General features: G+C 43.6%; 2 protein-coding genes across 3 annotated transcripts in view; both read left to right on the top strand.

Moving 5' to 3' along the window:
• The window catches only part of avpi1 (arginine vasopressin induced 1), a 984-nt gene extending 829 nt beyond the window's left edge, over window positions 1-155 (top strand). Inside the window, exon 2 of the mRNA XM_080205327.1 lies at window positions 1-155. This exon is cut by the window's left edge and continues 197 nt beyond it. The gene's annotated coding sequence lies outside the window, so the exon portion shown is untranslated.
• An 18,852-nt stretch (window positions 156-19,007) lies between these two features.
• morn4 (MORN repeat containing 4) lies at window positions 19,008-55,665 on the top strand. Of its 2 annotated transcripts, none has more exons than XM_080205949.1 (5): window positions 19,008-19,072; window positions 44,269-44,343; window positions 46,970-47,084; window positions 49,217-49,326; window positions 50,782-55,665. In XM_080205949.1, the coding sequence occupies exons 2-5, from the start codon at window positions 44,277-44,279 to the stop codon at window positions 50,928-50,930; spliced, it is 441 nt and encodes a 146-aa protein (XP_080062075.1). In that variant the 5' UTR covers window positions 19,008-19,072; window positions 44,269-44,276; the 3' UTR covers window positions 50,931-55,665. The 2 variants fall into 2 exon arrangements, with proteins under 2 accessions (XP_080062075.1, XP_080062074.1); XM_080205948.1 differs by lacking the exon at window positions 19,008-19,072 and adding an exon at window positions 29,578-29,688.
• Window positions 55,666-56,944: the final 1,279 nt, after the last annotated feature.

The following is a 56,944-nucleotide window of genomic DNA, read 5'->3' on the forward strand; positions in this document are numbered from 1 at the left end:
AGATGACTATTAATATATTTCGTCTCGGATACGTTGTCTGTTCTGCTTTTGTGATTTTTATTTTATTTAATTTTAAACACTAAGAAGGCTCTTTTGGATGACCAATTTCGTTCCGTTAAACTTTCTGCATTTCCAATAAATTTTGTCATAAACTACACTGTTTTTGCTTCTTGTTATCGATGAGATTTTGGGGTGAAGTCTTGCATCACACTTTTCTCCCATCCCGTTTGTTTTGGTCAAATTTTGACAGTTTAAATTTTCAGCTTTTTTTCACCTCCACCACAAATCCAAAGGGTAATATGGACATTGGTTCACACTTATCCCAGGATCAATGGAGGGGACAAGCTGGGTATTTTCTTTTTTTCACATCAACTTGTGGTTTTTCATCTAATATTAATGGAGATAAATTTCCCATTTTGTGTTCTGGCTGTAGTCATTTAGTCATCTGGCTGGGGAAAATTCAGATCAGGGTGCAGCCTGGACACTGGACTAAAGTTTCCCAAAAAAACTAGATGGAAGTTTCAGAGTTTCAATTACCCTCTGGGTACAGTTCCATTTTACAATGAGGAGATTCCACTATTGGACTGGAGTGGGCATAGTAAGAAGTCTCTCAACACCAGCTTAAAGTCCCAGTGGGTTTATTTAGAATCATAGAAAAACTACAGCACAAACAGGCCCTTTGGCCCACAAGTTGCATTGATCTTATCCCTACCTATTAGGCTTACCTAAAACCCTCAATCCTATTAAGTTCCATGTACTCATCCAGAAGTCTCTTAAAAGACCCTAACAAATTTGCCTCCTCCACCACCACTGACAGCAGCCATTCCACTCACCCAACACCCTCTGAGTGAAAAACTTACCCCGACATCTCTGTGCCTACTCCCCTACTTCTCATTTGGTATGATGAGCTTTTGGAGCACTGTTTCCACTCACCTGATGAAGCAGTGCTCAAAACTCATGATACCAAATAAACCTAATTTTATTTTAATTTGTTGGCTGCAGGTGCTATTGGCAAGGTCAACATTTGTTGCCCATCCATTTGAGGACTATTCATATTGCTATGGGTCTGGAATCACATCTAATGGACACCACGTAAAGACAGCAATGTTAAAATTTAACACTGACCACTTAACATTTTTGTCCCCTAATGTAACTGGGGATGGGATTTTCTGGCTGTGCTCCTCCCCAAGGCTGGAAAATCCCACCCCAGCTCAACAGATCTTTGCATAGTCCTGTTCCACCTGCTATGATTCCTGTGGTGGGTGGGATGGGAAAATTCCGCCCTGCTGGATAGGAGGAACGATTTGTAAGTAAGCTTTATCATAGAATCTACAGTGCAAAAGGAAGCCATTGAGTCTGCACCAACAAGCCCACCCAGCCCCTATCCCTGTAACCCCACATATTTACCCTCCTAATCCCCCTGACACTAAGGGGCCATTAATCATGGCCAATCAACCTAACCTGCACATCTTTGGCTCATGGTAGGAAACCAGAGCAGTCAGACACGGGGAGAATGTGCAGACTGCACGCAGACATTTACCCAAGGCTGGAATCGAACCCTGGTGTGTGAGGCAGCAGTGCTAACTGTGCTGCCCCCAGATTGAACTGAGAGTGAGGGATCAGTAGATCAGGATTTTAATTCATCACAATGCAGTAGGACAAAAGCAGCACAAAAAAACCTCCATCTGTTCAGTTATAACAATACCTCATATTTACCCATCATCCCTGTGCTCATTGACCTACATTGGCTCCCAATCTGGCAACTTCAATTCTAAAATTCTCATCCTAGTTGACATATTCTCCCATGGTCTCACCCCTCCCTAGCTCTGTAATATCTAGCCCCACAAATCTTAGATCTCTACGCTCAATCTAACTTTGGCTTTGTGTGCACACCCAATTATAATTGCTGCACCATTGGCAGCTGTGCTTTCAACCTCTAACATCCTAAATTCTGGAATTCCCTCCCTAGAAGTGTGAGGTAATTCATTTCGGTAGGAGTAACAGATGTGTTCAGTATAGGGCTAACGGGAGGACTTTCAATAGTGTGGAGGAGCAGAAGGATCTAGGTGTATGTGTACATAGATCCCTGAAGGTTGGGAATCAAGTAGATAAGGTAGTTAAGAAGGCATATGGTGTCTTGGCGTTTATTGGTAGGGGGATTGAATTTAGGAGTCGCAGCGTCATGTTGCAACTGTACATAACTCTGGTGCGGCTGCACCTGGAGTACTATGTGCAGTTCTGGTCCCCACATTACAGGAAGGACGTTGAGGCTTTGGAGAGGGTGCAGAGGAGGTTTACCAGGATGTTGCCTGGTATGGAGGGGAGGTCATATGAGGAGAGACTGAGGGATTTGGGGTTGTTTTCGCTGGAAAGAAGGAGGCTAAGAGGGGATCTTATTGAAACATATAAGATGATTAGAGGTTTAGATAGGGTGGATAGTGATAGCCTTTTTCCTCGGATGGAGAATGCTAGCACGAGGGGGCATAGCTTTAAATTAAGGGGTGGTAGTTATAGGACGGATGTCAGGGGTAGGTTCTTTACCCAGAGGGTGGTGAGGGATTGGAATGCCCTGCCTGCTGCGGTTGTAAATGCGCCTAGTTTGGGGGCGTTTAAGAGATCTATGGATAGGTTTATGGATGAAAAGGGATTGGTTTAGATTTGTGGGTCAGTGTTTTTTTTTAAAAAAACTGGTCGGCGCAACATCGTGGGCCGAAGGGCCTGTTCTGCGCTGTAATGTTCTATGTTCTATGTTCTAGACTTGCTCTCTTTTCAAAATGAAACTTGGTCAGTGTAGAAAGAGCTTTACTTTGAATCAAACTTCGTGTTGTAACTGTCTGGGAGTGTTTGATGGGGACAGTGTAGAGGGAGCTTCACTCTGTATCTAAGCCCATGCTATACCTGTCTCACGAGTGCTTAAGGGGGACAGTGTGGACGGAGCTTTATGGGGATAGTGTCGAGGGAGCTGTATTCTGTATCTAACCAGAGTTGTATCTTTCTTAAGATTCTCTGGGTGGGATAGTACAGAGATGGAATTATTCTGTTTTGTTGTGACTTATCTGGGAGAGCCTGATGTTAACATTGGGTAAATGCTTCATTGTCCCAGGACTGAATCATGCCCTTGTAATGACGCACTACAGTGCTACTGACATAAAAAAACATGTGGATCAGATCATCATTTGGTTTTTCTTCTGTGATGTGGAAACCTTTGACTGTGTGGTAGAGCCCCAGGTGCACCAAGTGACTCTAACGCTTTGGCCAAGTGACCTTTATACATATATGGGTGTAGCCATTAAGTTCAAATGGTAAATTATTGCAACTCACCACTCCCATGAATTCCTTTACTTCAGTGGATTTTCACTGTGATCAGTGCCATGCACACCCCTTGCTTTGATTAGAATTCTTTACAAATTGATTGTAAATAGAGTCTCCTGAAGATGAGATGAGAGGGCCTTTTTTTATTCATTGGTGGGACTTGAATGTTGTTGGCTGGCCAGCATTTATTGCCCATCCCTAGCTGCCCTTGGAGGGCAGCTGAGAGTCACATGTAGGTTAAACCAGGTAAGGACAGTAGATGTCCTTCCCTAAAGGACATTACTGAACCAGATGGGTTTTTCCAACAACTGACAATGGATTCATGGTCATCAGTTGACTCTTAATTCCAAATTTTTTTATTGAATTCAAATTCCACCATCTGCCGTGGTGGGATTTGAGCCCGGGTCCCCAGAACATTAGCTGAGTTTCTGGATTAATAGTCGAGCAATAATACCACTAGGCCATCATGCCTGTGCTAGCTCTTTGAAAGAATTATCCATTAGCTTCACTACCCTTTGCTATTTTTCCACAATTTTTTCAAATTTCTCCTTTTCTATTATTTATCTAGTTACCCTTTGAAAATTACTATTGCTCCCACTGCCCTTTCAGGCAGCATGTTCCAGATCACGGAATAAAAATGAATCTCTTCACCTGCCCTCTGGCTCTTGTCAATTGCTGTAGTTTTATGACCTCTGGTTATTGACCCTGTTCCAATGGACTTGGTTTTTCCTTGTCGACACTTTCACCAGAGCCCTTCACATTAAATCTCCCCTTAACCTTCTGTCCTTTAAGTTGAATAAACCCAGCTTCTTCAGTCGCTCCACATAACTGGTTCCTGGTACCATTCTTGTAAACTTCCTCTGTCCTCTCCAACTGTTGTCGCTTCTTACCACCTGTTCCAAAGGCATTGCATCCCATAAGAATGCAGCTCCATAAGTGCCATCTTGTTCCCCACCCAAATCATCATCTATCATCGATGACAGTAGGTAAGCTATTCAAGCACAGAAATGGTAGCCAGGATTCTCCCCAAAAAAACTAAGTGCCCAAAAGGCGCGAAAACGGGAGTATTTCCCACCTGTTCTTTTGGGTGTACTTACCAGAGTGAATCTCCGACACTGAGCATTGCAGACTGTCTCAGCATGACTCATTCTGGTAAATCGGGGATGGGGCCTATTCCCACCCGAGAGGCTGGCAGCGCTGATCAGTCAGAGCAGAGATCAGCACATGTGCAATGGTCTTCCCATTGCTGGGCCCCTTATTGCTAGCCTCCAATCGCTGGCCAGCCCCAAAACCGCATCCCCCCACCCCGGTCGCTGACTTTCCGACTCCCCCCCACCCCCAATCATTGGCCTACCTGAGCTCCACGAACCAGCCCTGGTGGCACCAACCCCCCCCCAACCCCAGTATAGCCCATCATGCTGGCCCCACCCTTTGGCACTACCTGCTGCCTGATGGGCAGTGTCAAGGTGCTCAGTGGGCAGTGCCAGTTTGCCCATTGGGCAGTGCCAGGGTATTCTGGCCCACCAATCATAGTGCAATCCCAATTTCAAAAAAAGTGCTTGGGAGACTCACGACCAACGTTATGCCAATCATGAACACTGGTAAGGCTGGTGTCTCCCAGTCCGCTGCACTGCCGGGGAATCCTGATCGTCATTCCAGTTCTCAACCAACAACCACCTTGCATTCTCTTCGAGCAGGAATGACTGCAAAATACTTGTGGGGGTATGAGGAGAGACAAGGGCAGGCAACTGGACCCTACCTGAAATGAAGGCATGGAGAATAAAGACTTGTATTTATAGAGAGTCTTTCACAACTTCAGGACATCCTGAAGCACTTTCCAGCCAATGAAGTAGTTTGGAAGTGTAGTTGCTAATGTAGGAAACACAGCAGCCAATTTGCGCACTCTATGCAAATGAACAATTTTTACACAATTTACATACAGCAAAACTGACAAACAGCAATGAGATAAAGCCCAGATAATCTGCTTTCGCATTGTTGATTGTGGATGAAGCATTGGCTAGGACAGTACTCGGAAGGACTCCCCTGCTTTTCTTTGGAACAGTGTTGAGCGCGCTTTGATTTGATTTGATTTATTATGGTCACATGCATTAACGTACAGTGAAAAGTATTGTTTCTTGCGCGCTCTGCAGATAAAGCATACCATTCATAGAGAAGGAGAGGAGAGAGTGCAGAATGTAGTATTACAGTAATAGCTAGGGTGTAGAGAAAGATCAACTTAACGCAAGGTAAATCCATTCAGAAGTCTGACAGCAGCAGGGAAGAAGCTGTTCTTGAGTCAGCTGGTACATGACCTCAGACTTCTGTACTTTTTTTCCCGACGGAAGAAGGTAGAAAAGAGAATGTCTGGTGTGCGTGGGGTCCTTAATTATGCTTTGCCGAGGCAGCGGGAAGTGTAGACAGAGTCAATGGATGGGAGGCTGGTTTGCTTATTTGTTGTCGTGACGATGAAGCCAAGCCTCAAACTACATACAGATGAATGTTTTTAAAACATGGACACACAAGCCAAAGGTGGCTGAGGATGTGAATTCCTAGAATGTAAATTCAGTCATTGTCTGAATTTTCCTGTGTGGCGATACTAAGTCCTGATGGACAATGGAATATCATGTCCTTTTTACAAACTGGAATATAACAAAGACATGAAAGCCACACAGAAAGTGACTGTAATTTCCTGTGGAGATAATGGAAGCTGATTATTATTTCAGCAGGAATCATATCCTGCAAGTTACATCCCAGATCGGTTTGTAGATTTTCACCTTCCAAAAATACACAGGGGACTGGGATAAAAGCTAGCTGTGGACTGGTGCTGGGTGTGTCAGAGTGTGTGACACAAAAGCAAGGAAAGACAGAACAGTCACCCCTGCTCTGGAAGCAGCCAAGTCACAGCTGAAAAGGAAGCAGGACAATTTCACTCCTAAACATCTCGGCCTTTTGGCTAAGATCAAGTGTAGTTTTGGCATCCTGCACTTGGTTGAAGTCATGAGGTTACACTGAGGCTTCATTTGAAGCAATTTTTTAAAGTGGCATCTCAGCCTTTTGGCTAAGATGCAAATGAGATCAAGCCTTGGAGAAGGTGTAATGCTTGTTCCAATCAGCTTAGATCATGTAGATCAAGCCCAAGACAGGAAATGGGAACCCAGTCTTGTTAGCTTGGATCTGGAATGTCTCACTTGCTGACGCTTTGAACTGGACTTTAATTGGATTGAACTGGATATAACAAAAAAAATTACTCCCTAAACTGCAGAACCCTGGAAGCTTAAAACCAATTATTCAATTGCGGCACAGTGGCACAGTGATTAGCACTGCTGTCTCACGGCACCAGGGATCTGGATTTGATTCCCAGCTTGGGTCATTATCTGTGTAGAGTTTATACATTCTCCCCATGTCTGCATGGGTTTCCTCCGGGTGCCCCGGTTTCCTCCCACAGTCCGAAAGATGTGCAGGTTAGGCTGATTGGTCGTGCTAAATTGTTCCTTAATGTTAGGGGGATATTAGGGGAATTAGTAGGTAAATATGTGGGGTCACGAGGATAGGGCCTGGGTGAGATTGTTGTCAGCGCAGGCTCGATGGGCTGAGTGGCCCCCTCTGCACTATAGGGATTCTATGAAGTCAACACTACTGGAATTATGAATTTCAAATAGCTGCAACATTTCACTATCTGATCCTTATGGACCAGTCAAAGACAATTTTGTATATTTCTTTTAGCATTTTTTTGTTATTTGTCGTAAAGCAATGCATGTGTGTTTAGTCACATGATGTGCGTTACATCACCAGAGGCATTTGCAGGTTTTCTCTCTTCTGTGATGGACTCGAATCAGGTAACACCTCATAAATAAATCTGCATTGAGTTATTCCAAACCCACAGTGTGGCCCCTTATCATGATTTGTCTTATTGGTACTACCGGTCAAAATATGCACAATATAACATTTTTTGACTCACTTCTCATTTTTAATCTTTATTATTTTCCTCCTGTTTAGTAGCTAATAAACTCATTCTTTCTTTAACTCAAGAAAGCATGGTTAAATTAAATTTTGAGACATTCATACATTGGAACAAAGAAAAGGTATGCACGAGGGGAGGAATCTTTCTGAAGTAATCCTGTTGTGACCAACCAAAGAGTTTGAATGAAGAAAGGGAGCCAGTCCACCCCTCCTCACCCAGGGGCATAATAATTTGGGGTTATCGCATCCAGAATTTAACAAATTGGGACTCAGGTTGAGATAGTTCCTACAGAGGGGACAGAGGGTAACAAATTTGGGAACGTCACCCGGGGCCACTCATAACAATGTCTACCAGAGATAGCAGACATAAGAGAAGTTTTAATAGCTCACCTGGAAAACACCATATCCAACAGTGCAGCACTTCCTCAGTGGTGCCAGTTGGAGTGTTAGTCTACATTTTATGCTCAGTTTCTCTTCTGGGACTTGAATCCACAACCTTCTAATTCAAAAGTGATAGTTCTACGCACTGAGCCATGATTAGCATCTTCTAGCATAGAGATCTAAAACACACGTGTTATCTCAGCTAACTTGACATTGCTGAGATTTGGGATCCTGTGCTCTATATAACTCATTTACAAACTGTATTTACAAAACTTAAAGATTGAGGGAACCTATAGACATAATATTTTTAATCAAAAGTTGGTTTCTATTCATGGGTGGCACAGTGGCACAATGGTTAACACTACTGCCTCACAACATCAGGATTCAATTCTGGTCTTGCGTGACTATTTGTTTGGAGTTTGCACATTCTCTCCATGTCTGCATGGGTTTCATCCAGGTGCTCAAGTTTCCTCCCACAGTCCAAAGATGTGCAGGACAGGTTGATTGGCCAAGCTGAATTGTCCATTAGAATTGCAGGATGTAAATACGTGGCGTTCTGGGAATAGGGCCTGGGTGGGACACTCAGTTGAGGAGTTGGTGCAGGCTTGGTGGACTGAATAACCTCCTTCTGTACTGTAGGGATTCTACGATTCCATGATTCCTGATGGTGAAATTTGGAGATTCTTTAGCGACCAGATACTGTTTCCTCCCACAGTTTGAAAGACGTGCTGGATAGGTGCGTTGACCCAAACAGGCGCTGGAGTATGGAGAATTTCACAGGAACTTCATTGCAAGGTTAATGTAAGCCTTACTTGTGACTAATAAATAAACTTTATTTATGAGGACCATCAGAGGATACAGCAGGATTATAGATCAGTTGGAGACTTGGGCGGAAAGATGGCAGATGGAGTTTAATCCGGATAAATGTGAGGTAATGCAGTTTGGATGGTCTAATACGGATGGGAAATATACAGTAAATGGCAGAACCCTTAAGAGTATTGATAGGCAGAGGGATCTGGGTGTACAGGTACACGGGTCACTGAAAGTGGCAATGCAGGTGGAGAAGGTAGTCAAGAAGACATACGGCATGCTTGCCTTCATCGGCCGGAGTATTGAATTTAAAAAGTGGCAAGTCATGGATGGAGTAAAAAAGCAGGGAGGTCATGCTGCAACTGTACAGGGTACTGGTGCGCCGCACCTAGAGTACTGTATACAATTTTGGTCCCCTTATTTAAGAAAGGATATATTAGCTTTGGAGGGGGTACAGCGAAGATTCACCAGGTTGATTCCGGAGATGAGAGGGTTAGCTTATGGGGAGAGATTGAGTAGACTGGGCCTGTACTCATTTAGAAGGTTGAGGGGAGATCTTATAATCGATACATATTATCTTACAGAGACATATAAGATAATGAAGGGGCTGGACAGGGTAGAAGCAGCAAGGTTATTTCCACTTGCAATGGAAACAAGAACTAGGGAGCATAGCCTCAAAATACGGAGGAGTCAATTTAGAACAGAGTTGAGGAGGAACTTCTTCTCCCAGAGGTTACTGAATCTTCGGAAATGTCTGCCCAATGAAGCACTAGAGGCTACCTCCTTAAATGCGTTTAAATTACAGATAGATTTTTAACCAATAGGAGAATTAAGGGTTATGGGGAACAGGTGAGTAAGTGGAACTGAACCCACTATCAGATCAGCAATGATCTTATTGAATGGCGAAGAAGGCTCAAGGGGCTAGATGGCCTACTCCTGCTCCTATTTCTTATGTTCTTATGTTACAGCTTTATAGAACCTTAGGTAGGCCGCACTTGGAATATAGTATTCAATTCTGGTCACCACACTACCAGAAGGATGTGGAGGCTTTGGAGAAGGTACAGAAAATATTTACCAGGATGTTGCCTAGTATGGAGGGCATTAGCTATGAGGAGAGGTTGGAGAAACTTGTTTTGTTCTCACTGGAGCGATAGATGTTGAGGGGAGACCTGATAGAAGTTTATAAGATTATGAGATGCATGGACAGACTGGATAGTCAGAATCTTTTTTCCAGTGTGGAAGAGTCAATTACTAGGGGGCATAGGTTTAAGGTGTGAGGGGCAAGGTTTAAAGGAGATGTATGAGGCAGATTTTTTACACAGAGAGTAGAGGGTGTCTGGAACTCGTTGCTGGGGGAGGTAGTGGAAATGGATACGGTAGTGACTTTTAAGGGATGTCTTGACAAGTACATGAATAGGATGGGAATAGAGGGATATGGCCCCCGGAAGGGTAGGGGGTTTAATTAAATCGGGCAGCATGGTTGGAGCAGGATTGGAGGGCCGAAGGGCCTGTTCCTGTGCTGTAATTTTCTTTGTTCTTTAAACTTTGAATACAACAAGTTATTTCACCATGTCCAAATCAATAAAACCAGAGGACCTTGGCCCACACTTAAAGATGGGAGAAATAATTTCAAAATTAATCTGTAGAAACAATATTTCAGAGAGTGTGTGGTCAATATATATCCCTTAGAAAGCGGTGGAAGTAGGGAATGTTCATTAATTCAACTCCAAGTTAGGCAGTTTCATTCAGAAAACAACTGCTTGTGTTTGAGACATAACATCTTGTGAGACCTCAGAATAGGTGAAGAACTATGGTTTGCAAAACTCCACCACTGAGGAGTTTTCTCACCTGTCTGGCTCTATTGTTGGTGAATCGATAGAGATTGATCATTATGATTAGTTAATAACTCCATTATTGTTGTATTATAAGATTACTAGGATGATAGGACTAAATGGATCCAATGATTTTTCATTTCACATTCCTATGTTGATATGGCCATTTAAAGGATGTGGAACTCTCATGAGAAATTAGTGTGTTCGGCCAATCTCTTTGATTCAAGAAGGCTCTTGAACTTCTCAAACCTGTTCTGCCATTCATTTAGAGCATGGCTATTTACTCAGCTTTGCTCCATATTTCTTGATGCCCTCACCCAACAGAATATCAGCTTGAACTGCAATCAACTAATAAAAGGATTGCCAAATGCTAGCTCGTCAAGACAGTGCCCTTTAAGACAGCTTTGCTCAGTGCACCTGTTTTTCTCTCCTTCCGCTTGAAAATAATAAATCATATAGATAAGCTGGAAGTTATCAAGCAACGTAAATCACAATGAGTTATGACTCAAGAGCGCAGGTAAGAAATTTACAATCCTTGAGCAAGAGGTTAGAGAAAAGTAAAATTCCCAACAATGCAATTGACACGTTGGTTAAACTCCCAGCGAAGGTTGCTGAATCTGGCCACCTTTCAAAAACAACGGGTTCGATAACTCAACAAAAGTGGGTTGAAACTACTGAAAAATAGTGCAGATGCTGGAAACCTGACATAAAAACAGAAAACGCTGTAAATACTCAGCAGTGATGCAGCATCTGTGGAGAAAAAAGCATTTCACTTGATTTTTCTCAGATATTAGCTTGGATTTTGTGGGAATAATGATGGGAAAATGTCAGCCTTGACCCTCTGAAACCGACTTCAGCTTCTGGAGTCTACACATGCACATTTAAATGCAGAAGCTTCTGTCAGTGATTTCACCCTTCCCCTCGGATGCCCCAGAATGCAATCAAGTAGAAATCGCTGAACTGATGAAGAAAGCTTGTTCTTTCACACTATTAATCTCACTATGAAATACCTTGAAAAAGTTGTTAAATCATGTGTAACTGGGTTTTAATGTTTATATATGGATATTGATACTGCTGTTATCCACTTCCATGTTTTCTGAACATCTGTGAGTACAATCAAAAGATGATTTGGCCTTATCATCTTTAAGTCAAGTTTGTTTGTCCAGCATCTCTTCCCTTGCTATCTTACCATTTGTAAATTCCTTTGCGATTTTTCCATTGCTGTCATTTGCTTTTCTGCGCAAAATTGAGCCCAAGTATTTATTCAGTATTCCTTGCTACTCTCATCTCCGGTGAGTTTACCTTGCTCATCCCATAGTGGCCCGATCCCTGTCTTAACAAGAGCATTAGATATAGGAGCAAAATTAGGCCATTTGGCCCATCGAAACTGCTCCACCATTCAAACTTGGCTGGTAAGTTTCTCAATCCCACTCTCCCACCTTTCTCCTTTGATCTCTTTACCAATCAAGAACCTATCTACCTCTGTCTTAAATGCACTCAATGACCTGGCCTCCACAGTCTTCTGTGGCAATGAATTCCATAGATTCACCACCCTCTGAAGAAATTCCTCCTCATCTCAGTTCTAAAGGGTCATCCCTTTGCTCTGAGGCTGTGCCCTTGGGTCTTGGTCTTACTTATTAATGGAAATATCTCCCCATGTCCACTCCATCCAGGCCTTTCATTATTCTATAAGTTTCAATGAGATCCCCCCTCATCCTTCTAAACTCCATCGTCAGATGCTCCTCATATGCCAAGCTTTTCAATTCCAGGATCATTCTCATGAACCTCCTCTGGATCCTCTCCAATAATTCTGTTTATTACTTGCGTATCTGTAGAATACATTACCATTTCTTTTTACATCAATTTAAATGTGACTTTCCTATATCCTCTTTACCTGCCAAGTTGTCTTTTTAACTGCTTTCCTAAGATTCCCTTTTTCTCATTCTCTGCTTTATGTCAGACTTGCAGCAAGGTGCAGGCCACTTCACTCGATAGATTGATGTCAGTTTTATGCTCCACATGAGCTTCCTCTCACAATTCTTCATTTAACCTCATCGATATAGGGCAGTACAGTGGTTAGCACTGCTGCCTCACAGCGCCAAGGGCCCGGATTCGATTCCCAGCTTGGCTCACTGTCTGTGCGGAGTTTGCACATTCTTCCCCTGTCTGCTTGTGTTTCCCTCGGATGCTCCAGTTTCCTACACACTCCAAAGATGTTCGAGTTAGGTGGATTGGCCATGCTAAATTGCCCCTTAGTGTCAGGGGGACTAGCTAGGAAAAATGCATGGGATTTTGGGGATAAGGCCTGGGTGGCACTGTAATCAGGGCAAACTCAATGGGCCAAATGGCCTCCTTCTGCACTGTAGGTTCTATGATTCTATTCATTTTCCCCTTATATAGTATCTTGCTTCCCCTTGAATGTATCTTAATTTTTATGAAATTTGCATATTCATTTTTAGCTTAGATTCAAGTCTTCCTCATTCTTTATTTATCTGTGGCATTTAACTTGTGGTCAGTCTACTCTTAATTTTTAGTGGAATATACTTTTCATGAACTACTCATTAAATATTGACCATTGTTCTCTTTCTTTGTCATCATTTTTCTCCATCTTGTCTTTCCTTTAGCTCCATCCTCATTCCCTATAGTTGTTTGTTTCTCAAATAGTTATGCTGATCTTTAGACTACCTCTTTATCATGATCTTAAATCTTATTGTATGGTAATCATCATTCCCTAGATGTTTTTCAGCTCTTATCTGATATGAAACATGTCCCAATATGTGGTCCAGAAGTGCTTCCTCCCTTGTTGGACATGTACTATGTTGGGTCAGAAAAATGTCTTCTACGCTCCATAAAAACTCTCACTCTTTTTCCTCTCTCACTCCCTCTTCCTGCCATTCAGCTCATTATTATTTATACGGTAGAATACTTCCTCCAAAATTTAATTTACAATGACTGATAAGTCTTGTCTCCCTGCTTAATTAGAAAGAACGTGCATTTGTAGACCTTTTACTTACTTTCAGATATCCTAAAATGGGGTTTCCCAAGCTTTTCCAGCCATAGAATTATTTTGACCACCCAAGAGTACTGATGGAACGTCTGGGAAACATTCTGATATTGAAGAGTTAAACCACAAAAATTGATTGATTTTGTACAATGCAAAAACCTAACTTATCGAAGTCTTTTCAATTTCTTTTATGTGCGCATTTACTATAATTAAAATGTTCTCTTATTTAAAAACTAACTGAGTCTTACCTGTTTAGCATTTTTAATGGGAGGAGGGATGCTGCTTCTTTGGTTCAATTGGTTAATGGGAGGAGTGCTGCTGGAAAGCTGGATAGTCATATCGGACACACACAACATACAACATACACACACACCCCATACACTCACACATACAACATACACACACACCCCATACACTCACACATACAACATACACACACACCCCATACACTCACACACACAACATACACACACACCCCATACACTCACACATACAACATACACACACACCCCATACACTCACACACACAACATACACACACACCCCATACACTCACACACACAACATACACACACACCCCATACACTCACACACACAACATACACACACACATAGCATACACACACAAACAACATACACACAAAATACATACACACACACATAAAACTCACATATATGCTCTCACCTCTAACACACTCACCTCCCCCTCCTACTCTCTTATATATCTCTCTCTCACATACACACTTGCTCTCAACTCTCACCTCTCACCTCTTTACCTCTCACACACAAACACTGACACTCTCACTTTTCTCTTACACACACATATACAGTGACATACATCTCTCTCACACACTCACACAATTCTCTCTCACACACCTCTCACATACTCACTAACGTCTCTCCACACCTATATCTCACACACACCTCACACACTATTCCCTGCGTCACGCACACACTTGCTCTCACCTCTCTTTCACATGCACACCTCTCTCCCTCTCACACACACTCACCTCTCACGCACAAATACTGACTCTTTCACCTCTTTCTTTTATACACACGTATACAGCGATACTCACCTCTCTCTCATACACATATTTTTCTCTCACACACACACCTCACTCTTTCTTACACACACAAACACACACACACCTCTTATACAATCAGCTAGTTAGCCATATTGAAGCAAACTTGTCCTAGACTATGGTCAAGGGTCTACTGAGCAAAAATAAAAGCAAATTACTATGAATGCTGGAACCTGAAACCAAAAGAGAAAATGCTGGAAAATCTCAACAGGTCTGGCAGCCATCTGTGAGGAGAGAAAAGAGCTGACGTTTTGAGTCCAGATGACACTTTGTCAAAGCTAAAAAGCGTAGAAAGTGAGAGATATTTATACTTTACTGTCTTTCTTTATTTTTCTTTCCTCCCCACTCTTTCACACCTTTTTATCTCCCTTCTCTTACCTTTTCTCCCCCTTTGCTTCCCTTTGCTCCCTTTTTCTCAATTTTGCCTCTCTCCCACCAATCTTCCCCCTCCCCCCACATTTTCATCTGTCACAGTTTACCCTCAGATTTCAGCTTCTCTACCATTTGACCATTCACACCTTCAATTCTCTCTGTGGACTGCCATTAGCAGCCTTTCTCCTTGTTTTTGTTCCCTCCCCCTGCAGTATAAATATCTCTCATTTTCTATGCTTTTTAGCTTTGACAAAGGTTCATCTGGACGCGAAACATCAGCTCTTTTCTCTCTTTACAGATACTGCCAGACCTGCTGAGATTTTCCAGCATTTTCTATTTTGGTCTAATGAGACCAAAATTGTACATCTGCTTCAAATAGCTTTCATTCTTCTTTGGAATGCTCTGCTCTCAGAAACCTGGATAACATCTGTGACTCAATGTCAACATACACTTACTCACTCTTTTCCCAGTGTAACATTTTCCATTGTTTATTCTTTTTCTCAGAACTTCATCCCCAAATTTACAAAAAAAAGTAAACAAAGTCATTGACTAACGTTATAATCCGAGTAACATTGGTGTAGCCATGAACAACGGAAAGCAGCCAAACAAAACAGAGACAACACCATTCAGCTAGGCGGTGAATCACCCAGGACAGAACTGTGGCCTTCAAGCCAAGAAATTCACTGTCTTGAACCATGGTCAGTGCTGAGGTCAATAGTCTAAACTATGGTGGAACTGATGTAGATTGCACATCCCACCTGAATGATGGCACTTTCATCAGTGCAGCTGTCCTGCATTGGAATTGTCAGTCCAAGTTATGGGCCTAAATGTCTGTAGTAGGACTTGAACCCACAACTTTCTGACTCAGAGTTGAGCAAACTACCGATTGAGTCATGGCTAGTATTCAACACAAGCCAATTAACCGGCTATTAGGCTGCCTCCATAACCAGGGGAGAGAAGTAGAACTCCATGGCTACGATGTACAAGTCTTGAGGGATTGGGCTTGATCCTAAGGTTCCTGATAGCTATCTAATGGCTCCTGCTTAATGTGCATGAGTGTTTGTGTGTGTGTGAATAACTCAAATCTAAGATAGGTTCAGCTGGATGTCCTCCACTGTCCAAAAGCCTGTTAGGTTCACTGACTAGTCAAAGGCGCTACAGACTTGAAGCTTTCCCTTCCCAAATTCCTCCACCTTGGACTGTTTACATTTAGAATAACAGATACCCAGGAATGTGTTACAGGCTGGAATTTAATTGAGAGGTTTGGGGGAATTTATATATAGAATAACAAGTAGAAGGTTGAGTTACAGACTGGGAACTAATCAAGGGGTTTAGTTGGTTTATATATAGAATAACAACTAGATATCCCGGAATGAATTACAGTCTAGAATATAATTGAAGGTTTTAGATTATATAGAATAACAGACACCTGGAAACTAGTTAGAAACTGGAATCTAGAAACTTGGAAAGACGGAGATTAAGGGGAGACATGATAGAGGTATATAAGATACTGAAGGGAATAGATAGAGTCAATAGTGATAGGCTGCTCCCTAGATTGGGTACAATTACGAGAGGTCATGATCTAAGGGTGAGGGGGGAGAAGTATAATTTGGATATGAGAGGAAGGCTCTTCACGCAGAGGGTCGTGGGGGTATGGAACACGCTACCGAGTAGGGTGGTGAAGGCAGGAACATTGGACTTGTTTAAGGTTTACTTAGATAGACACATGAGCGAAACAAGGATGGAGGGTTATAGTAGGGGGTATTAAATAGGGTCAGAGCCTCGGGAGACATCGGAAATGCAGACTTACATGTTAACGTTTTTGTCTATTTATTCCGCAGGTGGTGGTCCACCTTGTTGTCAAACAAGGGGCATGCACACGGTGGGTCGTGCGTGGGCTGCTCTTGGGGGTTCCGGGAGTGGCCTAGTACTTCGTGTCGGTGTGTGTGCTTGATCCTGGACTGGTAGACGGGCGCCGCAACAGCTCGGTGACTAGCACTGCTAGCTGTGCAGATACATGGATTTGGGCCTGTGTCTGTGGGAGTTTGCGCATTCTCCCTGTGGTTGCGTGGGTTTCCTCCGGGCGCTCCGGTTTCCTCCCACACCCCAAAGATGTGCTCTTAGGTTGATTGGTGTACCAAATTGACACTATTCTCCCCTGAATCTGGCTAAGTTAGGGGTTCCACTCGCATACACGCAGGGCAGGGTAGGTGTAGGAGGATGCGGCGGCGCGGGCTCATTGGGCCGAAGGGCCTGTTTCCCGTGCTGGGTTGTTCTTTGTTGTTCTAATCGAGGGCATTGTGTGATAAACTACAAGTAGCAATGCCTAAGTTGTTTTTTAATGCATTGGAATGCAATGATTGGATTCTTGTCCTGGAATCCCTCCAACTTACTATGCTAATGAATTCCTTTTATTTTAATAGCATGTTTTCAAAGTCCGGGGTTTTTTTTCTAATCTGCTATTGCTTCATGGAGGAAGTCACTGCCAGTATGTGGACGGTACAATCCAAGGCAATGACGCATGGCAACGTTTGCCCCAAGCCAATTGCAGTACCTTTCATTAAAAAGGGCAGTGGGCTTGGCAGCCAGTTACTGTGGGCAAATGGGGTCAACATAAGGAACAAAAGATTGCATGCAAGCAGTGAGCAAAAGGTCACTTCTGCAACTGGCACAAGTTGGACAACAAACAGATAACAATGTCCTTTGAGTTCTGCAAGTCAACGGTCACTGACACCCTCATGTTTCACGTCATACCCAGATATTATATTAACAACAGCACTGAAGCAGTTAGAAGCTTTTTCGAGCATGTTTGCCGGCTCAGCATTATCATTGTGCAAATCAACTGACACAGAGTCATTAAAGAGATTAGTAAGGCTTGTAGAACATTACAGGCTCAATGTTAAGCAACACAGTTGTATAATTACTTTATGGGACCTTCATGACCGAAGCAAAGCGAAGGCAGTGCAAACTGGAAAGAGACGGATATTTATCAGCATTCGATACTTTGTTTCTCGGTGTTCATTCTTGAATATGGACAGTGGATGGTCCATTAATTCACAGCCAGCGCAGGATACGTTGTAAAGCATCCTTAGAGGAGAGAATGCTTGGAGAGATATGATAGAGAGGGTTTTGATAGAGTTAATAGAGAGAAATTTCCACTGGCACAGTGGAACAGAGGTTAGCACAGCTATTTCACAGTGACTGGGATGTGGGTTCAGTTCCGGCCATGGGAATTAAGAGCATCAGCTCTTTATGGAGTCAAGGATGCTCCAAGATGCTGAGGCATATGACAGTCAAAACCTAACTGAATGGTGGAACAGGCTCGAGGGGCTGAACGGCCTACTCCTGTTTCCATGTTACAGTCAATTATCAGATGTAACCTGCTGTGATGAAATTTGAGCTCATGAACTCTACATCATTAGGCTATACTGTCAACACCAGATTTTCGCAATATTCCTCATATAAAGGAGGCTCCTCCAATGCTTTACAAGGGGAAGAGGTGAAGACTGAGTAATGGGAGGGAAGAACTTTAAGAGGAGACCATAGGAATGGTCAATAAGACTTTCTATCAACAATAACTTACATTTTTATAGTGTCTTTAAGTTATTAAAAACATGATCATTATTGGTTGAGGAGCTTTATCTTCCACCTTGTCGGTAGGGTGGTGTAGACAGACCCCCAAAGCTGGAGGCCTTGCAGTTTCAGAAAGCCCTGACTGCAGTATAAGCAAAATACCTCAGCTAGGAGGTGCCCTCTCTACCATATTTAATATCTGAAAATAACAGAAAGCAGCTAGGCCACCACGGATTGGGGGTGGGGTGGGGAGAAGGACCCCTCTCTGGGTCTTTGTACCCATAACCAGGCAGGTGGGCAGGGCTTGCAGGTTTGTGCAGAGGGCTGGCACCCCAGCCGCCCACCCCCAGGCAGCTGATCCTGCCTCCCATCCCCCATTGCATCAGGAAAGTGGAAGCCTTCTGGAAAGACCCAGTCAGCCTCATAAACTCACCTTTAACGAGGTTCTTAATGAGTCTGTGGAAACAATGATTAAGTGCCTACCCTACAAATAGTGGCGGAATTTCTTGACATCAAAAACTACTAATAATCCTTCTTCCTGAACTTGAGAATATCCTGTTTCAGCTTCAGGAGGATTTAACCTAGTTTAGCAGGGGGGTGGGAACCAAAGCAAAGGTGATTTAACTGAAGGGGAACCAGAGAGTAGGACCAGTAAGACTCAGAGAAAGAGCAGACAGGTTGTATTTGCTAATCAAAGAGATCTTCTGGACTGAAGTGCATTTATTTCAATGCAAGAAGTGTAACAGGTAAGGCAGATGAACTTAGAGCTTGGATTAATACTTGGAACTATGATGTTGTTGCTATTAAAGAGACTTGGTTAAGGGGAGGACAGGATTGGCAGTTTAACATCCCAGGATACAGATGTTTCAGGTGGGATCGAAGGGAATATAAAAGGGGTGGGGGAATTGCACTACTGGTTAAGGAGAATATCACAGCTGTACTCCGGGAGGACGCTTCGGAGGGCTCATACAGCGAGGCAATATGGGTAGAGTTCAGGAATAGGAAGGGTGTAGTCACAATGCTGGGGTTGGACAATAGGCCGCCCAACAACCAACGGGAGATAGAGGAACAGATATGTAGGCAGATTTTGGCATGGTGTAAAAGTAACAGGGTTGTTGTGCTGGGAGATTTTAACTTCCTCTTTATTGACTGGGACTCACTTAGCGCTAGTGGCATGGATGGGGCAGAGCTTGTAAAGATCATTTAGGAGGGCTTCTTGAAACAGTATGTAGATAGTTCTACTAGGGAAGGGGCCATACCGGACCTGGTATTCGGGAATGAGCCCAGCCAGGTGGTCGACATTTCAGTAGGAGAACAGTGACCACAATTCAGTAAGCTTTAAGGTACTGATGGATTAAAAAAAAGTGTAGACTTCAAGTTATGGTGCTAAAATGGGGAAAGGCTAATTACGACAATATTAGGCAGGAACTGAAGAATGTAGATGGGGACAGATGTTCGAGGGCAAATCAACATCTGGCATTTGGGAGGCTTTCAAGTGTAAGTTGATAGAGATTCAGGACCAACATATTCTTGTAAGGATGAAGGATAAGTATGGCATGTTTTGGGAACCTTGGATAACGAGAGATATTATGAGCCTAGTCAAAGAGAAAAAGGAAGCATTTGTCAAAGCTAGGAGGCTGGGAATACATGAAGCAAATGTGGAATACAAGGAAAGTAGAAAGAAAATTAATCAAGGAGTAAGGAGGGCTAAAAGGGATCACGAAAAATCATTGGCCAGCAGGATTAAGGAAAATCCCATGGCTTTTTATACATATATAAAGAGCAAAAGGGTAGCCAGGGAGAGGGCTGGCCCACTCAAGGACAGGGGAGGGAATCTATGCGTACAGCCAGAGGAAATGGGAGAGGTATTAAATGAGTACTTTGCGTCAGTATTCACCAAAGAGAAGGACTTGGTGGATGATGAATCTGGGAAAGAGTGTATAGCTGGTTTGAGTCATGTTGAGATCAAAAAGGAGGAGGTGTTGGGGTTCTTGAGAAACATTAAGATAGACAAGTCCACAGGACCTGATGGGATATACCCCAAAAATAGTGAGAGAGGCAAGGGAGGAAATTGCTGGGGCCTTGAGAGAAATCTTTGTATCCTCACTGGCTACAGGGAAGGTCCCTGAACATTGGAAAATAGCCAACGTTGTTCCTTTGTTTAAGAAGGGTAGCTAGAATAATCCAGGTAATTACGGGCTGGGGAGCTTTACGTCAGTGGTAGGGAAGTTATTAGAGAGGATTCTTCTAGACAGAATTTACTCCCACTTGGAAATAAGTGGACGTATTAGCGAGAGGTGACGTGGTTTTGTGAAGGGGAGGTCATTTCTTACTAACTTGATCGAGTTTTTCGAAGAAGTGATGAAGATGATTGATGACGGTAGGGCAGTGGATGTTGTCTACATGGACTTTAGTATGGCATTTGACGAGGTCCCATATGGCAGGCTGGTGCAGAAGGTGAAGTTGCATGGGATCAGAAATGAGCTGGCAAGGTGGACACAAAACTGGCTTGGTCAAAGAAGGCAGAGGGTAGCAGTGGAAGGGTGCATTTCTGAATGGAGGGCTATGACAAATGGCATTCCTCAAGAATCAGTGCTGGGATCTTTGCTGTTTGTAATATATATAAATGATTTGGAGGAAAATGTAACTGGTTTGATTACTAAGTTTGCTGATGACACAAAGGTTAGTGGATTTGCAGATATCGATGAGGACCATCAAAGGATACAGCAGGATATAGATAGGTTGGAGGCTTGGGCGAAAAGCTGGCAGATGGAGTTTAATCCAGACAAATGTGAGGTAATGCATTTTGGAAGGTCTAATAAAGATAGGAAAGATAGAGTAAATGGCAGAACCCACAAGAGTACTGATAGGCGGAGGGATCTGGGTACACAGGTAATCATGATGTGGAGGTGCTGGCATTGGTCTGGGGTAAAACAGAAAGAAATCTCACAACACCAGCTTAAAGTCTAACAGGTTTGTTTGTAGCAAACACCTCAAGCTTTCGGGACACGCGGTTCCTTCGTCAGGTGGGTGGGAGTTCTTCGTCAGGTGGGTGGGAGTTCTTCATCAGGTGGGTGGGAGTTCTTCATCAGGTGGGTGGGAGTTCTTCGTCAGGTGGGTGGGAGTTCTTCGTCAGGTGGGTGGGAGTTCTCCCACCCACCTGACAAAGGAACAGCGTGTTCCGAAAGCTTGGGGCATTTGCTACAAATAAACACGTTGGACTTTAAGCTGGTACTGTGAGATTTCTCTCTGTACAGGTACAAAAGTCACTCAAAGTGGCAACGCAGGTGGAGAAAGTAGTCAAGAGGGCATACGGCATGCCTGTCTTCATTGGCCAGGGCATTGAGTTTAAAAATTGGCAAGTCACGTTGCAGCTTTATGGAACCTTAGTTAGGCGGCGTTTGGAATTCAATTCTGGTGCCACACGACCAGAAAGATGTGGAGACTTTGGAGAGGGTGCAGAAAAAAATTACCAGGATGTTGCCTGGCATGGAGAGTATTAGCTATAAGGAGAGTTTGAAGAAACTTGGTTTGTTCTCATTGGAACGACGGAGGTTGAGGGGCAACCTGATAGAAATCTACAAGATTACGAAGGGCATGGACAAAGTGGATAGTCAGAGGCTTTTTCCCAGGGTGGAAGAGTCAATTACTAGGGGGCATAGGATTAAGGGGCAAGGTTTGAAGGAGACGTACAAGGCAAGTTTTTTACCTAGAGGGTGGTGGGTGCCAGGAACTCGCTGCCTGGAGAGGTTGTGGAGGCAGATACGAGTGAGTTTTAAGGGGCATCTGGACAAATACATGAATAGGATGGGAATGAAGGGATATGGTCCCGGAAGGGTAGGGGATTTTAGTTCAATCGGTCAACATAGCCAATGCAGGCTTGGAGGGCCGAAGGGTCTGCTCCTGCGCTGTAATTTTAATTTGTTCCTTGTTCTGAAGGGATTGTCGAAACATATCCTATTGGCCTTTCTGTTGCCATCTCAAAGAATGGTACAGCAAGTCTGTGCCCACACAGATGTCTTTCTAATCTAGTATTTTCTTGCCTGTACATAGTCCATATTCCTCTATCCTCTGTCTATTCAGGTAAATATCCAGATGCCTCTTGAACATTGTTATAGAACCTGCTTCCACCACCTCCTCTGGTAGCGCGTTCCAGACATTCACCACCTTCTGTGTGAAAAACTTCCCCCTTACATCCCTTTTAAACTTTCCCCCTCTCACTCTCAACCTGTGCCCGAGAAATTGAACCTTCGACCTAGAAAAAATATTTCTGACCATCTTATGGGGCACGATGCCACATGGAAAGGTATTAAAGCTTAGCACCAATTTCTTTTTTTTAACACCAATTTCTTAGACAGGTCAAAATGTGCTAACAAGTTCGAAGAATGCAGCAATTGCTTTTCTCTCTTCAAAGCTTCTTTCTGGCACGTCTTCCAAAGCCAACACTGGTGCTTCTTTCGCAGAAGATGCAAGGGAGCTAATGCTTTGACAAATTCAGTTAGAAAAAAAGCCCATATTAATTTATCATTTCCAAAAATGACGAGTTCAGATATGTTTTTGAGGGCCAGTGCCCCCTTTATGGCTCTGATCTTGACTTCTTCCATGGGGTGTAATCCTACATAGTAACCCAAGTAGGCAACCTCAATGGCTTGAAAAACCCACTTCTCCTTCTTGACGTGAACTCCAGCCTCTTGAAATCTCTTTAGCATCTTTTCTAAATTAGCTAGGTGCTCGGCTTCTGTTGATCCAGTCTTAGGAACATCATCAAGATCGACTATAACTCGTGACAGCCCTTGCAACAGATTTTCCATTATCCTCTGGAAAATAGCAGATGTTGGCGACACACCAGGCACATGTACTGAAACATATCTTTGCGTGCATATCATGACATAACCCCAGGAAGTCATCTAATTCAAGTTGCTGAAATGCGTGACTCATAGCCAATGTTTTATAAAATTGACTTTCAGCCAGTTTTGCATACAGTTCTTCAATCTTCGGGATTGGATATTTATCCAACTTGGCAGCCTGATTAGCTATTAACGTGTGGTCTCCACAAATCCGGACAGTCTTCCAGCTTCAAAACGGGGACAATGGATGCTGTCAATACCATGAACCGAACTGGCTGGATAATGCCCAGTTCTTCCAATTTCTTTAATTTAGTATCCACCTTTTCTCATAAGGCTTATGGTACTGGACTTGCCCTGAAAAATAAGAGGTCTTCTCTGGATTCACATAGATTTTTGCCTGCCTCATCTCTGAATACACTTATATTTCTTCTTCAGATCGGGCAGTCTTCCTTCCCGCGTCTGGGAAATGTACTAAGTATTCACTTATCTTAGACTGTGTAAATTGAGTATTGATTGTACGAAATGACTTATGGAGGAAGGATGTGAAAAGCCAATAAGATATGTCTTGAGAACCCTCTCAGAAGCCAAAACAGTATAATAATTCTGGTTCACTAGTTAGGTAAATATTAACTGGAATGTTTATTTACATATAACTATAATACAGAGGCTTGCAGCCTCATGGCTGCTAGTCAGATTTAAGGGTCAAACTGAATACAGAAGCCCTAACCCTAACCTCTGCTTGCAAGGGTGAATCCCACCTTGGTTCCTGATTGGTTACATAGGTCACGTGACCCTCTCAGCAGATTGCCCCATAAAGGGGACACACACCACAAAAAAGCTACTCACAACTTGACAGAGAAGGATTATCAGTAATTTTTGGTGTCAAGAAATTCCACCACTTTTTGCACAGTAGACACTTCACCATTGCTTCTGGTCACAAACTGCTTTTGGGTCTTTTTAAAGAAGACAAGGCTATTCCATCAATGGCATCAGCAAGAATTCAGAATTGGGCATTAACCCTCTCCGCCTACAAATATACCTTCAAACATCAGCCTGGAACACACTTAGTCACCAACTTTAGCAATGGACCTAGCACTTCCCCTAGTACCGCGTGAAAGTATCATGGCATTGAATTTCTTAGACATGTTGCAAGTCCTGGTGAAACAGTGGCTAGCACTTCCGCCTCATAGCCCCAAGGACCCGGGTTCAATTCCAACCTTAGGTGACTGACTGTGTGGAGTTTGCACATTCTCCCCCTGTCTACGTGGATTTCTTCCGAGTACTTCGGTTTCCTCCCACAGTTCAAAGATGTGCAGGTTAGGTGGATTGGCCATGCTAAATTAACTCTTACTGTCCAAAGATGTGTGGGTTAATGTCAATGCATATTCAAAGTAGATGGAGGTGTGTGAGGTGAAGTCTCCTACGTCGCACACTACAGTTGAGAAATTATGCCAATGTTTTTTCTCCCATGGGATACCTGAGATCATAGTGTTTGATAATGGGACTGCCTTCACACGTGCTGAGTTCAGAACTTCACTACCCACAATGGTATCAAGCACATTCAGACTGCATCTTACCACCCAGCATCCAACGACTAGCTGAACAAACCACCGAAGTCTTTAAGTCTATTCTAAAGAACCAGACAAAAGTGACACTTGAGATCAGAATCTCATAATTCCTTCTGGGCTATAGGACGACTCCAGATGCAACAACAGGAGTCCCTCCAGCAGAGTTGTTAATTGGAGTTGTTAACCCTAACCCTAACCCTCAGAACAAGATGGAGTTTCAGCTTTCCAAATTAGCTGGGAAGGGTACAGGACAGCCAAAGCAGTCAGAAGACAAACCACAACTCATGGCAGTCAACACAGCCATTTTAACTTGATGAAGCTGAGTATGTAAGGAATTTTGGAAGTGGGTCAAGATGAGTCCCTGTATCCAAAACCAGTCTTATCAAATGGATACAGAAGGAAGGATTGTCCAGAAACACACAGATCATTTGAGAGAGTGAGAGTTACCCCAGCAGCCAGTCTGGATCTGTATTGCTCTCTAGGAATGTTTGTCAACTATAAAGTACCTGGTTATTCTGTGGTAGGAACAACCAATGTCTCCATGGAAACAGATAGAATTGAGCTGCCTGTGCCTGAAGAGATCCCTGTCATTGTGGTTGCGGCTGACAGCAATCCTGTGGAAGTGCCCCAGACAGAGGAATTACTCCACTCCACAAGGATTCAGAAACCCCACAAAAGACTTAATTTATAATTGACTAAAGTCATGTATTAAATGTTTAATTATCTTGAACCAAGTAAGCTGAGTATTGACACCTGTATAAAAGGACTTAGAAGTGAAGAATGTGGTGATTGCCCGTAAGTATCAATCTTCAGAGTAAGGATCACATGACCCAGGTAACCAATCGGGCTCAGGGTGAGGCATCACCTAGGTGGGCTCGGGTTCTTGTTCCAGAACCTTCTTGGGAGCTGGCTGCACCCACAAGGCTGCAAGCTTCTTGTAGTCTTTACCCATAAGTAAACATGTTGTTTTCCCCTTACCTTATGACCAAGAATTATTAGAGCCTAATTGCCTACATGCCTCATGGGGGTGGGCAGACTTTCTGGTCCCAGTGCTCGCCTCCCCAAAATCGACACAGGGAATGGCGTCCTGATTTTCACACATCGGGAGGTGCCAATATTTTCAGAGTCCCAGTTCCACCCTTGCACCAATCCTGATTTGGATGCGGGGAGAACTCAAAAGTTCAGCCCCGCAAGTTCACATCTCACCACGGCAAATTCTAAATATTTTATTTATTTATTAGTCACAAGTAGGCTTACATTAACACTGCAATGAAGTTACTGTGAAATTCCCCTAGTCGCCACACTCCAGTGCCTGTTCGGGTCAATGCACCTAACCAGCATGTGTTTCAGGCTGTGGGAGGAAACTGGAGCACCAGGGAGAAACCCATGCAGACATGGGGAGAATGTGCAAACTCCACACAGACAATGACCTAGCCAGGAATCGAACCCCGGTCCCTGGCGCTGTGAAGCAGCAGTGCTAAACACTGTGCTGCCGTGTTGCCCAATACGCCTGATAATCTTCAGGAACATTGGAACAATAGCTCCATCCAGCCTGTTCAACCATTCAGTTAGGTTATTTGCCTAACTTTATATACCAGCCTTTGCTTCAGATTCCTCAATACCCTTAGCACGGTGACACAGTGATTAGCACTGCTGCCTCACAGTGCCAGGGACTTGGATTCGATTCCCAGCTTGAGGCCCTTCTTTGCGGAATCTGCACGTTCTCCACGTGTCTGCATGGTTTTCCTTGGGTGCTCTGGATTCTTCCCACAGTCCAAAAGACATGCTGGTTAGGTGCATTGCCCGTACTAAATTCTTCCTCAGTGTACCCGAACAGGCGCTGGAGTGTAACTCCATTGCAGTATTAATGTAAGCCCACTTATGACACTAATAAATAAACTTTAATAACAAAAATCACTCTGCCCCAGTCTTGGCAATCTCCATTGTGCCAATATCTACACTCTTGGTGGTGGGAGAGAGTCACAGATTTCCACAAGACTTTGTGTAAAAATGTAATCTAGCTTTAATTTTAAGATTGTGCCCCTCATTCCTCTACTCGCGGAAATGGTTCCTCTGTATCCCGTTATTTTGTTAAACATATCGGTTAGATCACCTTTCAACCTTCCAAGCTAAGGGGAGTATAATGTTTATGCTTTCTGTCCTCATAATTTGACTTTTTACACTGCGGAATTATACTGGTGAAACTGCTTTGTATCTTTTCCAAAGCCAAAGTATTTTTGGTGAGGTTCAGTGACTGAAGGCAGCAGTGCAGCACTGACAAATGGCCAGAAAACAGCTAAATTCATCCAGCTCTGGACATGGTCCAACTGTGATGTTTAACATGACCTAATGGCATTGGAAGTAAGAAGCTCGGATATAAATGCAACTATTTCAAAAGGCAGCCTTGCCATCATTGCCCACATTTTGATGTTACATAAGAAATGTGAATGTAAGCCCTTGTGAATGTTTAACAATCACATATATTCAGTTCAGTTTTTCTCTGTTTTTTTTTAATTGAATGTGGATGTTGCAGGCTGGGCCAGCATTTATTGCCCATCCCAGAGGGCATTTAAGAGCTGTGGCTCTGGAGTCACATGTAAGCCAGACCTGGTAAGAACGTCAGATTTCCTTTCCTAGAGGACATTAGTGAATGAGAAGGGTTTTTCCGACAATTGACAATGGTTTCATGGTCATCAGTAGATTCTTAATTTCAGACATTTTTATTGGAACTTTTATTAGATTCAGACTTCACCATCTGCTGTGGTCAGATTTGAACCTAGGTCCCCAGCGCATCACCCTGGGTTTCTGGATTACTATCCACGATGATACCACTATGCCAGGCCTGCACTTTTCTCATTGGTCGGTGGCTTGATTCTGTGGATGGAGACAGGTACACACAGCACCACTTGGGTGCACAGAGGATTGGCAGTGTGATGCATGTGCAGTTGTCAATGGTCGGGTGGCAGCAGTGGTGGGGGGTTGGTGTTGTTCAAGAGAGCAGAAGGTAAGGGGACCCCAAAAGCAAAGTTATTCTCATTGGAGGGATTGGGGATGGGAGGGGGGATAAGTGGTGGCACGGGAGAGAATGATGGCATTGGAATTGGGGGGTAGCATGGAAGGTATATAATGGGCATGGCATAGGTAAAAAGGGTTTGATGGGGGATGGGAGGGGATGATAGAAGTGGGATGAAAGAAATGGGATGGATATGTATGACGGATGGCAAGGTAAGAACGAATGGCACACGATCTGGATGGTCTGGGAGGAGTAATGGCATGGTGTACTACTTGACTGCAAATATTTTGCGATTCTCTGCTAAGTTTACACATATATCATTACGTAGTTGAGTACACTTTTGCAATAACTCTATGGATCTAAAATAATCTAGATTGGTCAAAATTTCATCAGTTAGCAAGTCTGGATTAGGCATGTGGGTGGCACGGTGGCACTGCTGCCTCACAGCACCAAGGAATAGGGTTCAATTGCAGCCTTGGGTGACTGTGTGGAGTTTGCATGTGCTCCCCATGTCTGTGTGGGTTTCCTCCAGGTGTTCCGGTTTCCTCCCACAGTCCAAAGACATGCTGGTCAGTGAATTGGCCATGGTAAATTGCACCTTAGTGTCAGGAGGATTAGCAAGGTAAATATGTAGGGTTATGGGAATAGGGCCTGGGTGGAATTGTGGTTATTGCAGACTCAATGGGCCAAATGGCCTCCTTCTGCACTGTCGGGTTTCTATGATTCTACGTTGCAAATGAAAAGTCAGTTATTGGACTTAATAAAGGATGATGCCGTAATCAAGAGGTTAGAACTATCAGGGAAGATTGATGGTCTTGTCTCTAGAAAAGAGAAGACTGAAAAATGACTTGAAAAATTACCTTTAAAACAATGGAGGGGTTCAATCGGATAAATGTAGAAAAGTCGAGGTGAGCAAAACTAGGTTTTATAAATAGTCACTCATAAATCCAGCAGGGAATTCAACATAAACATTTTTGTGCCAGGATAATAGGAATGTGGATCACATTGCCAAGTGGAAGAGTTGAAATATATAGCATAGTATTTAAGATTTTTGTTGACCACACAATGGCATAGAATGGTATATTGGGTTTGGTAGGAAGGCTCAGTGGCGAATAAACACTTGCTCACACCAAACTGGCCCATTTCTGTGCTGTGAAGTTATTTGTCAATCTATGTCTAACAAAGGTGCGAGGTTTGAGGCTGGATGGGCCCTAATCTCTGGAATTCCCTCGCTTTCATCTCCTGGCCTTCAAACCAATCCAAGCTTAGGTGATCTGCTCTGTATCTTCAGATGTGCCTTGTGCCAAATTGCTCCTGCAAAGCTCCCTGGTATGTTTCTAACATGTTAAAGGAGCTGCAAGTTTTAATGTGATGTTATTGAGTTGGTCAATCAATACATTTAATTTTATTATTCGTGAGGAAAAATGAGGTAATTTTACTTTAAATTATGTATACAGAGCAGATCTGTGTATAATTGAACAGTTCAATAACTTTGCTTCAAAATAATCAACAATGAAAACAGAAAACTTACAGCTCCTTGAATTATGCCACGCACAAAGATGGACATTTTCCCTGCACTGCAATTTTTGGAAAAACTTTCGGTTGTATCCTTCATCTTTCGGCTAGTAAATTATACAAAGGAAAATAACTGCAATGAACATAATTTCCAGGCTATTTACACAGGTAAACATTATTTAAAAATAAATAAACGAGTTGTCTGCCCCGCACAACGATGGCGGCCAGCGGTAACCAGGGCGGTTGCCGAGGTAACGGAGCCGGTGATGGCGAGGCAGCCAATGAGGGCGCGTGTTGTTGCGGGGTGAGCTCCCTGTCAGGAGGACATGTCTGACTCAGGCAGGGCCTGGGAGCTGAATATTCACCAACTTCAACCTGGCTCCCTGTTGCATGATCCACAGGCTGCTTAGCACTGCAAGGTAAGTAGGCATCTTTAAACAAAACTCAAAAGGAAGAATTTATACGTACGCTTTCAGCGTTAGGAGCGTTTTTTTTGCATTTTTCCTCCTCTGAATTTGATTTCTCAGCTGGGAGCTCCATTCAGGGCTATGTCCACCTGTCCAATATATTGTCAAGTCTCATATCAAGGTGTGTGGGTGGCACAGTGGCATGTGGTTAGCACTACTGCCTCACTGTGCCAGGGACCCGGGTTTGATTCCCACCTTGGGTGACTGAATGTGCCAAGTCTGCACATTCTCCCTCTGTCTATGTGGGTTTTCTCTGGTGCTCCAGTTTCCTCCTGCAGCCCAAAAGACATGCCGGTTAGGTGCATTAGCCATGCTAAATTTTCCCTCAGTGGACCTGAATAGGTGCTGGAGTGTGGTGACTAAGGAATTTTCAGAGTAACTTCATTGTATTGTTAATGTAAGCCTACTTGTGATACTAATAAATAAACTTTAAACTTGTTTCTGCATGCTTTTCTTTTGTATAGAAAGTACATTGAGTTCTTGCTGTCTGAGGAATGCTGGTTGTCCATGAAAGTGTAATATGATTGAATGTCTGTTGGATATTTGGCTACGTAGGCCATTGGAAGAAGTCTCACAACATCAGGTTAAAGTCCAACAGATTCATTTGGTAGCAAACGCCACAAGCTTTTGGAGCACTGCTCCTTCATCAGGGGAGTGGCGAAGGAGCCGTGCTCCGAAAGCTTGTAGCGTTTGCTACCAAATAAACCTGTTGGACTTTACCTGGTGTTGTGAGACTTCTTGCTATGTTTACCCGAGTCCAATGCTGGCATCTCCACATTATGTAGGCCATCACAGTTAAGCCTGATCATGGTCCTGTCTGTGTGTGTACACGTGCACTCAAATATTCATATTCTAGCAGAGCCAGCAATTGTGTGGAATCTTTTTGGGCTGTTTTCTGCACACCCTGCCCCATCCATTCCAGCCCACAAATGCTGTGATCAATTTCCCCTATCCCTGATTGATTAATTCAGCATAGGTAAGGGATGGAGGGTGAGATCCTGCTGATTTGTACACTGACATGCCAGCCAGTGCTCAATGGGTGCCTCGAAGAGTCTCACTTCGGAGACTTGAGCACGTAACCCAGGATCACAGGAAGTTGTGTACTGGTAGAAGTGACGTCTTTCAGGTGATACATTAACACCAAGACACAACCTGCCGTCTGACGTCAGTGTAAAAGATCTCATGACCCTATTGTGAAGAAAAGGAGGGAGTTTTCCCTGGTGTCCTGGCTTAATATTTACCCTTCAACCATGATCTAAAACAGATGACCTAAACATCATCACATTGCTGTTTGTGAGAATTTGCTATGTGCAAGTCAGCTGCACAGTTTTTACATTACAACAGTAAGTATGCTTAAAAAAAACTATCTTATTGGTTGTGAAACACCTGGTGTTCCTAAGATGCTATAACAACACAAGTTCTTTCTCTGGCTGTTACGTGGAGTTGGACTGTTCTGTTTAGTGATAGGAATGATTCTTTTTATATTCTCTTTCACCTCACTGTGGATTTGGCTGTTGCTTGATGGGTCATCCATCATGTAATTCTAAGTTGCATTAAAAAAAACTTGTTGCAACATAAAATGATTCGCCATCTACCTGAGCTAGTGACACTGAGCTGAGACTCTGGAGCATACTGCACTATCATTGGAGTTCTCTTGTTCAGTTTGAGCACCATGCATGGCCTGGGAGCTGTCTCCATTGTGGGGCTAGAGAAAAAAGATATGAACATATGAAAAATGAAGACTGGCATGATCCCCTGGTCCATTCAGCCTTTTTAAGTAATGATATCTTAGGTACCACAATATATACACTCTCAAACCAAATGCACATATATATACTAAATCCCTGGGAATTTCTGGAAAAGGTACAAAGCAAGGTAAAAATCAGGTACGTCCTCTTTTTCCCTTCTGAAAGGAAAGACTTGAGGGTGGCATGAAGCAGTGGTTAGCACTGCTGCCTTACAGAGCCAGGGACTTGGGTTCGATTCCCAGCATGGGCCACTGTCTGTGTGGAATCTGCATGTTCTCTCCGTGTCTGCATGGGTTTCCTCCGGGTGCTGCGGTTTCTTCCCACAGTCTGAAAGACATGCTGGTCAGGTGCATTGGCCATGCTAAATTCTCCCTCAGTGTACCTGAACAGGCGCTGGAATGTGGCGACTAGGGGATTTTCACAGTAACTTCATTGCAGTGTAAGCCTACTTTTGATAAATTAACTTTAAATAGTGCTTTCCACCACCACTCAAGCTACTTAGCTGCCAAGGTAAGTGCTCTCACAACTCCGGGTTAAAGTCCAACAGGTTTATTTGGTAGCACGAGCTTTCGGAGCATTGCCCCTTCATCAGGTGAGTGAAGAGTTTGATTTACAAACAGGGCATATATAGACACAAACTCAATTACAAGATAATGGTTAAAATGCAAGTCTTAACAGGTAGTCAAGTGTGAAGTGGTTCATTTTGGCAGGTCGAATAGGGTGGCAGAATATAATATTAATGATAGGACTTTTGCAGTGTGGAAGATCAGAAGGATCTTGGGGTCTGAGTTCATAGGACGCTTAAAACAGCTGCGCAGGTTGAAGCTGTGGTTAAGAAGGCGTATGGTATACTGGCCTTCATCAAATCGGGGAATTGAGTTTAGGAGTCAAGAGATAATGTTGCAGCTATATAGGATCCTGGTTAGACTCACTTGGAGTACTGTGCTCCATTCTGGTTGTCTCATTACAGAAAGGATGTGGAAGCCATAGAAAGGGTGCAGAGGAGATTTACAAGGATGTTGCCTGGATTGGAGAGCATGCCTACGAGGATAGGTTGAGGGAGCTCAGCCTTTTCTCCTTGGCGAGATGAAGGATGAGGGGCGACCTGACAGAGGTGTATAAGATGTTGAGAGGTATTGATCGAGTGGATAGTCAGAGGCTTTTTCTTAGGGCTGAAATGGTTGCCACAAGAGGACACTTGTTTAAGGTGCTGGGGAGTGGATACAGAGGAGATGTCAGGGGTAAGTTTTTCACTCAGAGTGGTGGGTGCATGGAATGGGCTGCCGGCATCAGTGGTGGAGGCGGATTCGATAGGGTCTTTTAAGAGACTTTTAGGTAAGTACGTGGAACTTAGTAAGATAGAGGGTTATAGGTAAGCGTAGTAATCCCTAAGGTAGGGACATATTCGGCACAACTTTGTGGTCGAAGGGCCTGTATTGTGCTATAGTTTTTCTATGTTTCTATATTTCTAAGTCTTTACAATGTGCGACAGTGTGCGTGGAGAGAGGGTTAAACACAGGTTAAAGAGGTGTGAATTGTCTCCACCAGCCAGGACAGTTAGTGACATTTTGCAAGCTCAGGTAAGTTGTGGGGGCTATAGATAGCGTGATATGAACCCAAGATCCCGTTTGAGGCCATCCTCGTGTGCGGAACTTGGCTATCGGTTTCTGCTCAGCGATTCTGCATTGTCGTGTGTCATGAAGGCCGTCTTGGGGAGCGCTTACCTGAAGATCAGAGTCTGAATGCCCTTGACTGCTGAAATGTTCCCTGACAGGAAAGGAACACTCCTGCCTGGTGATTGTTGAGAGGTGTCCATTCATCTGTTGTTGTAGCATCTGCATGGTCTCACCAATGTACCGTTCTCGGGACATCCTTTCCTGCAGCGTATTGGGTAAACAATGTTGACCGAATCACAAGAGTATGTACCTTGTACCTGGTGCTTGGTGTTCTCACGTGAGACGATTGCATCAGTGTCGATGATCCAGCACATCTTGCAGCAGTTGCTGTGGCAGGATTATGTGGTGTCATGGTCACTGTTCTCCTGAAGGCTGGGTAGTTTGCTGTGTACAATGGTCTGTTTGAGGTTGTACAATTGTTTGAAGGTGCACAGTGGAGGTGTGGGGATGGCCTTGGCCAAAGAAGCACTTTATGATGTATAGTCACTGTTCTAATGTAGGATTGTAATTGAAACTAGTGCAGATAATCTTTGGTCCTGAATTTCTTGCAGTTCCTTTTTGACGTAATGAACTTCTTAAAAAATACATTCACAGCGTGAGTGTTGCTGGCAGGCCAGCATTTGCTGCCCATCTCTCATTCCCTTTGGTGGTAAGCCTCCTTCTCACATACAACTGAGTGGCTTGCTTGACCATTTCCGAAGGCAGTTAGAAGTCCAGCCTTTGCTGTAACATATAACAACAGCAACTTGTATTTTATACTTTCAGATAAATATTCCAAAATGCCACACAAAAGGCTAGAATGCAGGTACAGCAAGTAATTAGGAAAGCAAATAGAATGTTATCATTTATTGCGATGGGAATAGATTACAAAAATAGGGAGGTTATGCCTCACTTGTACAGCCATAACATGGAGATGCCAGCATTGGACTGGGGTAAGAGGTCTCACAACACCAGGTTGAAGTCCAACAGGTCCAGCCAGGATCTTGTTGGTCTTTAACCTGGTGTTGTGAGACTTCTTAGCCGTGTAGAGCATTGATGAGACCACGTGTGGAGTATGGTGGACACTATTGGTCTCATTTTAGGAAAAATGTAACTGTGTTAGGAGCAGTTCAGAGAAGGTCTACTAGGCTAACACAATAAATGGGTGAATTGTCTTATGAGGAAAGGTGGGAGAGGTTAGGTTTGTATCCACTACAGTTTAGAAGAGTAAGAGGTGACTTGATTGAAAACTTTGCAAACCTGAGGAGTCTTGGACAGGGTGGATGTGGAGAGGATGTTTCCCTTTGTGGGAGAATCTAGAACTAGGTTTCACTGTTTAAAAATAAGGGGTCACTCGTTATAGATGGAGATGAGGAGAAACATTTTCTCTCTGAGGGTCATGAGTAGCTGGAACTTCCTTCCATGAAAGGCAATGGGAATATCTTTAAGACAAAGCTAGAAAGATTCTTGATTAGCAAGGGGCTGAAAGGGTATCAAGGGCAGACAGAAATGTGGGATTGAGGTTACAATTGGGTTAGCCATGATCTTATTGAATGGCAGAAGTAGACTCGAGGGGCTGACTGGCCTACTCCTGCTCCTACTTCATAGCTTCGTTAAACAAAATATGACGCTGAGCCAAATAAGGAGAGATTAGGGCAAGTGACCAAAAGCGTGGTAAAGAGATAAATTTTAAGGCATGTCTTAACTTGTATATTAAAGGGAAAAAAAGTCAAGTGGTGAGATGGAGAGAATTTGGGCAGGAATTGCAAAGTTTGAGCCTTGACAACTGAAGGCATGACCACCAATGATGGAATGATTAAAATTGGGGATATTGGACTGGAATTTGTGGAGCACAGATAGCTTGGAAATAAGTAGGTCACACCAAAGCTGACCTGTTCTAGAGGGATGGGTTACATCTGAACTGGAGGGGGACTAACATCCTGGCCAGGAGATTTGCTAGAGCCATTTGGGAGGGTTTGAACTAGTTTGGCAGGAGGGTGGGATCCAAAGCAGTAGGGAAACAAGAGAAGTGAGGACAGCACAGAAGTTAATGAGAGCATATTAAGTAGTAAAGGCAGTGTCAGTAATCCTAGTACCAGATAGATCAGGCAAAAGCAAGACCGAAAGCAAGTCCAAATTAAACTGTATTTATTTCAATGCAAGAGGCCTGACGGCAAGGCAGATGAACTCAGGGCATGGATGGGCACACGGGATTGGGATATCGTAGCAATTACTGAAACATGGCTAAGGGAGGGACAAGACTAGTAGCTCAATGTTTCAGGGTACAGATCTTATAGGAAAGATAGAACAGGAGGTAAGAGAGGAGGGGAAGTTGAACTTTTGATTAGGGAAAACATCATGGTACTGAGAGGGGATATATCTGAGGGTTCGGCCACTGAGTCTGTATGGGTAGAACTGAGAAATAAAAGGGGGAAATCACTTTGATAAGGTATAGGCCCCCAAATAGTTGGCAGGACATTGAGGAGCAAATATGTAAGGAGATTACAGATAGCTCCAAGAAAAATTGGGTAGTCATAGTTGGAGATTTTAACTTTCCCAACATTGACTGGGACAGCCACATATTAGAGGGTTGGATGGAGAGAAGTTTGTTGAGTGTATTCAGGAGGAATTTTTCATTCAGTATGTGGATGGCCCAACTAGAGAGGGGACAAAACGTGACCTCCTCTTGGGAAATAAGAAAGGGCAGATGTCAGAAGTGTTAGTGAGAGGTCACTTTGGGACCAGTGACTATATTTCTATTTGTTTTAAGATAGCTATGGAGAATTATAGGTCTGGCCCAAAAGTTAAAATTCTAAATTGAGGCAAGGCCAATTTTGATGGTAGCAGGCAGGAACTTTCAAAAGTTAATTGGGGGAGTCTGTGGGAAGGCAAAGGGACATCTAGTAAGTGGCATGCTTTCAAAAATGTGTTAACCAGGGTTCAGGGTAAACACATTCCTCTTAGAATGAAGGGCAAGGCTGGCAGAAGTAGGGAACCGTGGATGACTTGGGATATTGAGGCCCTGGTCAAGAAGAAGAAAGAGGCACATGACATGCATAGGCAGCTGGGATCAAATGAATCTCATGAAGAATATAGGGGTTTAGGAGTAGAGTTAAGGGAGAAATCAGGAGGACAAAAAGGGAACATGATTATTTTGGCAGATAAGGCAAAGGAGAATCCAAAGAGCTTCTACAAATAGGTGAAGGGCAAAAGAGTAACAATGGAGAGAGTAGGGCTTCTTAAGGATCAACAAGGTCATCTATGTACTTATCCACAAGAGATGAGTGAGATCCTAAATGAACATTTCTCATCAGTTTTTATTGTTGAGAATCGCATGGATGTTAGGGAACTTGGGGAAATAGTGATGTCTTGAGGAGTGTACATATTACAGAGAAGGAGCTGCTGGAAGTCTTAAAGCGCATCAAGGTAGATAAATCCCCGGCACCTGACAAAGTGTATTTCAGGACATTGTGAGAGGCTAGGGAGGAAATTTGAGGGTCCCCTAGCCGAAATATTTGAATCATCGATAGTCACGGGTGAAGTGCCTGAAGATTAAGAACATAAGAAATAGGAACAGGAGTAGGCCACCTAGCCCCTCAAACCTGCCCTGCCATTCAATAAGATCATGGCTGATCTTGTAGTGGTTCAGTTCCACTTACCCGCCTGCTCCCCATAACCCTTAATTCCCTTATTGATCAGAAATCTATCTACCTGTGACTTAAACATATTTAATGAGGTAGCCTCCACCGCTTCAATGGGCAGAGAATTCCAGAGATTCACTACTTTCTGAGAGAAGAAGTTCCTCCTCAACTCTGTTCTAAACTGACTCCCCCTTATTTTGAGGCTGTGTCCTGTAGTTCTTGTTTCCTTTCTAAGTGGAAAGAATCTCTCTGCCTCCACCCTATCTAGCCCCTTCATTATTTTATATGTGTCTATAAGATCACCCCTCGGCCTTCTAAGCTCCAAGTACAGGCCCAATCTACTCAATCTGTCTTTGTAAGCTAACCCCCTCATCTCTGGTATCAACCTGGTGAACCTTCCCTGCACCCCCTCTAAGGCCAATATATCCTTTCACAAATAAGGGGACCAGAATTGCACACAGTGCTCCAGTTGTGGCCTCACCAGTACCCAGTACAATTGCAGCAAGACCCCCCTGCTTTTATATTCTATCCCCCTCGCGATAAAGGCCAACATTCCATTTGCCTTCTTGATCACCTGCTGTACCTGCAAACTGATTTTTTGCGATTCATGCACAAGGGCCCCCAGCTCCCTCTGCACAGTAGCATGTTGTAATTTATCACCATTTAAATAATAGCCCAAATTACTATTATTCCTTCCAAAGTGGATAACCTCACACTTGCCAACATTATACTCCATCAGCCAGATCCTTGCCTATCCAAATCTCTCTGCAGACTTTCCGCGTCCTCCACGCAATTTGCTTTCCCACTCATTTTTGTGTCATCAGCAAACTTAGTTACCCTACACTTGGTCCCCTCCTCCAGGTTGTCGATGTATATGGTAAACAGTTGAGGCCCCAGCACCGATCCCTGCAGCACGTCACTAGTCACCAACTGCAAACCAGAAAAGCGGCCATTTATTCCAACTGTCTGCTTCCTGTTAGATAGCCAATCCTCAATCCACGCTAACACTTTACCCCCAACTCCGTGTGCCTTAATCTTCTGCAGCAACCTTTTGTGAGGCACCTTATCGAACGCCTTCTGGAAATCTAAAAATACCACATCCACCGGTTCCCCTCTGTCAACCGCACTCATTACATTTCATAAAAATCCAGTAAGCTCGTCAAACACGACTTTCCCTTCATGAATCCATGCTGCATCTGCTTGATCGAACCACTCTTTTCCAGGTATCCTGCTATCCCTTCTTTAATGATGGATTCCAGCACATTCCCAACTATGGATATTAAGCTAACCAGCCTGTAGTTACCCGCCTTTTGTCTACTTTTTTAAACAGCGGTGTCACATTAGCTGTTTTCCAATCAGCCGGCACTTCCCCAGAGTCCAGTGAATTTTGATAAATTACTAACGCATCTGCTATTACTTCTGCCATTTCTTTCAGTACCCTGGCCCGGGGACTTGTCAACCTTTAGTCTCATTAGCCTACCAAGCATTACCTCTTTAGTAATAGTAATTGTTTTAAGGACCTCACCCCCTAGAGTCCCACGACCGTCAATTTTCGGTAAGCTATTTGTGTCCTCTACCGTGAAGACTGACACAAAAAAACTTGTTTAAGGCCTTGACCATTTCCTTGTTTCCCACCACTAAATCCCCCCTCTCGTCTTCTAAGGGTCCAACATTCACTTTAACCACTCTTTTCCTTTTTATACTTTTGTAAAAACGTTTACTATCGGTTTTTGTTTTGTGGCAAATGGAGAGTGGATAAAGTTTGAACCTTTGTTTAAAAAGAGCTGCAGGGAAAAGCCTGAGACTACAGGCCAGTGAGCCTCACGTCTGTGATGGGTAAATTGTTGGAAGGTATTTTGAGAGACAGGATCTACAGGATCTCATTTAGAGACACAGGGCCAGATTAGGGACAGTCAGCATGGCTTTGTGAGTCGAAAATCATGTTTCACAAATTTGACTGAGTGTTTGGAAGGGTAACCAATAAGGTAGAAGAGGGCAGTGCAGTTGATGTTGTCTACATGGACTTTAACAAGGCCCTTGACAAGGTACCGCATAGGTTGTTGCATACGGCTAAATCTTGCGGGATCCAGGGTGAGGTACCTAAATGGATACAAAATTGGCCTCTTGACAGAAGGCAGAGGGTGTTTGTAGAGAGTTGTTTTTTAAGCTGGAGGCCTGTGACCAGCAGTGTGCCTCAGGGATCAGTGCTGGTCGAGGAAACGGTCAAGGCCTTAAACAAGTTTTTTTTGTGTCAGTCTTCACGGTAGAGGACACTGTTACTTGTCATTTACATTAATGATTTGGATGAGAATATAGGAGACATGGTTAGTAAGTTTGCAGATGACACCAAGATTTGTAGCATAGTGGACAGTGAAGAAAGTTATCTCCAATTGCAACGGGATCTTGATCAATTGGGCCAGTGGGTTGATGAATGGCAGATGGAGTTTAATTTAGACAAATGCGAGGTGATGCATGTTGGTAGATTGAACCAGGACAGGACTTACTCAGTTAATAGTAGGGTGTTGGGGAGAGTTACAACAAAGAGATCTAGGGGTGTATGTTCATAGCTCCTTGAAAGTGGGGTCACAGGTGGACAGAGAGGTGAAGAAGGCATTCAGCATGCTTGATTCCATTAGTCAAACATTGAATACAGGAGTTGGAATGTCTTGTTGAAGTTCAACAAGATTCTTCCCACTTAGAAAGGAAAACAGAACTAGAGGGCACAGCCTCAAAATAAGGGGGGAGCAGTTTAGAACGGACTTGAGGAGGAACTTCTTCACTCAAAGGGTGGTGAATCTCTGGAATTCTCTGCCCATTGAAGTGGAGGAGGCTACCTCATTGAATATATTTAAGTCACGGGTAGATAAATTTCTGATAGACAAGGGAATTAAGGGTTATGGGGAGAAAGCGGGAAAGTGGAACTGATCCACTTCAGATCAGCCATGATCTTATTGAATGGTGGAGCAGGCTCGAAGGGCTAGATGTCCTACTCCTGCTCCTATTTCTTATGTTCTTAGTTGTACAAGACATTGGTAAGGCCACACTTGGAATACTGTGCTATTCTGGTCACCCTATTATTAGAAAGGATATCATTAAACTAGAAAGAGTGCAGAAGAGACTTACTAGGATGCTATGGGACTTGATGGATTGAGTTATAAGGAGAGGCTGGATAGACTGGAACTTTTTTCTCTGGAACTTAGGAGGCTGAGGGGTAATCTTATAGAGGTCTTTAAAATAATGAAGGGCACAGATCAGCTAGATAGTCAATATCTTTTCCCAAAGGTAGGGGAGTCTAAAACTAGAGGGCATAGATTTAAGGTGAGAGGGGAGAGATGCAGAAGTGTCCAGAGGGGCAATTTTTTCAGAGAGGGTGGTGAGTGTCTGGAACAAACTGCCAGAGGTGGTAGGAGAGGCAGGTACAATTTTATCTTTTTAAAAAACATTTAGAAAGTTACATGGGTACAATGGGTATAGAGGGATATGGACCAAATGCGGGCAATTGAGATTAGCTTAGGGGTTTTAAAAAAGAAAGGGCAGCATGGACAAGTTGAGCCGAAGGGCCTGTTTCCATGCTGTAAACCTCCATTTTAAAAAAACTAGATAAGGTTTGCAGATTTCATTCCCTAAAGGGTGTTAGGGAAGCAGGTGGGTTTTAACAACAGTCCGGTAGTTTCATGGTCACCATTACTGTGACGAGCTTATTAACCTGGAATTTTGTTGATTCAGTTTCCAGCTGCTGTGAGGGATTTTGTATCTAGATTATTAGTCCGAGTTTCTGGATTGCTAATTGAGTAACATTACCACTGATACCATTCCTTTAACAACGCTGTATTTCTGGCCTCTGAGCTCCATACTGGATGTTTGAGTTACCTCTTCATTCAGTTGGCACAAATTGGTGGGTTGGCTGATGCAAGCAGGTTCAACAATAACTGATCCAAATCAAATCAAACCAATTCTTTTTTAAAGTTATTGGAAGGGGAAGAGTTGCAGGACTATGATGGAAAGGGTGGGAAAGTGAGACTAATTTTTTTCAAAGAGCTGGCACAGGCTCACTTCTGTGCTGTACCATTCCATAATGCTCCAAGGCAAAGGGGTTATCGCGTCTCTTTTCCTGGGCCAGCACCCATTTCTGTAAACATCCGCAACCATCATATTGTGTTATACAAGTATACAAACAAGAGACAGAAACAGAAAGTGCTGGAAAATCTCAGCAAATCTGATAGCGTATGTAGGGAGAGAATAGAACCAATGTTTTGGGTCAGATTTGAAATGTTGGCTGTACTCTCCTCAGATGCTGTCAGACTTACTGAAATTTTCCAGCATTTTCTGTTTTTGTTTCAGATTCCAGCATCCACAGTATTTTGCTTTTCTACAAAGAAGAGAATTAGGAGCAAGATTAGGCCATTTGGCCCCACAAGCCTGCTCTGCTGATTCAGTTTGTGGCCTCAACTCTACCCCCTATATCCTTCAACTCCCTTGTTGATCAAGAATTTATCTACCACTGCTTTAAAAATATTTATTGGCACTGCCTCACTGCTCTCTGGGAAAGACTCATGACCGTCTGAGAGAAAAGTATTCCTATCTCTGTCTTAAATGGGAGACCCCTTATTTTTAAGCTGTGCCCTTCGCTCCATTCTCTCACAAGGGTAGATGCCATCTCGACATCCACTCTGTCAAGCCCCCTCAGGATTTTGTAAGTTTTCAAAAGATCGTCTCATTCTTTTCTCGTTCTTGGAGACCCAACCTCTCTTCATAAGAATCTCACTTATCATAGGGATCAGTTGAGTGAGCTTTCTCTGAAGTGCCTCTAATTCTATCCTGTCCTTTTAAGTGGACGGTGCAGCCCACGTACAGAATGTACCGCAGCCTCTCCCAAGGCCCTGACCTCACCCCCTTGAAGGGTAAGGGCAACAAATGCATGGGGACACCACCACCTGCAAGTTCTCTTTCCAAGTCTCTCACCATCCTGAGTTGAGACTATTATCAGGTCCCTTGCATTGCTGATCCTGAATGTAAACACCACTTATCCCACTGCGATAATCAGTGCCGCAACAAAAGGTCTAATCATTTATCACAGAACAGACTACAGAAAATGAGGTGATAAACTGGCTGTTTTGTTTGATTTTATAGGACGAACGAGCTATGACCTGCATGTTTAGGTGTGTGCTTTCGCACTTTAAAATGTCCTGAGGATAAGCTGAAATATCCTTGCAAACAACATTGTTTGCTTTCTAACATTGTAGGTAATGGAGCTCCCTCAAATGATTAACAAGTGGAACTGCAATATTTGAATTTATTTAATTAAAGTTTATTTATTAGTCACAAGTAAGGCTTACATTAACACTGCAATGAAGTTTCTATGAAGTTCCCCTAGGCGCCACACTTTGGCGCCTGTTCGGGTCAATGCATCTAACCAGCACGTCTTTCAGAATGTGGGAGGAAACTGGAGCACCTGGAGGAAAACCCACGCAGACATGGGGAGAATGTGTAAACTCCACACACAGTGACCCAAGTGGGTCCCTGGCGCTATGAGGCAGCAGTACTAACCTGCTGTGCCTCTGTGCTGCCCCAAATCCCACGTGTCCAGTAATATCTAATAATACTGACTGAACAATGAGAATTTAAAGCGTATCTCGATTTTTAAATTTGATGAATCTATTTGATGAACCTTATCGCAACTTTAGAATTGCTTTCCTAAACCTTTCTCTTTTTCTCTCTCTCTATCTTCTTTTTAAATGATTCCTTAAACTCATCTATTTAATCAGCCAGAATGTGCTTTTATGGCTGTGCGCCAAATTATGTCATTACGCTTCTGTGAAGCATCTTGGGAAATTTTAGTGCACTAGAAGTCGCTATGTAAATGCAAGTTGTTGTTCTGTCTTTTTCTTCTCTCCTGAAAATTTTGACTCCTTGCAGTGTCAATTGGGGGAAAATGCTATTAAACCTAATCCTGGTCATGGAGATGGAGGTATGAACTAGATGGGCAGGAACCTTATGCACTTTGCCCCCTGTCCCCCCCACTCCACCCCCCTCAGTTCCCCAACACACAGATAGGAAATTAATTATTATTAGGTTTGAGTACACAGGGTACAGTATAGATTTATTAGTTCATCTAACTAGTTTGGTGTTGTTCCCTGCAGTCATGTGGCTGGGCCGGGGGAGGTGGGGGGGGTACCCAGGTACAGATCCTGCTGCTTTCTGGCTTTGGGGTGTATATTGTATTTTGAGTATATTTTCTTTTTAAACCAGTTTATATATCTGACTGTCTTTCCTGCCTCCAGCTAGCTGCAGGTTAACGGGTAACCAATAAATGTTTTATTACTGGCTGAGTAATCCAGCGACCAAGTTGAGATCCATGGTAACGGTTTGAGAATTTACACTTAGCTTATGAAGACATCTGGAAATAACAAACGTTGTCGTCATGAAACTGTCAGCTTATTGCGAAAACCATCACTGGCTCTCTACAAGTTGCATTTTTGTAGCATGAAAATATCCCAAGCTGTTTCACTGGAATAGAATCAAACAACAAGTGACACCAAGACAATAACGCAGGTGACCAAAAGCATGGTCAAAGGGGTTAGGTTTTAAGCAGTGTTTTCCAGGTGGAACGGACATATTTAAGAGGGGCAATTCCAAAACTTGAATATACTGCTGCCAATAAAGAGCAAAAAAACAGGTGTGCAAGAGGTGCCCCTCTCTACATCAACAAAGACGAACCAGAAATGGTTAAGAGCTTCACGTTTTTAGGGGTCCAGATCGCCAACAACCTGTCCTGGTCTCTCTCTCTTTTTTTCTCTCTCTCTCTCTCCCCTCCCCCCCCCCCCCCCCCCCCCCCCCCACCGCCGCCGCCGCCCGTGAATGTGGCCCAATCCATCACCCGAACCAGCCTCAGACTGACGAGGTCACGTACCAACCAAACAGCTTCTTCCCTGCTGCAATCAGACTTTTGAATGGACTTAGTTTGCATTTCTCTACACCCTAGCTGCGATTGTAACACTACATTTTGCACTCTGTCGTTTCCTTCTCTATGAACAGAATGCTCTGTCTGTATAGCATACAAGAAACAATACTTTTCACTGTATACTGCTACATGTGACCAATAAAATCAAAAGGCCGTGGCTGAAGGAGTGCAGAGATTACAGAACATTTAATCTGCAGGTTACCAATATTAAGACGGAGATACTTAACATCCTCCCTGCAATCCTTATCCTTGTGGTCTATATGACTCCACACCATGATGAAGTCTACCCTGAAATTATATCAGTACCTGCTAAACTCCAGACTTTGCCAGTGAATGAGTATTTTTTTTATATTGCATGGTTATCAGGAGTGAGAATGATTTTATTTAAACCTTTCTGCTTGTAACCCAGGATCATTGAGGCCAATTTGTTGCGGCCCCAGCATTGACCAGGGTGGGAGCAGTGCAGACCATGAGTTGAGTGTGGAACTTTAGCCCAGTTACTCACAGGAATGACTTTTTTTTGTTAGATTGGGGCATGACGCTGATCAAGGGAACCTTCACCTATTCAAGTGGTGAGGAGTATCACGGGGAATGGAAAGAAGGTAAGTTGTCCTCTTTAGTGCCTGCTATTGTTAGCCTACAAGGTGTGACAGGCCAGTTATTCTGTTTCTGTGGATAATTTCCGATATCCTTACTGAGGTCCCAGTGATGTTAACATATATTGATACAACACTTTTTTAATCCAGTAAATGACCAGAGATACTTAACGGGTGGAGTGAAAGGAGCAGGAGAATGGGGTGGGGGAAGCAAGATGGCAGGGGGACAGAGTCAAATGGCCCAAAGTCATGGGCTGGCAGGTAGAACTAGAGACAACTGCAGAAGTAAGGCCGGATGTGGCCACGTAGAAGACGCTAACGTAGTGTCACAGAGCACTCGACAGCCAGCGTCATTGTGTTAACTGTTACAATGTAGGAACTGTGACAGCAAGTTTGCATCTAGGATGCTCCCATAAATAGCAAGGAGCTAAATGACTCGATAATCTGGTTCAGTGATGTTGCTTTGAGGGATAAATATTGGCCAGAACTCTCGAGAGAACTTTCCAGCTCTTTGAAATGAGTTCTGAGAGGACAGGTGCAGCCTCAGTGCAAGTTACAAAGCTCTTTCAGTGCTACATTGGCGTGTCAGCTTAGATTTTGTGCTGAATCGTCTAGAGTGGCTTTCTGACTCGAGGTGAAGGTGTTACCCACTAAACCACAATTGACATTTAGGAAGCAATAAAGGATTATGACCCAGTTGTGTAATCTGCAATGAATGGTGAAATGACACTCTCCACACCAATCAGACTGAACTGTGAAACCCTGCTGAGTGGTGCTATTATAACTATTGCTCACCGTATCAAAGTGATACATGGAGAAAGAGTTTAGAGGGCGGAATTTTCCTGTCCCACCTGTCACAGACCTTCAAAGGTACGTTGACCTCGAGCAGGAATTTCTAATCTTGGGGCAAGTGTGGCCAGAAAGTCCCGCCCACTGTCTGGGTAAAGGACTCTTTTGCCAATTCGGTGGTGGGAACATTTTGAGTACAAATACAGCCGCTTGTATTTATATAGAATAGCATCCCTACAGTTCATTCGGCCCATCAAGCCTGCACTGACAACAATCCTACCCAGGCCGTGTCCCCATAACCCCACGTATTTAGCCTGTTAGTCCCCCTGACACTAAGGGGCAATTTAGCATGGCCAATCAACCTAACCTGCGCATCTTTGGACTGTGGGAGGAAACCAGTGCACCTGGAGGAAACCCAAGCAGACATGGGGAGAATGTGCAAACACTACACAGACAGTAACCCAAGTTGGGAACTGAACTCGTGTCCTTGGCACTGTGAGGCAGTGCTGGGCACTGTGGCACCGTGTTGCCTTTATGATACCTTTAGTATAGTGAAATGTCCCAAGGTGCTTCAAAGGACTGTTATTAAACAAAGTTTCACACCCAGCCACATTTGATATTGTGGTTCATGCCTAAAAGGTTGGTCAAAGAGGTAGGTTTTAAGCAGGGTCTTAATGGAAAAGAGAGGTCCAAGGGAATTCCAGAGCTTTGGGCCCAGGCAGCTGAAGACATGGCCACTGAAAGGGGATGATGAGAAACAGGGTTGTGCAAGAGATCAGAATTGGAGGAGAGCAGAGATTTTGGAGGGTCGTAAGACCAGAGGGAGTTTTGGGGATAGGGATGATATCAAGTGGAAATTTCAACATGAGGATAATTTTAAACTTGAAGATGCTTAACCAGGAGCCACTCCAAACCAACAGGCACAAGGGTGGTGGTTAAGTGGGACTTGTGTGACAAAGCACAATATTCATTGAAATATATTTGCTCAAATTTCTCTTTTCCCATCCTGCACAGTGACTGGAACCCATGTGATGGAACAGAACCTCCAGCAAGTACTAATACGAGTGTAGAGGGCACACAGAGGGGCAAGAAACGTGGTTCCTAAATCCTTGTGTTCATGCTGCCACCGTTGACTATCTTTGTTGACCATTCTCTCCCTGGCCCCAACTCCTTTCCCGAGAGCTCCCATATTTGGGTGCTATTGCCTCGGGCATTAACACCACCCTCCTGTACCTCAGCCAAGTGGATCAGTGCAAAGCTGACTAGCGGATACCAGGAAACTACCTGCACCAAAGTGTGGTTTTGCCAAAAGAAGGGTCATTGCAGCATAGGAAGGGTCATTGGATAGGAACCTTCTGAATGGTAGAGGCAACAGGTTTGGAAGGTGCTTATCGAAGGAGACTTGGTGAGCCTGCAATGCATTTCGTATCTCGTTCACAGTCTGCCACTGTGTGCTGTTGGTGGAGGGAATAAATGTTGAAAGCAATGGATGGGGTATCAATCAAGTGGGCTATGTTTTCCGATTGATGTCAAGCTTCTTGAATGATGTTGCAGCTGTACCCATCTTAGTAATTGGAGAGTATTGTTTCACACTCCTATGATTTCTGGATGGGCAGAAAGGCTTGGGAATTAGGAAATGAGCGACTTGCCGCAAAATACCCAACCTCTAACACCTGAGGGACCATTTGTAGCACTCCTCAAATACTCCATTTAAGGTCTGGGATCGAAGCTGATGGATTCCAGGTTTAGCCATTTACCCAGTGAGTTGCCAAACTAGTGTCAATTGAACTGTAATGCTCTGTACGTCATTCACACTCTGACCTTTTACCTTTCACTGTGCCAGGTCGCCGGCATGGGATCGGGCAGCTGAGGTTTGTGGATGGCAGCAGTTACGTCGGTCAGTTTGAAAACGGCCTGTTCAGTGGCCGCGGGACACTGGCCTTCTCTGATGGCTCCAGGTAAGCTAGAGTCCCTGCACTTCGGGCATGACAGTCCAGGCAGAAGAATCTAAGTGCAGAAGGAGGCCATTTGGCCCGTCAGCCTGCACCAACAACAATCCCATCTAGGTCCTGTCCTATTCCCATAACCTGATATTTACCCTCCTAATCTCCCTGACAGGGGCACTTTATCATGGCCAATCAACCTATTCGCACATATTTGGACTGTGGGAGGAAGCTCCATGCAGACACGGGGAGAACATGCAAATTTCACAGTCACCTGTGGCCAGAATTGAACCCCAGTCCCTGGCGCTATGAGGCAACAGCGCTAACTACTGTGCCACAATGCCACGCACTTCAAAGCAGGAAGATGAGGACATTGGAATACACTGCACTCCCCCTGCACTCTCTTCCCCTGATCACTGGCTAGGCCACAAGCTCAGCCTTCTCCCTTGAGCCACCTTTGGATTGATACTGTTTATCAATCTAAGTCCAAGAAGACTCAGAAACAGCAGTCCACTTTCTGAATCTGCGTGTAGACCTCGAACAAAAGAATTAACTTTGATTTATAGATTGCCTTTCACACAGGATGACCCAAAGCACATTTAGGACATTGGAATTTTTTTTGATGATAATTGTTATAATTATGAAAGGTGGAAGCTAATTGGTGCACAGCAAGATCCCATAGACTGCAAAGGGAAAACAACCAGATCATTTTTATTTCTTAGCCGTTGGTTGAAGGAGAAATGTTTCCGGAAGAATTCCCTGCCGGCTGTTTAAGACAGTGGCAATGGGATCTTTTATACACCTGTGAGAGCAAACAAAGCCATCTAATTCTGATGAATGGATTAAAAACAATGCATATTTCTACAGTTAAATGTGGTCCCTATAATCAGTGACTACTTGGTCAGAAGCTGTTGAGAGCCTGCCAGTATCAGCTTAAAGAGATGCACCCCTGTGGTTTTCAAAATTAATTCTCTCCTGTGCAAATGTGTGTGTTGTCTGTGCTTGCACTCTTGTCTCCCTTTTTGCCACAGGGTGTTGCTGTAGTATGTAGTCCAATTTTGAACAGTAAATGCGCCCCTCCTGTTAGGCTTCACCAAAGCAGACACTTTGCACCAATGGTATCAAGCAACGCTTACATTTATATATTTACATAGCACCTTTCATTACCTTCAGATCTCCCAAAGCACTTAATGGCTACTCTGTGTAATAGAAATTGTTGTAGGAAGCCCGGCAGCTAATTTGCACACTACAAGATCCCGCAAGCTGCAATGAGTTTATGATCAGATACACGCTGTTTTTTGATGTGATCTCCCCTGCTCCTCTTTCAGTAATACCTGATGGTCTTTTACAGTGATCTGAGAGGGCAGAAGGGTCTTCCATATAAACGACTGCATGGGTTTTGCTTTGGCATCTTGGCAACCAGACATTCTTCACTTGTGACCATCCGCAAGCTACTCTGGACCATGGAGCTTCATAGCAGTGTCCAGTCCTGTATCTCTGGTCACCTCTCATTTACATTCCTGCACCATAGGGCGGCACAGTGGTTAGCACTGCTTCACAGCGCCAGGCACCTGGGTTTGGTTCCTGGCTTGGGTCACTGTCTGTGTGGATTCTGTACATTCTCTCTGCCTCTGTATGGGTTTCTTCCAGGTGCTCCGGTTTCCTCCCACAGTCCGAAAGACATGCTGGTTAGATGGATTGGCCATGCTAAATTCTCCCTCGGTGTACCCAAACAGGCACTGGAGTGTGACGACTAGGGGATTTTCACAGTAACTTCGTTGCAGGGTTAATGTAAGCCTTACTTGTGACTAATAAATAAACTTTTAACTTCATTTGGGGTTGATCTTTGCTTTTTTGTCCCCGGGGGATACTTACAGTAATTTGTAATGCCTCTTTCTCCACATTGGGTGTGATTGTTAGAAGCCGCACACTGTAGCAATCAAGCTGGGACATTATGATCTGTAAAGCTCAGCTACACAATACTTTTACCAGCTGAACTAGTGGGTATTGCAGGGGTGATGAGCAATTGAGCTGAGAGGCCCATTTCTTTCCCTGCTCATTGGATTATAGTAACTCATCATGGACATCTTAAGAATGAACAGTATCTCCTTGCATATTAAACCCTCTATTGCGCTTTCTGTCAACAGATACGAGGGGGAGTTTGTACAGGGCAAGTTCCAAGGTGTTGGGGTTTTCACTCGGTGTGATGGGATGAAGTTTGAAGGAGAGTTCAAAAATGGACGTGTGGAAGGCTACGGTAAGGATTGATCAACTCAATTAATTTCCTGAGTATCTTGATAATTTTATCCAATTCAGTTTGACTGGGAATATAAACAGAAAATTCTGGAAATACTCAGCCAGTCAGGCAGCATGTGTGGGGAGGGAAATGAGAGTTACTATTTCAGGTTCAGTAAGAAGTCTCAAAACACCAAGTTGAAGCCCAGCAGGTTTATTTAGAATCACAAATTTTCAGAGCACTGCTCTTTCATCAGGAGAGATGAAGGAGCAGCGCTCCAAGAGCTTGTGTTTCCGAATAAATCTGTTGGGCTTTAACCTGGTATGTGAGACTTCTTACTGTGCCCACCCCAGTCCAACGCCAGCATCTCCACAGATCAGATTGGTGACCTTTCAGTTCAGATGAAAGGTCATCAACCAGAAACATTAATTCTGAATCTCTCGCCACAGATGCTGCCAGACCTGCTGAGTATTTCAAGCATCTACAGTATTTTGCTTTTGTATTCAGTCGAACTGGACCAATCTAACTAGCCTGAAGAAAGGTCCATTTAGCCTAGCTCAGCAGCCCGAAACTAGCTTATCTTTAACCTGACACAGCCCAACCTAGTTCAGCTCAGTCTAACCCAGTCCAGTTTTGGCAATTTCCATCAGAACCTGTTTTCCCTGTGATCTGAATGTATTGGAAATGGTGGCCTGCTTCTGCTGGATGCAGTGTTTCATTGCCTGAGAATGAATGAGAAAAGCAAGTGCGACGATAGTGAGGCACAGTCAGCATGCCATGGCTCAAATTATGATTTCCTTAGTTCCTCGATTCAGAGCGTCCGTTCCTGTTGATATTGCTGGTGAACACAGTAATGATGGACTCACCTTGCCTTTGGTAGAATGGTGGTGGGAAAGAATTGAGAAGCTGGACACTTAAATGGATAGTGAGTATAAGATACCTGCAATTTAACCCAGATTGTGCAGCCAGCCTTGGTGCAGTCAGTAATGAACTGTGGAGCAATGAGACATTCTGTGTGGGTTGGAATATCTCCCATCTGTCTTCTGATAACCCTGCAGGGCAATGGGTCAGATGATCCATGCATGAGAAGCAACAAAAGACTTTGTCGTGTCCCTTGCAGAATGTATCATAAGGAAACATGGTCTTTAAACTCAGCCAAGTGACTCAGGGAATAAACTTAAGAAACTTCTTTATGCAAAAGGTGGTAGAACACAATAGGTGCTAGTTCAATTCATAATTTAAATCTGGGTTCAGCAGTTTTTTTGTGGCTAGTCAAAGGTATTAAGCGGCATGGAGCCTAGGCAGGTGGGAGAGGTTACAGGTCAGTCATGATCTCATTGAATGGTGGGCTACGATTGAGTGGTTGAATGGCATGTCCTGTTCCTGGGTTGCTAAGCTACAGAGTTTTAACTATTTCTCTTAAACCTTGCGCCAGCATCTCTGGGCTGAAGTAACTTTTGTCTGTCTTCCACTCAGGGCTGCTAATGTTTCCTGATGGCTCGTGTGGGCACCCAAGGAATGAGGGCATCTTTGAGAACAACAGGCTGTCCAAACGGGAGAAGTGTCAAGCCGTGATCCAGAGAGCACAGGCGAGTGCGAAAAGTGCACGGGGACTCTCCCTGTAACCATTCCTCTGTGTGTAAAATCAATTCAACAGCTCATTCTGTGTGGGTGTGGGTGTGTGTGTGTGTGTGGGAGAACATGGAAAGACTGCTTTTCAGTTCGGAGCTGTTGAATTCCCAATTGTCGTCTCTCTTCCATTTCTTTCCCAGTTTTTATGACAGTATAGTGGATGAGCCCAGCCCTGGGAATGGGAGGCATGCAGGTTCCATGTGCTGGGCTCTCAATCTACAGCTGCAGTTCTTGCAAAGCCTGGGTGCCAATGGTAGAGGAAGAATACTTGGACTTCCAACTACTGCTGTCTGCCCTTGCATGCCATCTGCTAACTTATTGGCTACTGGAGAGAGGGTGGGGGGTGGTGGCGTGGCAGGGTTTGAGGTTGTTGGAAGGAGGATTGACTAAGGGAAAAATTTCCCTTGAGGTGTGCTCAAGGAACTTAAATCTCTCTGACTCTTGGCTGCAGCCAAGAAGATTCCAAGGCCACATATCGAGGTCTCTGACAGCTGAGCTTGGTGAACCTGCTGTGACGCTCAGCACAACACAATAGGTCCCAGATCATCTCCCCCACTCCCACCAAAGCTCGAGCCTGCAGCAAATTGTTGCTGTTTTACATTATTGGATTGGTTCAATTTGAATGATCTAAAAATGGCAAAACTGTCAAGGAGGTGGCTAACCAGAGGGCAATTAGCGAAGGTACAGAGGATAAAATGAATAGAATTTACTTAGTGAATGGCAGTGATGTGGAATTCTCTGCACAGAGCGGAGGAAGCAGATTTAATAGTGAATTTCAGAAGGGAATTATATGCCTACTTGAAGCGGGTAAAGCATTTGCAGGGTTACAGGGGAAAGATGGGGAGTTGGACTAATTGGATAGTTCTTTCCAAGAGACCACGCAGGCCCTTCCTGTGCTGTTAGAATCTTTGATTGTGTTATGATTGCCTGATGGAGACCAGCTTATCCTGTCCTTCAGGGTCACCAATCTTGTACCATCTTCCCAGTAATAGCATCGGTGTCTTACTGTTAAAGCAAAATACTGTGGATGATGAAAATCTAAAATAAATTCAGAACATTTTGGAAATGCTCAGCAGGTCTGGCAGCATCTATGAAGAAAGGAACAGAGTTCATGTTTTGAGTCCATTTGACCCTTCTACAGAACTGAAAAAAGAGTCAAACTAACTTGAAACGTTAACTCCTGTTTTCCTCTTCACAGATGCTGCCAGATTTGCTGAGCCTTTCCAGCACTTTCTGTTTTTATATCAGCGTGTTGTACAGAGGCAGTTCGATGGCAGCAGGGTCTTCCAGTCCTGCCACTGTCAATGGGCTTCCTATTGTTTGCACCCTCCACTACCAGGGAACCTGAGGCTGGGTGGTGCCATTGGCAGGACTGAAAAATCCCACCATTGGGAATAGCCAGAAAATCCCACCCCCTAGTGTTTGCTCTTTGTGCGCTGTGTAAGTAAATACCAGTAAAGACAAAGTTTAAGTCTCTTCCCATCATTGGACGTGTTTGAAGCTGGAGATACTTGCAGCTTTTTGGTGATCTGATTCCGGATTTATCCATCAGGCAACATCATGAGCCGGTCATCCCAAATCTCCAGTCCCACAAATATCAAATGGGGCAAAATGTAGAAGGAAGACCCCAAGCTTGGTGGGATGCATGCACCCCTTGAGTCAGGGTTTGCACATCCCTGCGCTATGGCATCCAGCTGTTAAACTCCATATCCTGGCCTCATTACTGTTCCTACCAAGACATTCCAGCTGTAAACGTATTCTACCTGACTTCTGCCCACTAAACCTGCTGTTCATGCTCCCAGTCCTACGCCTGCTTGTCCTATCGCCATGGTGTTTCTAAAAGGTGTTGTACAGGTATCTTGTACACCGCAGTAAGGTAACCTCCATGATCACTGGTTCAATCACCACATGTTGTCGTGCATGATGCTTTCCTTAGTTGTAGTGCCTTTATTACCCCATGGTTTGCTGTTGCTATTAACCAAACACAACGCAAAGACAGCAATGTGGTTGACTCTCAACTACCATCCAAGGGCGACTAGGGATGGGTAATAAATGCTGACAATACCCATGTCCCATGAATGAATTTTTAAAAAATCTCAGTGTTTCATTCTCTGCCCAATGCTGTAACCTCTAGTGGGAGGAGAACACTTGGAATAACTCTCCCTATAATATGATTGCAGTATCTCTCCACACATCCACTCCCTGTGATAGGACTCACCCTCTTATTTACATTTTAAAAATATCACAATACGGTGCAATCATTCTCCATCTTCTCACTGTCCCCTGCATCATCCCTAGTTATATATTAATCAAGTGCTGGTATAATTACTGAGAACCAAATGTCTATTTGACACAACTTGCTGGTGCTGAGTGACTGCTGTCATAAGGTTTTGTTTCACCAGGATCCAACATTGTCTCAAGTGTTTGTTTTTGCTTTAGCGTAACGTGCTTATTGAGCAAGTCAGTGTTGTATTACCATTGGAATGTAGGAACAGCAGGATGCCATTCCTGTCTGCCATTCAGTGAGCTAACGATTGTTCTGTGACCTAACCCCATATACCTGCCTTTACCCCATGTCACTCTTCTGGTCACTAACTTTGGTTAACAGATGATCTATTGATCTCTGATTTAAAATTAATACTTGGCTCATCATTAGCTGCCGTTGTGGAAGAGTTCAGGTTGAAACTTACAGCACTGATTAGCCAGAATTGTTCTTACCTCTGGACCACTCAGTATTTTTAATGGTGCAAAAAAAACAAGGTGAAATGGACAGAAAGCCTTCAGGATTCTTCGGTTCTGACGAGCCCCGAGCGGAAATACTAACCAATCTTTCTCTCTCGGAGGTTGGCAGACTTCGGCTATATATTTCTTGTGCTTTATTTCATGGTGTACGCAGTGACGTAACTGGTCATTTCTAACCTGCTTTATTTATTTTTTTAAATTGCCTTAACTTAGCAGTAAGTCATGACATGATGCCAATTTGAATGGGGTCCCAATCTAGACAATGCAGGATTGGAATAGTAAGAAGTCGAATTTACCTCCTACCTCGCTCACCATGGGGTGATCCGGTTAATGTGTGAATAATAACTGTAATGTTAATTTGATGGGTGCTGATGTATGCGAGTGGAATGGAAGTCAGAAAACAGCCCTGCACCTTATGATTGTAAAACAAACCAGACTCTTCCCTTTCAAGCAGTCTGCTGTGAAATGTGAATTTAAGATAACTGAAATCTGCAAAGCAATTGTCTGCTGTTTAATTTGAAGTAGTGTTGTTTTGCTGCTGCTGTGTTTTTTGTGCCTTTTTTGCCGTGTAATACAGGGAATCATAAAACTAGGAGTGAATGTGTCAAAACTGGGGTGATTTCTCTCCCAAACAGACATATTTTAGGACACTATTGTACATGAATAATTTGAGACATAGCATGTGATGTTTGTAACCTTGCTTGGCTTGGGGATGGGAAGATGACTTTCAATCAATAGTTCCCAGAGTGTTCTACCACTGGGGTGTTTCTTCACTCTCTCGATATCTGGGTCTGCTGTACACTCGTGATGAGGATTGATTCTTGTGATTGATCAACACCATCTTTATTGTATCATGTGACCCACCAGGATGGCAGAAGGTGAACGAGATGGAATTTGGTGCTTCCTCAACTGCAAATCCCTGTGAATGTTGGACATTAGAGCCAGTAAATTACCCGACAAACTTTTGTTCTGTGATCATAGAGTCTTAGAGTGCAGAAGGAGGCCATTTGGCCCATCTGTCTGCACTGATCACATTCCCACCCAGACCATATCCCCATAATCCCATGCATTTAACCTAACTAGTCCTCCTGACACTGATGTGAGAAAACTTACTGGCTTAATGTCACCCAAACCCCTCCTGTCCTCCTGATGGTAACAGTCGCTACACAAGCCTTATTTCATCCTGTTGGAAGATCCCAAGTTTGTTCGGTTCCGAATCATTGGGTGTAGCAGTTGGCGTCAGTACCTTTTTTGGGCTGAAGGTGGTTTAAGAGTATTTAGGCACTCCCCCCGCCATTTTATTTTCCTGTTGGTTTTGCTTCTGTGCGGTCCATTTCTCTCTCATTCTCTCTCTCATTATATACTTTGCATGAAGCAAAAAACAGGAGTGATTTGTGACACAGCTTCCAGCTTCAAGCCCTTACCCCACCAACTGATTTATCCTCACTCTATCCCCTCAGTATTATTGAAATCTTTCACCGAAACCATCTCAGGATCAAAAGACTTGCTAACGAGATCATTTGTGTGCTGCTACCATGATTTGTAATGGATGGTGCATTTTGTTAATGTATTAGTTTTCTTGTTATGCTTCAAAAAGGGCTGGACTCTTTTAAGCTCATTTTTAAAGATGATTGCAGTTCCTGTTTTAGCCTGGGATGTCCTAGTTTAGCACGAAACTGGCAGAAAGGCTTACCAACTGTAACTGTCAAAAATTCCAAATTAATTGCAATGTAGGTCAAAGTGAAACATGGTGCTTTCTCATTACTTGACTCCTTACTTTCATGCCTTCAGTATCCGTGAGGAGTTGGTGGATTTTCTTGCACATTTATAACTGATGGATTTAAATCTAATATGGAAATGTATTAACTTCACATTCTTACATGTGTTGCCTTTTTTCTCCCCAAGTCTTATTTTTCAAGTGCAATTAAATATTTATTGTAATTACAAGCTGGTTTGTCCAAATAATGCAATAAATGTGGTCTCTATAACTGCTTATTCTCTCGATTGTGTGTTTTTTTTTTATTTTCCCTTCAGCAGGAGAGTCTGGCACTGGCCCAGTTTAAGCAACATCCTGGCCATGGATTCAAACCCCATTCCAGTGTTTGGGCACCTGACCTGGACTGATTCTCCCATGTAGCACTGAAGGAGTGCTGCACTGTCTGAGGTGCCATCTTCTGGGCAGAGGCCTGTGTCCCTGTTCAGGTGATCATTGTGGATCTTTGGGTAAATACCCAGCTGACATGCCTAGTGGAGTACACAGGGAGCACAGCTCTGTCAGAAGCATTGTATTTTAAATTAATCCTTAAACTGAGGCTTTGGCTACCCAGATATAAGAAATCCCAAGGCATTATTTCTAAGAGGAGCCAGGGAGTTCTCCCTGGTATCCAGCCTTCTATTTATCTCTTGGCTAACCTTATTAAATAAGATTGCATTACAATGGTGACTACATTTAATGCACTTCATTTTTTTTTAAAGATCCCTGAGATCAGAAAATGCCCTATAGAAATACAAGTGCACACTGAAGATGGGCAGGTATATTTCTGGAATCCACCCCCACCATCTACCTGGACCATAGGCATTGAAATTCTCTCCCTAAATCCCTCAAACACTCTTGCCCCCTCCTCCTTAAGACTCACTTTAAATTTACCTCTTTTGGTATTCTGTCTTAACATCTCTTTGTGGCTTTGTGTTGAATTTAACACTCCTGTGAAGCACCTTTAAGATGGATTACAATGTAAAGGTGTTGTGAATACTGGGTGTTAGAGAATCAGTATTGGTTATGGACACTGGAGAGAGGGGAAGGGGTGGAAGTAATGAAATACTTATTTTATGCTACTTTAATGCTCCACATTTAGGTGATTAAGGTGATCAATTATAAATGTGGTTTAACAATCATTTTCTTATTGATAATGGATAATTAAGATGCAGAGTAAAGCTGCCTCTACACTGTCCCCCATCAAATGCTCCCAGGACATGTACAGCATGAGGTTAGATACAGAGTAAAGCTCTCTATGTACTCTCCAGTCCACAATGTTGAACTCTCATCTTCAGAGTGCCAGTGAACAATGACACAAGCGTTTCCTACATCCTTGGCAAATGAGTGACAACAGGACATGTGCCAAATGATTGTAGTTTGAACTTAATCCTGGAACGGAACTGGATGCACTGTAACACACTGACACGTGAGCTGGAAGGTCAGTGACAACACCCTGTCCTTTTTCTCTGCGGTTTCTCTCCATTTAAGGTGCTTAAAGCTCAAGGGCAG

The sequence above is a fragment of the Carcharhinus amblyrhynchos genome, chromosome 17, assembly GCF_965287045.1.
Source record: "Carcharhinus amblyrhynchos chromosome 17, sCarAmb.v2.hapA, whole genome shotgun sequence".
NCBI lineage: Eukaryota > Metazoa > Chordata > Chondrichthyes > Carcharhiniformes > Carcharhinidae > Carcharhinus > Carcharhinus amblyrhynchos.

Excerpts from the sequence above, each read along its gene's own strand:
- morn4 (XM_080205949.1), top strand. The coding sequence starts at position 44,277 with ATGACGCTGATCAAGGGAACCTTCACCTATTCAAGTGGTGAGGAGTAT. Across the intron at positions 44,344-46,969 it reads TCACGGGGAATGGAAAGAAG|GTCGCCGGCATGGGATCGGG; the intron begins GTAAGTTGTCCT and ends TCACTGTGCCAG. Across the intron at positions 49,327-50,781 it reads TGGACGTGTGGAAGGCTACG|GGCTGCTAATGTTTCCTGAT; the intron begins GTAAGGATTGAT and ends TCTTCCACTCAG.